The 69705-nt window shown below is 44.1% G+C and overlaps 3 protein-coding genes and 1 pseudogene across 3 annotated transcripts in view; 1 reads left to right on the top strand and 3 right to left on the bottom strand.

Annotated features, from left to right (window-relative positions):
- Positions 1-1073, bottom strand: part of LOC139579724 (uncharacterized protein DDB_G0283357-like) — a 15898-nt gene extending 14825 nt beyond the window's left edge. The window contains exons 1-4 of the mRNA XM_071408554.1: positions 979-1073; positions 595-893; positions 200-281; positions 1-41 (exon numbers count right to left, since the gene is read on the bottom strand). The exon at positions 1-41 is cut by the window's left edge and continues 380 nt beyond it. Of these exons, the coding sequence (XP_071264655.1) occupies positions 1-41; positions 200-281; positions 595-893; positions 979-1073 (517 nt within the window). The remainder of the gene's footprint in view (positions 42-199; positions 282-594; positions 894-978) is intronic.
- A 2720-nt stretch (positions 1074-3793) lies between these two features.
- LOC139579723 (probable serine/threonine-protein kinase clkA) lies at positions 3794-5325 on the bottom strand. Its single transcript, XM_071408553.1, has 3 exons — positions 5225-5325; positions 4219-4958; positions 3794-4035 (listed from the first exon to the last, which is right to left on the bottom strand). Exons 1-3 carry the CDS (start codon positions 5323-5325, stop codon positions 3794-3796), a joined length of 1083 nt encoding a protein of 360 aa, XP_071264654.1.
- A 5314-nt stretch (positions 5326-10639) lies between these two features.
- LOC139579722 (uncharacterized protein DDB_G0283357-like) lies at positions 10640-22654 on the bottom strand. Its single transcript, XM_071408552.1, has 11 exons — positions 22647-22654; positions 21038-21448; positions 19646-20914; positions 18374-19078; positions 17162-17746; positions 15890-16594; positions 14420-15157; positions 13712-14002; positions 11716-12137; positions 11333-11402; positions 10640-11096 (listed from the first exon to the last, which is right to left on the bottom strand). The coding sequence occupies exons 1-11, from the start codon at positions 22652-22654 to the stop codon at positions 10640-10642; spliced, it is 5661 nt and encodes a 1886-aa protein (XP_071264653.1).
- Positions 22655-25373: 2719 nt separating this feature from the next.
- On the top strand, positions 25374-40940 carry LOC139577916 (piggyBac transposable element-derived protein 4-like; annotated as a pseudogene).
- The last annotated feature ends 28765 nt before the right edge of the window (positions 40941-69705 follow it).

The raw sequence follows: 69705 nt of genomic DNA, 5'->3' as shown, positions 1-69705 counted from the left end.
AGCTGGGGTTGTTGTTGGTGCTTCTGTTGTTGTTGGAGCTGCTGTTGTTGTTGAAGCCATTGTTGTTGTAACAGAAACAGTTGTTGACGTTGGTGCAGCTGTGATTGTTGTGGGAGAAGCTGTTGCTGTAGGTGCAGCTCTGGCTGTTGTTGGAGAAGCTGTTGTTGATCTAGGTGCAGCTGTGGCTGTCGAAGGTGACGCTGAGGTCGATGTGGAAGCATCTGTGGTCGCTGTAGGTGCAGCTGTGGTTGTTGTGGGAGAAGCTGTTGCTGTAGGTGCAGCTGTGGTTGTTGAAGGTGACGCTGAGGTCAATGTCGAAGCATCTGTGGCCGCTGTAGGTGGAGCTGTGGTTATTGTTGGTGCAACTGTGGTTGTTGTAGGAGCAGCTGGGGTTGTTGTTGGTGCTTCTGTCTTTGTTGGAGCTGCTGTTGTTGTTGAAGCCATTGTTGTTGTAACAGAAACAGTTGTTGACGTTGGTGCAGCTGTTGTTGTTGTGGGAGAAGCTGTTGCTGTAGGTGCAGCTGTGGCTGTTGTTGGAGAAGCTGTTGTTGCTGTAGGTGCAGCTGTGGCTGTTGTTGGAGAAGCTGTTGTTGCTGTAGGTGCAGCTGTGGCTGTTGTTGGAGAAGCTGTTGTTGCTGTAGGTGCAGCTGTGGCTGTCGAAGGTGACGCTGAGGTCGATGTGGAAGCATCTGTGGTCGCTGTAGGTGCAGCTGTGGTTGTTGTGGGAGAAGCTGTTGCTGTAGGTGCAGCTGTGGTTGTTGAAGGTGACGCTGAGGTCAATGTCGAAGCATCTGTGGCCGCTGTAGTTGGAGCTGTGGTTATTGTTGGTGCAACTGTGGTTGTTGTAGGAGCAGCTGGGGTTGTTGTTGGTGCTTCTGTTGTTGTTGGAGCTGCTGTTGTTGTTGAAGCCATTGTTGTTGTAACAGAAACAGTTGTTGACGTTGGTGCAGCTGTGGTTGTTGTGGGAGAAGCTGTTGCTGTAGGTGCAGCTGTGGCTGTTGTTGGAGAAGCTGTTGTTGATGTAGGTGCAGCTGTGGCTGTCGAAGGTGACGCTGAGGTCGATGTGGAAGCATCTGTGGTCGCTGTAGGTGCAGCTGTGGTTGTTGTGGGAGAAGCTGTTGCTGTAGGTGCAGCTGTGGTTGTTGAAGGTGACGCTGAGGTCAATGTCGAAGCATCTGTGGCCGCTGTAGGTGGAGCTGTGGTTATTGTTGGTGCAACTGTGGTTGTTGTAGGAGCAGCTGGGGTTGTTGTTGGTGCTTCTGTTGTTGTTGGAGCTGCTGTTGTTGTTGAAGCCATTGTTGTTGTAACAGAAACAGTTGTTGACGTTGGTGCAGCTGTGGTTGTTGTGGGAGAAGCTGTTGCTGTAGGTGCAGCTCTGGCTGTTGTTGGAGAAGCTGTTGTTGATCTAGGTGCAGCTGTGGCTGTCGAAGGTGACGCTGAGGTCGATGTGGAAGCATCTGTGGTCGCTGTAGGTGCAGCTGTGGTTGTTGTGGGAGAAGCTGTTGCTGTAGGTGCAGCTGTGGTTGTTGAAGGTGACGCTGAGGTCAATGTCGAAGCATCTTTGGCCGCTGTAGGTGGAGCTGTGGTTATTGTTGGTGCAACTGTGGTTGTTGTAGGAGCAGCTGGGGTTGTTGTTGGTGCTTCTGTCTTTGTTGGAGCTGCTGTTGTTGTTGAAGCCATTGTTGTTGTAACAGAAACAGTTGTTGACGTTGGTGCAGCTGTTGTTGTTGTGGGAGAAGCTGTTGCTGTAGGTGCAGCTGTGGCTGTTGTTGGAGAAGCTGTTGTTGCTGTAGGTGCAGCTGTGGCTGTTGTTGGAGAAGCTGTTGTTGCTGTAGGTGCAGCTGTGGCTATTGTTGGAGAAGCTGTTGTTGCTGTAGGTGCAGCTGTGGCTGTCGAAGGTGACGCTGAGGTCGATGTGGAAGCATCTGTGGTCGCTGTAGGTGCAGCTGTGGTTGTTGTGGGAGAAGCTGTTGCTGTAGGTGCAGCTGTGGTTGTTGAAGGTGACGCTGAGGTCAATGTCGAAGCATCTGTGGCCGCTGTAGGTGGAGCTTTGGTTATTGTTGGTGCAACTGTGGTTGTTGTAGGAGCAGCTGGGGTTGTTGTTGGTGCTTCTGTTGTTGTTGGAGCTGCTGTTGTTGTTGAAGCCATTGTTGTTGTAACAGAAACAGTTGTTGACGTTGGTGCAGCTCTGATTGTTGTGGGAGAAGCTGTTGCTGTAGGTGCAGCTGTGGCTGTTGTTGGAGAAGCTGTTGTTGATGTAGGTGCAGCTGTGGCTGTCGAAGGTGACGCTGAGGTCGATGTGGAAGCATCTGTGGTCGCTGTAGGTGCAGCTGTGGTTGTTGTGGGAGAAGCTGTTGCTGTAGGTGCAGCTGTGGTTGTTGAAGGTGACGCTGAGGTCAATGTCGAAGCATCTGTGGCCGCTGTAGGTGGAGCTGTGGTTATTGTTGGTGCAACTGTGGTTGTTGTAGGAGCAGCTGGGGTTGTTGTTGGTGCTTCTGTTGTTGTTGGAGCTGCTGTTGTTGTTGAAGCCATTGTTGTTGTAACAGAAACAGTTGTTGACGTTGGTGCAGCTCTGATTGTTGTGGGAGAAGCTGTTGCTGTAGGTGCAGCTGTGGCTGTTGTTGGAGAAGCTGTTGTTGATGTAGGTGCAGCTGTGGCTGTCGAAGGTGACGCTGAGGTCGATGTGGAAGCATCTGTGGTCGCTGTAGGTGCAGCTGTGGTTGTTGTGGGAGAAGCTGTTGCTGTAGGTGCAGCTGTGGTTGTTGAAGGTGACGCTGAGGTCAATGTCGAAGCATCTGTGGCCGCTGTAGGTGGAGCTGTGGTTATTGTTGGTGCAACTGTGGTTGTTGTAGGAGCAGCTGGGGTTGTTGTTGGTGCTTCTGTTGTTGTTGGAGCTGCTGTTGTTGTTGAAGCCATTGTTGTTGTAACAGAAACAGTTGTTGACGTTGGTGCAGCTGTGGTTGTTGTGGGAGAAGCTGTTGCTGTAGGTGCAGCTGTGGCTGTTTTTGGAGAAGCTGTTGTTGATGTAGGTGCAGCTGTGGCTGTCGAAGGTGACGCTGAGGTCGATGTGGAAGCATCTGTGGTCGCTGTAGGTGCAGCTGTGGTTGTTGTGGGAGAAGCTGTTGCTGTAGGTGCAGCTGTGGTTGTTGAAGGTGACGCTGAGGTCAATGTCGAAGCATCTGTGGCCGCTGTAGGTGGAGCTGTGGTTATTGTTGGTGCAACTGTGGTTGTTGTAGGAGCAGCTGGGGTTGTTGTTGGTGCTTCTGTTGTTGTTGGAGCTGCTGTTGTTGTTGAAGCCATTGTTGTTGTAACAGAAACAGTTGTTGACGTTGGTGCAGCTGTGGTTGTTGTGGGAGAAGCTGTTGCTGTAGGTGCAGCTCTGGCTGTTGTTGGAGAAGCTGTTGTTGATCTAGGTGCAGCTGTGGCTGTCGAAGGTGACGCTGAGGTCGATGTGGAAGCATCTGTGGTCGCTGTAGGTGCAGCTGTGGTTGTTGTGGGAGAAGCTGTTGCTGTAGGTGCAGCTGTGGTTGTTGAAGGTGACGCTGAGGTCAATGTCGAAGCATCTGTGGCCGCTGTAGGTGGAGCTGTGGTTATTGTTGGTGCAACTGTGGTTGTTGTAGGAGCAGCTGGGGTTGTTGTTGGTGCTTCTGTTGTTGTTGGAGCTGCTGTTGTTGTTGAAGCCATTGTTGTTGTAACAGAAACAGTTGTTGACGTTGGTGCAGCTGTGGTTGTTGTGGGAGAAGCTGTTGCTGTAGGTGCAGCTCTGGCTGTTGTTGGAGAAGCTGTTGTTGATCTAGGTGCAGCTGTGGCTGTCGAAGGTGACGCTGAGGTCGATGTGGAAGCATCTGTGGTCGCTGTAGGTGCAGCTGTGGTTGTTGTGGGAGAAGCTGTTGCTGTAGGTGCAGCTGTGGTTGTTGAAGGTGACGCTGAGGTCAATGTCGAAGCATCTGTGGCCGCTGTAGGTGGAGCTGTGGTTATTGTTGGTGCAACTGTGGTTGTTGTAGGAGCAGCTGGGGTTGTTGTTGGTGCTTCTGTCTTTGTTGGAGCTGCTGTTGTTGTTGAAGCCATTGTTGTTGTAACAGAAACAGTTGTTGACGTTGGTGCAGCTGTTGTTGTTGTGGGAGAAGCTGTTGCTGTAGGTGCAGCTGTGGCTGTTGTTGGAGAAGCTGTTGTTGCTGTAGGTGCAGCTGTGGCTGTTGTTGGAGAAGCTGTTGTTGCTGTAGGTGCAGCTGTGGCTGTTGTTGGAGAAGCTGTTGTTGCTGTAGGTGCAGCTGTGGCTGTCGAAGGTGACGCTGAGGTCGATGTGGAAGCATCTGTGGTCGCTGTAGGTGCAGCTGTGGTTGTTGTGGGAGAAGCTGTTGCTGTAGGTGCAGCTGTGGTTGTTGAAGGTGACGCTGAGGTCAATGTCGAAGCATCTGTGGCCGCTGTAGGTGGAGCTTTGGTTATTGTTGGTGCAACTGTGGTTGTTGTAGGAGCAGCTGGGGTTGTTGTTGGTGCTTCTGTTGTTGTTGGAGCTGCTGTTGTTGTTGAAGCCATTGTTGTTGTAACAGAAACAGTTGTTGACGTTGGTGCAGCTCTGATTGTTGTGGGAGAAGCTGTTGCTGTAGGTGCAGCTGTGGCTGTTGTTGGAGAAGCTGTTGTTGATGTAGGTGCAGCTGTGGCTGTCGAAGGTGACGCTGAGGTCGATGTGGAAGCATCTGTGGTCGCTGTAGGTGCAGCTGTGGTTGTTGTGGGAGAAGCTGTTGCTGTAGGTGCAGCTGTGGTTGTTGAAGGTGACGCTGAGGTCAATGTCGAAGCATCTGTGGCCGCTGTAGGTGGAGCTGTGGTTATTGTTGGTGCAACTGTGGTTGTTGTAGGAGCAGCTGGGGTTGTTGTTGGTGCTTCTGTCTTTGTTGGAGCTGCTGTTGTTGTTGAAGCCATTGTTGTTGTAACAGAAACAGTTGTTGACGTTGGTGCAGCTGTTGTTGTTGTGGGAGAAGCTGTTGCTGTAGGTGCAGCTGTGGCTGTTGTTGGAGAAGCTGTTGTTGCTGTAGGTGCAGCTGTGGCTGTTGTTGGAGAAGCTGTTGTTGCTGTAGGTGCAGCTGTGGCTGTTGTTGGAGAAGCTGTTGTTGATGTAGGTGCAGCTGTGGCTGTTGTTGGAGAAGCTGTGGTCGCTGTAGGTGCAGCTGTGGTTGTTGTGGGAGAAGCTGTTGCTGTAGGTGCAGCTGTGGTTGTTGAAGGTGACGCTGAGGTCAATGTCGAAGCATCTGTGGCCGCTGTAGGTGGAGCTGTGGTTATTGTTGGTGCAACTGTGGTTGTTGGAGCTGCTGTTGTTGTTGAAGCCATTGTTGTTGTAACAGAAACAGTTGTTGACGTTGGTGCAACTGTGGTTGTTGTGGGAGAAGCTGTTGCTGTAGGTGCAGCTCTGGCTGTTGTTGGAGAAGCTGTTGTTGATCTAGGTGCAGCTGTGGCTGTCGAAGGTGACGCTGAGGTCGATGTGGAAGCATCTGTGGTCGCTGTAGGTGCAGCTGTGGTTGTTGTGGGAGAAGCGGTTGCTGTAGGTGCAGCTGTGGTTGTTGAAGGTGACGCTGAGGTCAATGTCGAAGCATCTGTGGCCGCTGTAGGTGGAGCTGTGGTTATTGTTGGTGCAACTGTGGTTGTTGTAGGAGCAGCTGGGGTTGTTGTTGGTGCTTCTGTCTTTGTTGGAGCTGCTGTTGTTGTTGAAGCCATTGTTGTTGTAACAGAAACAGTTGTTGACGTTGGTGCAGCTGTTGTTGTTGTGGGAGAAGCTGTTGCTGTAGGTGCAGCTGTGGCTGTTGTTGGAGAAGCTGTTGTTGCTGTAGGTGCAGCTGTGGCTGTTGTTGGAGAAGCTGTTGTTGATGTAGGTGCAGCTGTGGCTGTTGTTGGAGAAGCTGTGCTGAGGTCGATGTGGAAGCATCTGTGGTCGCTGTAGGTGCAGCTGTGGTTGTTGTGGGAGAAGCTGTTTGCTGTAGGTGCAGCTGTGGTTGTTGAAGGTGACGCTGAGGTCAATGTCGAAGCATCTGTGGCCGCTGTAGGTGGAGCTTTGGTTATTGTTGGTGCTAACTGTGGTTGTTGTAGGAGCAGCTGGGGTTGTTGTTGGTGCTTCTGTTGTTGTTGGAGCTGCTGTTGTTGTTGAAGCCATTGTTGTTGTAACAGAAACAGTTGTTGACGTTGGTGCAGCTCTGATTGTTGTGGGAGAAGCTGTTGCTGTAGGTGCAGCTGTGGCTGTTGTTGGAGAAGCTGTTGTTGATGTAGGTGCAGCTGTGGCTGTCGAAGGTGACGCTGAGGTCGATGTGGAAGCATCTGTGGTCGCTGTAGGTGCAGCTGTGGTTGTTGTGGGAGAAGCTGTGGTTGCTGTAGGTGCAGCTGTGGTTGTTGAAGGTGACGCTGAGGTCAATGTCGAAGCATCTGTGGCCGCTGTCAGGTGGAGCTGTGGTTATTGTTGGTGCAACTGTGGCTTGTTGTAGGAGCAGCTGGGGTTGTTGTTGGTGCTTCTGTTGTTGTTGGAGCTGCTGTTGTTGTTGAAGCCATTGTTGTTGTAACAGAAACAGTTGTTGACGTTGGTGCAGCTCTGATTGTTGTGGGAGAAGCTGTGGTTGCTGTAGGTGCAGCTGTGGCTGTTGTTGGAGAAGCTGTTGTTGATGTAGGTGCAGCTGTGGCTGTCGAAGGTGACGCTGAGGTCGATGTGGAAGCATCTGTGGTCGCTGTAGGTGCAGCTGTGGTTGTTGTGGGAGAAGCTGTTGCTGTTGAGGTGCAGCCTGTGGTTGTTGAAGGTGACAGCTGAGGTCAATGTCGAAGCATCTGTGGCCGCTGTAGGTGGAGCTGTGGTTATTGTTGGTGCAACTGTGGTTGTTGTAGGAGCAGCTGGGGTTGTTGTGTGGTGCTGTCTGTTGTTGTTGGGAAGCTGCTGTTGTTGTTGAAGCCATTGTTGTTGTAACAGAAACAGTTGTTGATCGTTGGTGCAGCTGTGGTTGTTGTGGGAGAAGCTTGGTTGCTGTAGGTGCAGCTGTGGCTGTTTTTGGAGAAGCTGTTGTTGATGTAGGTGCAGCTGTGGCTGTCGAAGGTGACGCTGAGGTCGATGTGGAAGCATCTGTGGTCGCTGTAGGTGCAGCTGTGGTTGTTGTGGGAGAAGCTGTGTTGCTGTAGGTGCAGCTGTGGTTGTTGAAGGTGACGCTGAGGTCAATGTCGAAGCATCTGTGGCCGCTGTAGGTGGAGCTGTGGTTATTGTTGGTGCAACTGCTGGTTGTTGTAGGAGCAGCTGGGGTTGTTGTTGGTGCTTCTGTTGTTGTTGGAGCTGCATGTTGTTGTTGAAGCCATTGTTGTTGTAACAGAAACAGTTGTTGACGTTGGTGCAGCTGTGGTTGTTGTGGGAGAAGCTGTGGTTGCTGTAGGTGCAGCTCTGGCTGTTGTTGGAGAAGCTGTTGTTGATCTAGGTGCAGCTGTGGCTGTCGAAGGTGACGCTGAGGTCGATGTGGAAGCATCTGTGGTCGCTGTAGGTGCAGCTGTGGTTGTTGTGGGAGAAGCTGGGTTGCTGTAGGTGCAGCTGTGGTTGTTGAAGGTGACGCTGAGGTCAATGTCGAAGCATCTGTGGCCGCTGTAGGTGGAGCTGTGGTTATTGTTGGTGCAACTGTGGTTGTTGTAGGAGCAGCTGGGGTTGTTGTTGGTGCTTCTGTTGTTGTTGGATGCTGCTGTTGTTGTTGAAGCCATTGTTGTTGTAACAGAAACAGTTGTTGACGTTGGTGCAGCTGTGGTTGTTGTGGGAGAAGCTTGGTTGCTGTAGGTGCAGCTCTGGCTGTTGTTGGAGAAGCTGTTGTTGATCTAGGTGCAGCTGTGGCTGTCGAAGGTGACGCTGAGGTCGATGTGGAAGCATCTGTGGTCGCTGTAGGTGCAGCTGTGGTTGTTGTGGGAGAAGCTGTTGCTGTAGGTGCAGCTGTGGTTGTTGAAGGTGCACGCTGAGGTCAATGTCGAAGCATCTGTGGCCGCTGTAGGTGGAGCTGTGGTTATTGTTGGTGCAACTGTGGTTGTTGTAGGAGCAGCTGGGGTTGTTGTTGGTGCTTCTGTCTTTGTTGGAGCTGCTGTTGTTGTTGAAGCCATTGTTGTTGTAACAGAAACAGTTGTTGACGTTGGTGCAGCTGTTGTTGTTGTGGGAGAAGCTGTTGCTGTAGGTGCAGCTGTGGCTGTTGTTGGAGAAGCTGTTGTTGCTGTAGGTGCAGCTGTGGCTGTTGTTGGAGAAGCTGTTGTTGCTGTAGGTGCAGCTGTGGCTGTTGTTGGAGAAGCTGTTGTTGCTGTAGGTGCAGCTGTGGCTGTCGAAGGTGACGCTGAGGTCGATGTGGAAGCATCTGTGGTCGCTGTAGGTGCAGCTGTGGTTGTTGTGGGAGAAGCTGTTGCTGTAGGTGCAGCTGTGGTTGTTGAAGGTGCACGCTGATGTGTCAATGTCGAAGCATCTGTGGCCGCTGTAGGTGGAGCTTTGGTTATTGTTGGTGCAACTGTGGTTGTTGTAGGAGCAGCTGGGGTTGTTGTTGGTGCTTCTGTTGTTGTTGGAGCTGCTGTTGTTGTTGAAGCCATTGTTGTTGTAAGCAGAAACAGTTGTTGACGTTGGTGCAGCTCTGATTGTTGTGGGAGAAGCTGTGTGCTGTAGGTGTAGCTGTGGCTGTTGTTGGAGAAGCTGTTGTTGATGTAGGTGCAGCTGTGGCTGTCGAAGGTGACGCTGAGGTCGATGTGGAAGCATCTGTGGTCGCTGTAGGTGCAGCTGTGGTTGTTGTGGGAGAAGCTGTTGCTGTAGGTGCAGCTGTGGTTGTTGAAGGTGACGCTGAGGTCAATGTCGAAGCATCTGTGGCCGCTGTAGGTGGAGCTGTGGTTATTGTTGGTGCAACTGTGGTTGTTGTAGGAGCAGCTGGGGTTGTTGTTGGTGCTTCTGTCTTTGTTGGAGCTGCTGTTGTTGTTGAAGCCATTGTTGTTGTAACAGAAACAGTTGTTGACGTTGGTGCAGCTGTTGTTGTTGTGGGAGAAGCTGTTGCTGTAGGTGCAGCTGTGGCTGTTGTTGGAGAAGCTGTTGTTGCTGTAGGTGCAGCTGTGGCTGTTGTTGGAGAAGCTGTTGTTGCTGTAGGTGCAGCTGTGGCTGTTGTTGGAGAAGCTGTTGTTGCTGTAGGTGCAGCTGTGGCTGTCGAAGGTGACGCTGAGGTCGATGTGGAAGCATCTGTGGTCGCTGTAGGTGCAGCTGTGGTTGTTGTGGGAGAAGCTGTTGCTGTAGGTGCAGCTGTGGTTGTTGAAGGTGACGCTGAGGTCAATGTCGAAGCATCTGTGGCCGCTGTAGGTGGAGCTTTGGTTATTGTTGGTGCAACTGTGGTTGTTGTAGGAGCAGCTGGGGTTGTTGTTGGTGCTTCTGTTGATGTTGGAGCTGCTGTTGTTGTTGAAGCCATTGTTGTTGTAACAGAAACAGTTGTTGACGTTGGTGCAGCTCTGATTGTTGTGGGAGAAGCTGTTGCTGTAGGTGCAGCTGTGGCTGTTGTTGGAGAAGCTGTTGTTGTATGTAGGTGCAGCTGTGGCTGTCGAAGGTGACGCTGAGGTCGATGTGGAAGCATCTGTGGTCGCTGTAGGTGCAGCTGTGGTTGTTGTGGGAGAAGCTGTTGCTGTAGGTGCAGCTGTGGTTGTTGAAGGTGACGCTGAGGTCAATGTCGAAGCATCTGTGGCCGCTGTAGGTGGAGCTGTGGTTATTGTTGGTGCAACTGTGGTTGTTGTAGGAGCAGCTGGGGTTGTTGTTGGTGCTTCTGTTGTTGTTGGAGCTGCTGTTGTTGTTGAAGCCATTGTTGTTGTAACAGAAACAGTTGTTGACGTTGGTGCAGCTGTGGTTGTTGTGGGAGAAGCTGTTGCTGTAGGTGCAGCTGTGGCTGTTGTTGGAGAAGCTGTTGTTGATGTAGGTGCAGCTGTGGCTGTCGAAGGTGACGCTGAGGTCGATGTGGAAGCATCTGTGGTCGCTGTAGGTGCAGCTGTGGTTGTTGTGGGAGAAGCTGTTGCTGTAGGTGCAGCTGTGGTTGTTGAAGGTGACGCTGAGGTCAATGTCGAAGCATCTGTGGCCGCTGTAGGTGGAGCTGTGGTTATTGTTGGTGCAACTGTGGTTGTTGTAGGAGCAGCTGGGGTTGTTGTTGGTGCTTCTGTTGTTGTTGGAGCTGCTGTTGTTGTTGAAGCCATTGTTGTTGTAACAGAAACAGTTGTTGACGTTGGTGCAGCTGTGGTTGTTGTGGGAGAAGCTGTTGCTGTAGGTGCAGCTCTGGCTGTTGTTGGAGAAGCTGTTGTTGATCTAGGTGCAGCTGTGGCTGTCGAAGGTGACGCTGAGGTCGATGTGGAAGCATCTGTGGTCGCTGTAGGTGCAGCTGTGGTTGTTGTGGGAGAAGCTGTTGCTGTAGGTGCAGCTGTGGTTGTTGAAGGTGACGCTGAGGTCAATGTCGAAGCATCTGTGGCCGCTGTAGGTGGAGCTGTGGTTATTGTTGGTGCAACTGTGGTTGTTGGAGCTGCTGTTGTTGTTGAAGCCATTGTTGTTGTAACAGAAACAGTTGTTGACGTTGGTGCAACTGTGGTTGTTGTGGGAGAAGCTGTTGCTGTAGGTGCAGCTCTGGCTGTTGTTGGAGAAGCTGTTGTTGATCTAGGTGCAGCTGTGGCTGTCGAAGGTGACGCTGAGGTCGATGTGGAAGCATCTGTGGTCGCTGTAGGTGCAGCTGTGGTTGTTGTGGGAGAAGCAGTTGCTGTAGGTGCAGCTGTGGTTGTTGAAGGTGACGCTGAGGTCAATGTCGAAGCATCTGTGGCCGCTGTAGGTGGAGCTGTGGTTATTGTTGGTGCAACTGTGGTTGTTGTAGGAGCAGCTGGGGTTGTTGTTGGTGCTTCTGTCTTTGTTGGAGCTGCTGTTGTTGTTGAAGCCATTGTTGTTGTAACAGAAACAGTTGTTGACGTTGGTGCAGCTGTTTTTGTTGTGGGAGAAGCTGTTGCTGTAGGTGCAGCTGTGGCTGTTGTTGGAGAAGCTGTTGTTGCTGTAGGTGCAGCTATGGTTGTCGAAGGTGACGCTGAGGTCGATGTGGAAGCATCTGTGGTCGCTGCAGGTGCAGCTGTGGTTGTTGTGGGAGAAGCGTTTGCTGTAGGTTCAGCTGTGGTTGTTGAAGGTGACGCTGAGGTCAATGTGGAAGCATCTGTGGTCGCTGTAGGTGGAGCTGTGGTTATTGTTGGTCTAACTGTGGTTGTTGTAGGAGCAGCTGGGGTTGTTGTTGAAGCTGCTGTTGTTGTAGGAGCTACTGTAGTTGTAACATGAGCTGTAGTTGCCGTTGGTGCAGCTGTGTTTGTCGACGGTGAAGCTGAGATTGTTGTGGAAGCAGCTGTGGTCGCTGTACGTGGAGCTGTGGTTGTCGTTGGTGCAGCTGTGGTTGTTGTGGAAGCAGCTGGGGTTATTGTTGGAGATTCTGTTGCTGTAAGAGCCATTGTAGTTGTATCAGAAACTTTAGTTGTCGTTTGTGCAGCTGTGGCTTTTGTTGTTGAGGCCTGCGTATTGGTTGTTGTTGCTGCAGCTTTTGTTGTTGTAGCTGCAACTGTGGTTGTTGGAGGAGCAGCTGTGGTTGTTGTGTGAGCAGTTGTGGTTGTTGTGGGAGAAGCTGTGGTTGTTGTGGGAGAAGCTGTGGTTATTGTTGGAGAAGCTGTTGTTGTAGTTTGAGCAGCTGTGGTTGTTGTTGGAACAGTTGTGGTTGTTGTGGGTGAATCTGCGATTGCTGTTGGAGCAGGTGTGGTTGTTGTTGGAGCAGCTGTGGTTGTTGAGGCCAGTCCTTTGGTTGTTGTTGCTGCAGCTTTTGTTGTTGTAGCTGCAACTGTGGTTGTTGGAGGAGCAGCTGTGGTTGTTGTGTGAGCAGTTGTGGTTGTTGTGGGAGAAGCTGTGGTTGTTGTGGGAGAAGCTGTGGTTATTGTTGGAGAAGCTGTTGTTGTAGTTTGAGCAACTGTGGTTGTTGTTGGAGCTGCTGTGGTGGTCGATGGTGAAGCTGAGGTCGTTGTTGAAGCAGCTTTGGTTGCTGTAGGTTGAGCTGTAGTTGTCGTTTGTGCAGCTGTGGTTGTTGTGGGTGCAGCTGTGGTTGTTGTGGGAGAAGCTGTGGTTGTTGTGGGAGAAGCTGTAGTTGTTGTGGGAGAAGCTGTGGTTGTTGTGGGAGAAGCTGTGGTTGTTGTGGGAGAAGCTGTGGTTGTTGTGGGAGAAGCTGTGGTTGTTGTGGGAGAAGCTGTAGTTGTTGTGGGAGAAGCTGTGGTTGTTGTGGGAGCAGCTGTTGTTGTAGGAGCAGCTGTGGTTGTTGTTGGAGCAGCTTTTGTTGTTGTAGCTGCAACTGTGGTTGTTGGAGGAGCAGCTGTGGTTGTTGTGTGAGCAGTTGTGGTTGTTGTGGGAGAAGCTGTGGTTGTTGTGGGAGAAGCTGTGGTTATTGTGGGTGAATCTGCGATTGCTGTTGGAGCAGCTGTGGTTGTTGTGGGTGAAGCTCTGGTTGTTGTGGTAGAAGCTGTGGTTATTGTTGGAGAAGCTGTTGTTGTAGTTTGTGCAGCTGTGGTTGTTGTTGGAGCAGCTGTGGTTGTTGAGGCCAGCGCTTTGGTTGTTGTTGTTGTTGCTGCAGCTTTTGTTGTTGTAGCTGCAAATGTGGTTGTTGGAGGAGCAGCTGTGGTTGTTGTGTGAGCAGTTATGGTTGTTGTGGGCGAAGCTCTGGTTGTTGTGGTAGAAGCTGTGGTTATTGTTGGAGAAGCTGTTGTTGTAGTTTGAGCAGCTGTGGTTGTTGTTGGAGCAGTTGTGGTTGTTGTGGGAGAAGCTGTTGTTGTAGTTTGTGCAGCTGTGGTTGTTGTTGGAGCAGCTGTGGTTGTTGAGGCCAGCGCTTTGGTTGTTGTTGCTGCAGCTTTTGTTGTTGTAGCTGCAAATGTGGTTGTTGGAGGAGCAGCTGTGGTTGTTGTGTGAGCAGTTGTGGTTGTTGTGGGAGAAGCTGTGGTTGTTGTGGGAGAAGCTGTGTTTGTTGTTGGTAGAAGCTGTTGTTGTAGTTTGAGCAGCTGTGGTTGTTGTTGGAGATGCTGTGGTGGTTGATGTGTGAAGCTGAGGTTGTTGGTTTTAGTAAGCTTTGGAAGCTGTTGGTTGGAGCTGCTAGTAGTCGTGGGAACATATTGTGGTTATTGTGGGTGCATCTGTGGTTGTTGTGGGAGCAGCTGTGGTTACTGTAGCGCACAGCTGCGCTTGTCAAAGCTACAGCTGTAGATGTCAATAGGTGTTGCTGTGGTTGTTGTGAGGAGCTATAGCTGTGGTTGTACTGTGCCGGAGCTACAGCTGGATATGTCATTTGAGTTTCTGTGGTTGTTTTGGGAGGAGCTGTTGTTATTGAGATGGCTGTAGTTGTTGTGGGTGAATCTGTGATTGCTGTTGGAGCAGCTGTGGTTGTTGATGCCAGCGCTTCGGTTGTTGTTGCTTCAGCTTTTGTTGTCGAAGCTGCAACTGTGGTTGTTGTGTAAGCTGTTGTGGTTGTTGTGGGAGAAGCTGTGGTTGTTGTGGGAGAAGCTGTGGTTATTGTTGGAGAAGCTGTTGTTGTAGTTTGAGCAGCTGTGGTTGTTGTTGGAGCAGTTGTGGTTGTTGTGGGAGAAGCTGTTGTTGTAGTTTGTGCAGCTGTCGATGTTTTTGGAGCAGCTGTTGTTGTTGAGGCCAGCGATTCGGTTGTTTTTGCTGCACCTTTTGTAGTTGTAGCTGCAGCTGTGGTTGCTGTGTGAGCAGGTGTGGTTGTTGTGGGAGAAGCTGTGGTAGTTGTGGGAGAAGCTGTGGTTGTTGTGGGAGAAGCTGTGGTTGTTGTGGGAGAAGCTGTGGTTGTTGTGGGAGAAGCTGTGGTTGTTGTGGGAGAAGCTGTGATTGCTGTTGGAGCAGGTGTGGTTGTTGAGTCCAACGCTTCGGTTGTTGTTGCTGCAGCTTTTGTTGTGTGAGCATTTGTGTCTGTTGTCGGAGAAGCTGTGTTTGTTGTGGGAGAAGCTGTGGTTGTTGTGTGAGACGCTGTTGATCTAGTTTGAGCAGCTGTGGTTGTTGTTGGAGCAGCTGTGGTTGTTGAGGCCAGCGCTTCGGTTGTTATTTCTGCAGCGTTTGTTGTTTTAGCTGCAACTGTGGTTGTTGTGTGAGCAGCTGTGGTTGTTGTGTGAGGAGCTGTGGTTGTTGTGGGAGAAGCTGTGGTTGTTGTGGGAGAAGCTGTGTTTGTTGTGGTAGAAGCTGTTGTTGTAGTTTGAGCAGCTGTGGTTGTTGTTGGAGATACTGTTGTTGATGTGGAAGCAGTTGTGGTTTTAGTAAGGGAAGCTGTTGTTGGAACTGCTGTAGTCGTGGGAACATATTTGGTTATTGTGGGTGCATCTGTGGTTGTTGTGGGAGCAGCTGTGGTTACTGTAGCCACAGCTGCACTTGTCAAAGCTACAGCTGTAGATGTCAAAGGTGTTGCTGTGGTTGTTGTGGGAGAAGCTGTGGTTGTTGTGGGAGAAGCTATAGTTGTTGTGGGAGAAGCTGTGGTTGTTGTGGGCGAAGCTGTGGTTGTTGTTGGAGCAGCTGTGGTTGTTGATGCCAGCGCTTCGGTTGTTGTAGCTGCAACTGTGGTTGTTGGAGGAGCAGCTGTGGTTGTTGCGTGAGCAGTTGTGGTTGTTGTGGGAGAAGCTGTGGTTGTTGTGGGAGAAGCTGTGGTTATTGTTGGAGAAGCTGTTGTTGTAAGGGCAATTGTAGTTGTAGCAGGAATTGTAGTTGCCGTTGGTGCAGCTGTGGTTGTTGTGGGAGAAGCTGTTGTTGCTGTAGGTGCAGCTGTGGTTGTCGATGGTGAAGCTGAAGTTCGTTGTGGAAGCAGCTGTGGTTGCTGTAGGTTGAGCTGTAGATGTCGTTGGTGCAGCTGTGGTTGTTGTGGGTGAAGCTGTGGTTTTTGTAGCACAGCTGTACTCGCAAAGCCGCAGCTGTATTGTCATTGGTGTTTCTGTGGTTGTTTTGTGAGCTGCTGTTTTTGTTGAGAAGCTGTGGTTGTTGTGGGTGAAGCTGTGATTGCTGTTGGAGCAGCTGTGGTTGTTGAGGCCAGCGCTTCGGTTGTTGTCGCTGCAGATTTTGTTGTTGTAGCGGCAACTGTGGTTGTTGTAGGTGCAGCTGTGGTTGTTGTGGGAGAACCTGTGGTTATTGTTGGAGAAGCTGTTGTTTTAGTTTGAGCAGCTGTGGTTGTTGTAGGAGCAGCTATGATTGTTGTGGGAGAAGCTCTGGTTGTTGTGGGAGAAGCTGTGGTTATTGTTGGAGAAGCTGTTGGTTTAGTTTGAGCAGCTGTGGTTGTTGTTGGAGCAGTTGTGGTTGTTGTGGGTGAATCTGTGATTGCTGTTGGAGCAGGTGTGGTTGTTGAGTCCAACGCTTCGGTTGTTGTTGCTGCAGCTTTTGTTGTTGTGCTAGCAATTGTGTCTGTTGTCGAAGAAGCTGTGTTTGTTGTGGGAGAAGCTGTGGTTGTTGTGTGAGACGCTGTTGATGTAGTTTGAGCAGCTGTGGTTGTTGTTGGAGCAGCTGTGGTTGTTGAGGCCAGCGCTTCGGTTGTTATTTCTGCAGCGTTTGTTGTTTTAGCTGCAACTGTGGTTGTTGGAGGAGCAGCTGTAGTTGTTGTGTGAGCAGTTGTGGTTGTTGTGGGAGAAGCTGTGGTTGTTGTGGGAGGAGCTGTGTTTGTTGTGGTAGAAGCTGTTGTTGTAGTTTGAGCAGCTGTGGTTGTTGTTGGAGAAGCTGTTGTTGATGTGGAAGCAGTTTTGGTTTTAGTAAGGGAAGGTGTTGTTGGAGCTGCTGTAGTCGTGGGAACATATTTGGTTATTGTGGGTGCATCTGTGGTTGTTGTGGGAGCAGCTGTGGTTACTGTAGCCACAGCTGCACTTGTCAAAGCTACAGCTGTAGATGTCAATGGTGTTGCTGTGGTTGTTGTGGGAGAAGCTGTGGTTGTTGTGGGAGAAGCTGTTGTTGTAGTTTGTGCAGCTGTCGTTGTTTTTGGAGCAGCTGTTGTTGTTGAGGCCAGCGATTCGGTTGTTTTTGCTGCAGCTTTTGTAGTTGTAGCTGCAGCTGTGGTTGTTGTGTGAGCAGGTGTGGTTGTTGTGGGAGAAGCTGTGGTTGTTGTGGGAGAAGCTGTGGTTGTTGTGGGAGAAGCTGTGGTTGTTGTGGGAGAAGCTGTTGTTGTAGTTTGTGCCGCTGTGGTTGTTGATGGAGCAGCTGTGGTTGTTGAGGCCAGCGCTTTGGTTGTTGTTGCTGCAGCTTTTGTTGTTGTAGCGGCAACTGTGGTTGTTGTAGGAGCAGCTGTGGTTGTTGTGGGAGAAGCTCTGGTTGTTGTGGGAGAAGCTGTGGTTATTGTTGGAGAAGCTGTTGTTGTAATTTGAGCAGCTGTGGTTGTTGGAGCAGTTGTGGTTGTTGTGGGTGAATCTGTGATTGCTGTTGGAGCAGCTGTGATTGTTGAGTCCATCGCTTCGGTTGTTGTTGCTGCAGCTTTTGTTGTTGTGACTCCAACTCTGGTTGTTGTTGCAGCAGCTGTGGTTGTTGTGTGAGCAATTGTGGCTGTTGTCGGAGAAGCTGTGTTTGTTGTTGGAGCAGCTGTGGTTGTTGAGGCCAGCACTTCGGTTGTTATTTCTGCAGCGTTTGTTGTTTTAGCTGCAACTGTGGTTGTTGTGTGAGCAGCTGTGGTTGTTGTGTGAGGAGCTGTGGTTGTTGTGTGAGCATTTGTGGTTATTGTGGGAGAAGCTGTGGTTTTTGTGGGAGAAGCTGTGGTTGTTGTGGGGGAAGCTGTTGTTTTAGTTTGAGCAGCTGTGGTTGTTGTTGGAGAAGCTGTTGTTGATGTGGAAGCAGTTGTGGTTTTAGTAAGGGAAGCTGTTGTTGGAGCTGCTGTAGTCGTGGGAACATATTTGGTTATTGTGGGTGCATCTGTGGTTGTTGTGGGAGCAGCTGTGGTTACTGTAGCCACAGCTGCACTTGTCAAAACTACAGCTGTAGATGTCAATGGTGTTGCTGTGGTTGTTTTGGGAGCAGCTGTTGTTGAGATGGCTGTAGTTGTTGTGGGTGAATCTGTGATTGCTGTTGGAGCAGCTGTGGTTGTTGATGCCAGAGCTTCGGTTGTTGGTGCCTCAGCTTTTGTTATTGTAGCTGCAACTGTGGTTGTTGTACGAGCAGCTGTGGTTGTTGTGTGAGCAGTTGTGGTTGTTGTGGGAGAAGCTGTTGTTGTTGTGGGAGAAGCTGTTGTTGTTGTGGGAGCTGCTGTTGTTGTAAGGGCAATTGTAGTTGTAGCAGGAATTGTAGTTGCCGTTGGTGCAGCTGTGGTTGTTGTGGGAGAAGCTGTTGTTGCTGTAGGTGCAGCTGTGGTTGTCGATGGTGAAGCTGAAGTCATTGTGGAAGCATCTGTGGTTGCTGTAGGTTGAGCTGTAGTTGTCGTTGGTGCAGCTGTGGTTGTTGTGGGTGTAGCTGTGCTTTTTGTAGACACAGCTGTACTCGTCAAAGCCGCAGCTGTATATGTCATTGGTGTTTCTGTGGTTGTTTTGTGAGCTGCTGTTTTTGTTGAGACGGCTGTAGTTGTTGTGGGTGAATCTGTGATTGCTGTTGGAGTAGCTGTTGTTGTTGAGGCCAGAGCTCCGGTTGGTGTTTCTGCAGCTTTTGTTGTTGTAGCTGCATCTGTGGTTGTTGTGTGAGCAGTTGTGGTTGTTGTGGGAGATGCTGTGGTTGTTGTGGGGGAAGCTCTGGTTGTTGTGGGAGAAGCTGTGGTTATTGTTGGAGAAGCTGTTGGTTTAGTTTGAGCAGCTGTGGTTGTTGTTGGAGCAGTTGTGGTTGTTGTGGGTGAATCTGTGATTGCTGTTGGAGCAGGTGTGGTTGTTGAGTCCAACGCTTCGGTTGTTGTTGCTGCAGCTTTTGTTGTTGTGCTAGCAATTGTGTCTGTTGTCGGAGAAGCTGTGTTTGTTGTGGGAGAAGCTGTGGTTGTTGTGTGAGACGCTGTTGATGTAGTTTGAGCAGCTGTGGTTGTTGTTGGAGCAGCTGTGGTTGTTGAGGCCAGCGCTTCGGTTGTTATTTCTGCAGCGTTTGTTGTTTTAGCTGCAACTGTGGTTGTTGGAGGAGCAGCTGTAGTTGTTGTGTGAGCAGTTGTGGTTGTTGTGGGAGAAGCTGTGGTTGTTGTGGGAGGAGCTGTGTTTGTTGTGGTAGAAGCTGTTGTTGTAGTTTGAGCAGCTGTGGTTGTTGTTGGAGAAGCTGTTGTTGATGTGGAAGCAGTTTTGGTTTTAGTAAGGGAAGGTGTTGTTGGAGCTGCTGTAGTCGTGGGAACATATTTGGTTATTGTGGGTGCATCTGTGGTTGTTGTGGGAGCAGCTGTGGTTACTGTAGCCACAGCTGCACTTGTCAAAGCTACAGCTGTAGATGTCAATGGTGTTGCTGTGGTTGTTGTGGGAGAAGCTGTGGTTGTTGTGGGAGAAGCTGTTGTTGTAGTTTGTGCAGCTGTCGTTGTTTTTGGAGCAGCTGTTGTTGTTGAGGCCAGCGATTCGGTTGTTTTTGCTGCAGCTTTTGTAGTTGTAGCTGCAGCTGTGGTTGTTGTGTGAGCAGGTGTGGTTGTTGTGGGAGAAGCTGTGGTTGTTGTGGGAGAAGCTGTGGTTGTTGTGGGAGAAGCTGTGGTTGTTGTGGGAGAAGCTGTTGTTGTAGTTTGTGCCGCTGTGGTTGTTGATGGAGCAGCTGTGGTTGTTGAGGCCAGCGCTTTGGTTGTTGTTGCTGCAGCTTTTGTTGTTGTAGCGGCAACTGTGGTTGTTGTAGGAGCAGCTGTGGTTGTTGTGGGAGAAGCTCTGGTTGTTGTGGGAGAAGCTGTGGTTATTGTTGGAGAAGCTGTTGTTGTAATTTGAGCAGCTGTGGTTGTTGGAGCAGTTGTGGTTGTTGTGGGTGAATCTGTGATTGCTGTTGGAGCAGCTGTGATTGTTGAGTCCATCGCTTCGGTTGTTGTTGCTGCAGCTTTTGTTGTTGTGACTCCAACTCTGGTTGTTGTTGCAGCAGCTGTGGTTGTTGTGTGAGCAATTGTGGCTGTTGTCGGAGAAGCTGTGTTTGTTGTTGGAGCAGCTGTGGTTGTTGAGGCCAGCACTTCGGTTGTTATTTCTGCAGCGTTTGTTGTTTTAGCTGCAACTGTGGTTGTTGTGTGAGCAGCTGTGGTTGTTGTGTGAGGAGCTGTGGTTGTTGTGTGAGCATTTGTGGTTATTGTGGGAGAAGCTGTGGTTTTTGTGGGAGAAGCTGTGGTTGTTGTGGGGGAAGCTGTTGTTTTAGTTTGAGCAGCTGTGGTTGTTGTTGGAGAAGCTGTTGTTGATGTGGAAGCAGTTGTGGTTTTAGTAAGGGAAGCTGTTGTTGGAGCTGCTGTAGTCGTGGGAACATATTTGGTTATTGTGGGTGCATCTGTGGTTGTTGTGGGAGCAGCTGTGGTTACTGTAGCCACAGCTGCACTTGTCAAAACTACAGCTGTAGATGTCAATGGTGTTGCTGTGGTTGTTTTGGGAGCAGCTGTTGTTGAGATGGCTGTAGTTGTTGTGGGTGAATCTGTGATTGCTGTTGGAGCAGCTGTGGTTGTTGATGCCAGAGCTTCGGTTGTTGGTGCCTCAGCTTTTGTTATTGTAGCTGCAACTGTGGTTGTTGTACGAGCAGCTGTGGTTGTTGTGTGAGCAGTTGTGGTTGTTGTGGGAGAAGCTGTTGTTGTTGTGGGAGAAGCTGTTGTTGTTGTGGGAGCTGCTGTTGTTGTAAGGGCAATTGTAGTTGTAGCAGGAATTGTAGTTGCCGTTGGTGCAGCTGTGGTTGTTGTGGGAGAAGCTGTTGTTGATGTAGGTGCAGCTGTGGTTGTCGATGGTGAAGCTGAAGTCATTGTGGAAGCATCTGTGGTTGCTGTAGGTTGAGCTGTAGTTGTCGTTGGTGCAGCTGTGGTTGTTGTGGGTGTAGCTGTGCTTTTTGTAGACACAGCTGTACTCGTCAAAGCCGCAGCTGTATATGTCATTGGTGTTTCTGTGGTTGTTTTGTGAGCTGCTGTTTTTGTTGAGACGGCTGTAGTTGTTGTGGGTGAATCTGTGATTGCTGTTGGAGTAGCTGTTGTTGTTGAGGCCAGAGCTCCGGTTGGTGTTTCTGCAGCTTTTGTTGTTGTAGCTGCATCTGTGGTTGTTGTGTGAGCAGTTGTGGTTGTTGTGGGAGATGCTGTGGTTGTTGTGGGAGAAGCTGTAGTTGTTGTGGGAGGAGCTGTAGTTGTTGTTGGAGAAGCTGTGGTTGTTGTGGGAGAAGCTGTTGTTGGAGTTTGTGCATCTGTGGTTGTTGTTGGAGCAGCTGTGGTTGTTGAGGCCAGCGCTCCGGTTGTTGTTGTTGCAGCTTTTGTTGTTGTAGCTGCAACTGTGGTTGTTGGAGGAGCAGCTATGGTTGTTGTTTGAGCAGTTGTGGTTGTTGTGGGAGAAGCTGTTGTTGTTGTGGGAGAAGCTGTGGTTGTTGTGGGAGCTGCTGTTGTTGTAAGTGCCATTGTAGTTGTAACAGCAACTGCAGTTGCCGTTGGTGCAGCTGTGGTTGTCGATTGTGAAGCTGAGTTCATTGTGGAAGCATCTCTGGTCACTGTAGGTTGAGCTGTGGTTGTCGTTGGTGCAGCTGTGGTTGTTGTGTGAGCAGCTGTTTTTGTTGAGATGGCTGTAGTTGTTGTGGGTGAATCTGTGATTGCTGTTGGAGCAGCTGTGGTTGTTGAGGCCAGAGCTGCGGTTGTTGTTGCTGCAGCTTTTATTGTTGTAGCTGCAACTGTGGTTGTTGTTGGAGCAGCTGTTATTGTAGTTTGAGCAGTTATGGTTGTTGTTGGAGCAGTTGTGGTTGTTGTGGGAGACGCTGTTGTGGTTTTGGGAGAAGCTGTGGTTGTTTTGGGAGAAGCTGTTGTTGATGTGGAAGCACCTGTGGTTTTAGTAAGGGAAGCTGTTGTTGGAGCTGCTGTAGTTGTGGGAACATATTTGGTTATTGTGAGTGCATCTGTGGTTGTTGGGGGAGCAGTTGTGGTTGTTGTAGCCACAGCTGTACTTGTCAAAGCTGAAGCTGTATATGTCATTGGTGTTGCTGTGGTTGTTTTGGGAGCAGCTGTTGTTGTTGAGATGGCTGTAGTTGTGTGTGAATCTGTGATTGTTGTTGGAGCTGTTGTGGTTGTTGTGGCCAGGGCTTCGGTTGTTGTTGCCGCATCTTTTTTTGTTGTTGCAGCAACTGTGGTTGTTGTAGGAATAGCTGTGGTTGTTGTGGGAGAAGCTGTGGTTGTTGTGGCCACATCTGTGCTTGTTGAAGCCGTAGGTGTAGATGTCATTGGTGTTGTTGTGGTTGTTGTGGGATAAGCTGTGGTTGTTGTAACTGTGGCTGTGGGTGTTGTCGGTGCATATTTGGTAGCATCTGTGGGAGCAGCTGTGGTTGTTCTCTGAATAGCTGGCATTGTTGTAGGGGAAGCTGTTTTGGTGGTGTGAGCTTTTTCAGTTGTTGTCTGAGAAAGTGTGGTGGTTTTGGGTACATCTTTGGTTGTTAGAGTAGATGTGGTTGCTGTGGGGATGATGTTGGTTGTTGTAGATGCAGCTGTGGTTGTTGTGGGAGCATCTGTGGTTGTTGTGCGAACAGATGTGGTTGTTGCAGTGGAAGCTGTTGTGGTTTTGGGATTTGCTGTGGTTGTTGTGGGAGAAAATGTTGTTGTTTTGTGTGCATCTGTGATTGTTGTGGAAGCAGATGTGGTTGTTGTGGAGACGACTCTGGTTGTTGTAGGGGAAGCTGCTGTGGTTGTGGGAGCTGCTGTAGCTGTCGTGAAAGAAAAAGTGGTTGTTTTGGGTGTATCTGTGGTTGTTGTGGGGATGAATTTGGTTGTTGTAGCTGCAGCTGTGGTTGTTGTACGAGAATATGTGGTTGTTGTGGGAACATATGTGGTTGTTGCAGGGGAAGCTGTTGTTGGAGCTGCTGCAGTTGTTGGGGGAGACACTGTGGTTGTTGTGGGTGCATATATGGGTTTTTTGGGAACAGGTTTAGTTGTTGTTCGGACGGCTGTGGTTGTTTGTTGTTGGCAGGGTTCTGGGTGTTGTTGCCCGTGATGATGTTGTTCTTGCAGCTGATGATTTTTTGGGGGCGGCTGTGTTTTTTTTTGCGACTTCGCTTCTCGTCGTATCCGCAGCTGTGGTTGTTGTGGGTGCAGCTTTGTTTTTGTTTGCCACAGCTCTTCTTTTCGTACCCACAGTGTGGTTGTTGTGGGAGCAGCTTTAGTCGTCAATGTTGCGGCCGTGGTTGTTGTGGGAGCAGCTGTTGTTGTTGTGGGCTCAGCTGCGGTTGATTGAGCTGACACAGTTGTCAAGATTGTTGTTGCCGTAAGTACTGTTGATGGAATCGACATTATCATTATTATTATCATAGTTGTTTCATCATGCCCAGCACATTTAAGGGGGCATTTGAAGTGTCTGTCCTATATTTGAGAGAAATCCGAAAGATCAGGAAAAAATTACTTAAATAAAAAACATATTTAACCTCTTTTTTTGACACTAAACTACTTCCATACATACATCCATAATTTGTTTTAACTGCTACCGGGCTGCCTTCAGTTGAGTCTTGTGAGGATTGGTGACGTCCTAGAGCAAAACAGTCGACATGTACGTGTTCATGAGAGACTCACCTTTTCATAGTGGGTTCAATAGTTTGTAAACCATTCGGACGCTACAGAGTTTACTTTTTAGAAGATTTTTGGGATGTTTTATGGTCTGTAGCTCTGCCACCTTTCACCGCAGATGCGAAAGGCCGATATCAGCGGACGCGGTCGATTGAGACGCAGCCCATCCAAAAATACATCTCTTGCTTAAACAGACTGATTTGTACAGGGATTTATTTTATTATTTGAGTTACATATCTGGAAATTGACCAAAGAGGATTTTAATGTGTATCTGAGCTATTGCCAATCAAGTAGGCAGAGATACAGCCTGTATGACAAGTTTTTTTATAATTTCTACCTGCTGTATTTCTTACATTTGGCATTACATAAAAATGAGTTGTGCGGTTATTGGTAATGTGTTATATGGTAACGATTGGTCAAAATAGCAAGCCCTCGCATCTCAGTCACAAATGACAGCACCAATAAGCCCCCCATGAAGGAGTTCAAGGGGAGGATCAATAACCTTTGTGGGCAGAGCCAAAGTTATTGCCAGGGACACAAGACCCGAAGGCGTCTGAACGTTTAAACTTGGGAGAATCTCAATTGCAGAAGAGGTCCCTCCCCTGGGACCTTCTCATCCAATGGGTTTTGAAAAGGAGGTGAGGACTGAGGATGCAAGGAATCAAGGAAATGCAATTGAGATTTTTGAGTCTTTGGTACTGCAATAATTTGATGTGTGCTCCCAGTGGCACATGCCACTGATTGTCAGATAATCATTGTTGTGACTAGGGTTGGAGAACTATGGTAACTGCCCCAAAATGTGCATGTTTTCCAGAAATCCTGGTCGGATGTTTCAACATTTCCTGCTTATTCCCTCCTAATTCCTGGAATCTTCCAACCGGGATTTCTGTAAAACTTTAGAAAATTACGTAAATTACCTGGAGTGGACACATTTTGCTCTTGCATTTTGAAATTGAAGTGATTTTAATTTTTTTCACTCTGTGCTGAAGCCGCAGAAACCAGGTCTTGGACTCATCAACCCACTCTCAACCCATCCATTGTCAACTAACTCCTATGCCCATTTTTTAAAGGTTCAATGCAGCCATTTTTATCTCACTACCAAATCATGTCTGGGAAACAATTATGTATCTAACTGTGTTTGCTTTAAATTAGCAAAGAGCAATTTCTCAAGCAAGAACTTGGTCTGAGTGCGGTGGGAAAACAGAAAATGTCCTTTTATTGGAGAGGTTTGTGTATCTCTTTCTTATTGATCTATTATCTAATTTAATGTATGGTGCCGTCACCATGGAAGCCCACAGCTACATCACACCAGAACAGGCTCAAATTTAAAGTGGCCTTTTCAAGCAGCTCTTACACAACAAATTTCAGTTTCACAGTATTGTTCCAACCTCATAGTGTGGAAATATACTGTATATAAAACACAGGAGAATCACATTTTTGACTGCACTGGATTTTTAACGATTTGATCATTTACACTACATCTTTTTTTCTACAAATTTTTTTTACACTGTGAACATCTGTGAACATACACTGCTCTCATTTCTTACCTGTTAGGCAGAGCAGTGTAGCTCTGGATCTCATCTTGATTTTAGCCATATCTCCACCACCTAAGAGAGAAAGATGATATCAAGTTTTCTACACATAAATGTTGGAACTATAATTTGATATTCTGCCTCGTACAATATATGTACATTTTGGCATGTGGATATGTTTACACACTCACCCCAATGGTTGTCGATACCCTGAGATATCAAATCTTTCGTACCATAATTCACATACATAACGGAAATTATTTGCACCATTGATAAAGATGAGCCGAAAAGACTGTATGAAATAAATAACACAAATACTATTGTATAGTATTTTTTTGAAGATTATATAATAACACTACTAATACAATTGCTCAGAGAAAAATATTTTGTTTAAGAAGTAATCCTTTTTTCTCAAAAAGTTTCAATACACTAGCACCCTCCCCTTCCGTGAATAACTGCACTGAGCCTTTTTCTAAAATGATTTATGAGATTGGAGAACACATTGGGAGGAATCTTAGACCATTCCTCCATGCATAATATTTCCAGATCCTAGATTTGCTTTGTCAGAGTTTATGGATTGCCCTTTTCAATTGAAACCCCAGGTTTTCATTCGGGTTCAAGTCCTGAGACTCAGATGGCAATTGCAAAATGTTAACCCTTACAGAAAAACCATATCATTTCACATTCATTTAATCACGTTTTCATGTATACCCACTGGGCACAGACGTCGGTTCAATGTCTAGTTTTGATTTACATTTGGTTGAGTTGTCAACTAACGTGAATTCAACATAAAATCAACAAAACATTTCACCATATCATTGGATTTAGGTTAAAAGTAGGATGAAAAATAATAAAATTCCCTTATAGCTTTTTGCAAATCCAATCAGTTTTGCGTGTTGATTCAACGTCATTACATAGATATTTTGGGTTGAAATGATGTGGAAACAACGTTGATTCCCCCCAAAAAAATCCCCAGTGGGTAGTTTCAAGATATCACGTTGCTTTACATGTTGTCACATTAACTTCACATAAGATCACGTGATCACATGAAAATGTGTTTTTGGAACAGTGGTGGGTTTGGCCTCAAAAGGAGGATGCAAAGCATCCCATACCTACTGTACAATATGTTGGTGAATCTTTGATGTTCTGGGGCTATTTTGCTTCCGCTGGTCCTGGGGTCCTTGTTAAGTTCAATGGCAACATGAACTTTATCCAGTACCAGGACATTTTAGCCAAAAACCTGGTTTCCTCTGCCAAGAAGCTGAAACTTGGCTGCAAGTGGATCTTCAAGCAAGACAATTACCCAAAGCAAACATCAAAATCCCCAAATAAATGGTTAATTGACCAAAAAATCTACCATTTTGCAATGGCCATCTCAGTCTCCAGATTTGAAACCTATTGAAAAACTGTGGTTTGAAACGAAGAGGGTAGTCCATAAGCGCAGGCGAAGGCTATCAAGGATCTGGAAAGATTCTGCATGGGGGAATAGTCTAACATCCCTCCCAATGTGTTTTCCAATCTCATAAAATATTTTAATACTTGTTGCAAATACAGGTAAACCCTTATCATAATTTCAGAATTACGCACAATCCTTGATTATTGGTTATCTGTTAATAAAATAAAAAATGTATAGTGTGCAAGGTGCAGAAATACAGTAAACCTTATTATTATCCCGCTGTGTGATTTCATTTGAAACTTTTCTTCAACATTGTGCAGTATATAAGATGTAAAAAAATTCCTTTGAGAATGGGAATGAGTGTGTGAAGTTGTGTGCTCCTCTTTGAAGAGGCTTGGCGACCGAAGGTAACCACCTTGTCCCTCCCCCGTGGAATGCTATTCCTTAGAGCTAAAGAAGTGAATCACCTTCTTTGACTGTGTTACTTTACACAATCTAATTAGGGCCTACGTCTCTGACCCATGTTTCCGAAGAGTTTAAATATAATCCCTGGGGCGATGTGTGTGATGTGTTCGATACCATTCCATTGATTCCGTTCCAGCCATTACTATGAGCCCATATAAAGGAACCGACTGCCGCTTCTGCCAAATTTCATTGGGGAAAAAAACAACCTGCGGTTTATTTTGCTTCTCATGCAAGTACAGCACGATTTGATAGTCACATATTTGAGTTTCCAAATCTCAGTTAGTTAGGAGATATTCTATCTATGTTAGCAAAAACCTTCTGAGAGCCTTTTTAGCATGTCTTGGTGTTAAAGTTAGGAGAACATTCCCTTAAAATGCCTAGCAGAACGTATCTAGAATGTGGTTAAAAATGTTCTCTGAATATAATATATTAAAGTTCTAGACACGTTTCATGGGACGTTGCAAGAACATTCATGTCCAGTTTTCTGAGGTTTGGGAGAATATTCCACCAACGTCCCACCAAACATACACAGAACAGGGTTGCCATGTTCTCAGAATATACAATTTTAACGTTCTAGACAAGTTTGATGAGAACGTTGCAAGAACATTCTTGTGTTCAGTTGTCTGAGGGTTAGGAGAATATTCCATCAACGCCACATCAAACATACACAGAACATGGTTGCCATGCTCACAGAAGATAATAACGTTTTAGACACGTTTAATAGGACGCTGCAAGAGTGGTGGCGGCTTCATGTCATATGTCATATGCTTGTCATTGGCTAGGACTAGAGAGTTTGTAGGATAAAAATAAATGGAATACAGCTAACTACATGCAAAATCCTAGAGAAAAACCTTGTTCAGTCAGCTTTCCAACAGACACAGGGAGGAAAATTCACCTTTCAGCAAGACAATTACCTAAAACACAAGGCGAAATATACACTGCCGTTTCTTACTAAGACGAAATGTAATGTTCCTGTGCAGCCTAGATACAGTTTTGACTTAAATGTTCTTGAAAATCTAAGGCAAGACATACATAAATATTGTACATTCCCAATATTGTACATTCCAGGTGTACAGACTTACCCAGAAAGACTGATTCTAAGATGTATTGACTCAGGGTTGTGAATACTTATGTCAATGAGATATTTTTGTATTTCCTTTTCAGTAAATTAGCAAACATTTCTTAAAAACAGAGTTTTCATTTTGTCATTACAGGGTATTGTGTGTAGATAGGTGTAACACAACAAAATGTGGAATAACTACTTTCTAAATGCACTGTATAATGAAATCCTATTGCGTCTGATGTACTTTCTTGAACTGACTTGGTAACCTTCTTGATTGATTTGGCAGATATAAATGAATGATGTTAGGGGCTACAGGTCTACTTGGTGGAAAGATAATTGAATGTGATATTATTGGATTGGTGAAATAACACTCACTGATTTTGAGAGGAATTTCAATGTTTGAGTCTTCATTACTGTTTTGTATTTTCAAATTACATTCTGTCAAATACCTATTTTGATGACAACATCATGAACTATCTTGATATTAAGAATGTTTGTTATTTCTCACTCAACTGCTATTTTTGTTCAGATAAATGTGTGTATAAAGTTTGCAGATAAAAAAAACTATTGAATTTATGACGACGGAATGCACAAGTACTATCATGAAAATGAAATGAGAAATTAGTTGGATAATTATAAATAACTTTATAAAGCAATGCTAGCGTTCTTACACTAAATTCAGTATCTTGCATGCCCATTTCCACTCACCTGAAATTCTTGACATAAATAAATGAAGTCCACTTGAAATTCTACTCTTAAAAGGTTCACAAGGTGATCGTCAACCAGGTAAATAGGTCCGAAAGTACAGTAGAAGGTACAGTTTCTTCTCTCTCTATCACCTCACGATTGGTAATGCCAGTAAGACAGGAGAAGGCAGGTATACTCAATATGAATCTCAGACTGTATTAGCAGCCTTAATATTGGAATTGCTTTTCAACTGGTTGGGTGGCTTCAATGTGTTTGGTTAGGCCCTTTTTATAGATGAGAACATTCCTAAACATTCCTCCACCCCGGAAAATCCATCTACCCTAACCCACTGTGTAAAGACATCATCAGTGCCATCCTCCTATCTTTTGTTTTTGTTAATTGTCAAATCACATAAGAGGTATTGAAATTATTTGCCCTACCGGTTTTACCTCAAGTCACAGATAATTGCACATGACTTGAAATACAGATATGCATCTGTTGGTCACAGATACCTTTGAAAAAAAGTTAAGGGAGTGTATCAAAAAAACGGCGTCTGGTTTTACCACGATGTGCCTCATGCAGCGCGACACATCTCATTCGCATAGAGTTGATCAGGCTGTTGATTGTGGCAGGTTGAATTTTATCCAACTCCATATTACATGTTTTATTTGATGACTTTATGATTTCATTCATCTCATCTCTATAGAGCTGCTGCCTATGCTGTATGACAAAATCACTATTTTACTAGTTCTTCAAAGTAAATAAGGCATACTTTTATAACTGCTGAATACCAACTATCAATCACTTAGGTTAGATCATGTATTTTCAGTTGGAGATACCTCACGAAGCAACTGCTGCTCTTCCCTTTTGATGTGCTTTCTTCTGTCTCTCTCTCTCCCTCTCCATGTCTGCCCCACACCAGAGAGGAAGAGGCGAAGCAAGAGTCTTGAGCATCTCTTCATTATACCCATCGACTGTACAAGTAGGCAATTAATGGATTATGGTCATTGTAGTTATTTACTACATTTTCTGTGCTAAACTATATTGAATATTGGCCTGTTGGAAACTACAACTCCCTACAACATTGCACAGTTCGGGCTTGATCTGATTTCGCTCTAGAGAAACTGCACATTGAGCTCACAGAAGAAAAAACATCTACTAAGCGGAATTAAAATAATTCAACCGACGTCGGTGATTTGATTGTTTAAAAACCCGATAAATAACCAACATTTCAATGAATCGCTCTGAACTAAGGTGAACAAAATATTGAAAATACATGGGCCCTTAAGGTATGTGTCCTCAAATGTTATTTAATATAAAAATCTCACATCAGCTGGTAGAACTGACTAAATTAAATGAATCCTATAACTTATTCCATTCCACAGTTATTTGTGGGGCTCATGTCTTTTAATATTCATATAGACTAGGGGCTATGTAGCTTCTTATCTGTCATGTTGTGCGGACACTTGCATTTCTTTACAGCTGACTTGCCCTGGTCGTGTCAGTACAGTCATTTTTTAACGAATAACATGATGCAACTTTACCTTGCTACATTGCAGATGATCCAAGGAGGAGAACAAAGAGAACAGCAGGCCAGTGGAGCCCTTAGAACAGCAGCAGCCAGGGGCAACTGGTAGGGAAGTGGATGATTTAGGTGACCCCGACACAGGCTCAGAACAAGTTAAGCTAAGTATCCAAGTATCCCCTTGACCATTTTGGATTGCAAAACTAAAGAGACACACCAGAAAAGACCCAGAAACAGCAACTGAAGAGTAGATGATTGAGAGAGACACCAGACAAAACACAGATTCAGCAACTGAAAAGTAGGATATGATGGAGAGAGACACACCAAATCTCGGCTCCCGAGTGGCGCAGCGTTCTAAGGCACTGCATTTCAGTGCAAGAGAGGTCACTACAGTACCTGGATTGAATCCAGGCTGAATCACATCCAGCCTTGATTGGGAGTACCATAGGGTGGTGCACAAATGGCTCAGTGTGGTCTGCGTTTGGCCGGGGTAGGCCGACATTCTAAATAAGAATTTGTTCTGAACTGACTCCAAGTTAAATGAAGGTTAAATAATATATAATAACTAAATAAAAACACAGCAATAGGATACCAGAAGAACAGGCCACAAGAATAGACAAAGGAGACAGTAACAAACAAGTACCTGAGACAGCAACAGACAAGACACAGAGAAAGTCACAGAAGAAGGCAGATGGAGAGAAAACAGAGGTAGGTTGAGCACAGAGTGGACTGTATCATTTTACACTGCTCTATAGATTCTATTTAGTTTTATTTGCACAAATTATAACAAATGAAATATAAACAGTGACAAAGTAAAACATGCTTTACAAAGAATGTGCAGGTGAGGTGAAAATATATATATTGTGAATTACTTTTAAAACAACTGTTTACTTTTACACTTTTTACAACCAGGACAAGACGAGAGAGAAGGGTAGACAAAAGAGACAGCAACATAGAAGACTTAGAGACTGACACAGAGAAAGCAATGGAGGGAGGCAGAGGAGCGTTGGACTGTAACAAGTGGACTGTAATACTTAAAGCTGCTCTATGGATTCTAATTACAGCGTGTGTGTGTGTGTGTGTGTGTGTGTGTGTGTGTGTGTGTGTGTGTGTGTGTGTGTGTGTGTGTGTGTGTGTGTGTGTGTGTGTGTGTGTGTGTGTGTGTGTGTGTGTGTGTGTGTGTGTGTGTGTGTGTGTGTGTGTGTGTGTGTGTGAGAGACAGCAAGGGTGTTTGGGTGCTGTGGGATTCTAGTTTGGCTCATTGGGCAGGTCAGAGCTTGAAGTTGTTGAGTGGTAAGGAGGTTTTTGGTAATACACTGTAGATGTATATGTTCCAGAGTAGAGAGACCCACAGTCGCTACTGTAATTGAGTACAGTCAGTGTTGGCTGTGGCAGGTGGGAAGGTGCAAGTTATCATGAAAAAAATGTAATCTCTCAATGTTCTAATCTCTTAATGTTCATCTCAAAGTGCACCGAATTCATGCATTTAGCTTTGGAAATTCTTATTTTAAAAACATGTGCGGGGGGGGGTTGCCCCGGATAACGCTACTGGCTTTGGGCTAAGAACCCAATGTCTTTAAATCCTAGAAACGCCTATGAGTCATGACTTTTCCAGAATACTATAATAGACACAGATACCAGACACACAACGCATCTGGCATTAGCTGTTATCCTTACACAACTTGAGTTGTTTCGTTCCGCTACAGCCAAAATGATCTAAAATCAATTAACTGATCATTTAAATTAATATTTTTTTTACATTTAAATAAATGTTTTATACCTATTATTGATTCTTGAAGAATACTTAGAACCTAGTGACTGGGCTGCTGTTTTGTTGTTTTTCAAGGCACTAGGCCTTTAAACATGGATTGATGGATAATTATTTTGATAATTTGATAGATATTGACAGGATTTTAGGATGGATATCTGTGTATAGATGTATAAGATGCTGAAAATTCATTTTGAGGGGATTGAGTTGGTGAAATTGAGATTTTTTTCATAAATGGAAAATAACTTTTGTAACCTCCTTGGTGGATATATTTATGGGCAGACTGACATGCTGATTGATGCATTGGTAGATACCTGTGGTTATATGGAGAGATAGATACCTGTGGTTACACAGATGAATAGATTGGGTGCAGTCAAAGATCTAAGGGTTTTTGAGTCATTAAATGCTTCTCTAGAATGTGTCACCTTATCTACTCTCTCACCTGATTCATCAAGTGCGGTTATTTACAATTGGTCTGAGGACTGGGCACTGGCACCTGTAGTTGTAGATTTTGGATGGGGTGTTACAAAGTCAGGTACACTGTAATTACAGTGTAGGTAAACATTGTTGTTAGTTTACAACTGTGAAATATACAGAGTGTGCAAAAATGACATCAAGGCAAAGGGTGGCTACTTTGAAGAACCTCTCTTGCACTGAAGAACTTAAAATATATTTAGATTTGTTTAACACTTTTTTTGGTTAGTAGATGATTCCATAGGTGTTATTTCAAAGTTTGGATGTCTACACTATTATTCTACAATGTAGAATATAGTAAAAATAAAGAATAAACCTGGAATGAGCATGTGTGTCCAAACGTTTGACTGGTACTGTATGTGTAATTACATATAACACAAATTGGGTAATTAAAAATCATAAAACCACACACATGCATTTATTATATAGGAAACAATATCACCTAACATGTTATATAAACTGTGGTAAACAATTAGCTATTACATGGTGTTCTTTGATATTCTGGTCATAATTTCAACCTCCTATGAATGTTCCAATCATCTTGGTAACTTTTACACATTTTATCACTAAGCTTCACCCCAAAGACCCTTATGATACCACGTCATAGCAGCCTCTTCAAAAACATTCGCTCACATAACCTATTATGGGGTTAATCTAGCCCACTTTCTAGATGGCGAAACAGCTGCCAAAATAAAGGAAACTTTAATGAATTAGGGATAATAAGTATTTCAATTGTGTTGAGATCTGGTGACTGAGACAGCGATGGCATATGGTTTACATCGCTTTAATTTTCATAAAACCATACAGTGACCACTTTGCCCTGATGATGGGTGCATTTCCATCCTGGAAGAGACCCTTCCCACCAGGATAGAAATTCTTCCGCATTCATTTCACCTTTATTTAATCAGGTAAGCTAGTTGAGAACAAGTTCTCATTTGCAACTGCGACCTGGCCAAGATAAAGCAAAGCAGTGTGACACAGACAACAACACAGAGTTACACATGGAGTAAACAATAAACAAGCCAATAACACAATAAACAAGTCAATGACTCAGTAGAAAAAATAAAGTCTATATACAGTGTGTGCAAAAGGCATGAGGACGTAGGCAATAAATAGGCCATAGGAGTGAATAATTACAATTTAGCAGATTAACACTGGAGTGATAAATGAGCAGATGATGATGTGCAAGTAGAAATACTGGTGTGCAAAAGAGCAGAACAGTAAATAAAATAGAAACAGTATGGGGATGAGGTAGGTAGATTGGGTGGGCTATTTACAGATGGACTATGTACAGCTGCAGCGATCGGTTAGCTGCTCAGATAGTTGATGTTTAAAGTTGGTGAGGGAAATAAAAGTCTCCAACTTCAGCGATTTTTGCAATTCGTTCCAGTCACTGGCAGCAGAGAATTGGAAGGAAAGGCGGCCAAATGGGGTGTTGGCTTTGGGGATGATCAGTGAGATATACCTGCTGGAACGTGTGCTACAGGTGGGTGTTGTTATCGTGACCAGTGAACTGAGATAAGGCGGAGCTTTACCTAGCATAGACTTATAGATGACCTGGAGCCAGTGGGTCTGGCAACCAATATGTAGCGAGGGCCAGCCGACGAGAGCATACAGGTTTGCAGTGGTGGGTGGTATAAGGTGATTTGGTAACAAAACGGATGGCACTGTGATAGACTGCATCCAGTTTGCTGAGTAGCGTGTTGGAAGCTATTTTGTAGATGACATCGCCGAAGTCGAGGATCGGTAGGATAGTCAGTTTTACTAGGGTAAGTTTGACGGCGTGAGTGAAGGAGGATTTGATGCGAAATAGAAAGCCGATTCTAGTTTTTGATTTTGGATTGGAGATGTTTAACTTCTCTAGGGTAGGTGAGACGCTAACGTCCCACCAGGCCAACATCCAGTGAAACTGTAGAGAGCAAACATTTTAAATACACCATTCGTTGTATTAAACATTCTTGTAAATACATGTATCTTACATCATTTAAAAGATGAACGTCTTATTAATCCAGCCGCTGTGTCAGATTTCAAAAAGGTTTACTGCAAAAGCAACGTTGCGATTTTCTGAGGACGGCGCCCCACACACACAAGTATTACTAGCATTTTCCAACCAAGCATTAGCGTCACGAAAGTCAGAAATAACAATAAAATAAATCGCTTACCATTGAAGATCTTCCTCTGGTGGCAATGCCAAGTGTCCTAACTACACAGTGAATGTTCATTTTGTTTGATAAAATCCATTTTTATAGCCTAACACGAAACATTTGTAAACCGGTTGCATCGTGATTTCCATCTCATTCAACTTTGGACGAAGCGTTCGTGGTAATTACACACACTAAACAAACGTTTATCCAGTCATGGTTGGTTTCATTGCAATCCTCTGGTTGATACTAACACAACCATACATGATGGCTCTTTTCCCGGGACGTATTGGCCGAAACAAACCGATTTGAAGACAGCAATCAATGACCTCATTGCGCACCAATGGTAGGACCGGTCTATCGTTGCTTGACTGTATTTTGGCCCAATGACCACTGATCATCTTGAAATCTAGCTTGGAAGATAGCCAATGAGCTGAGGTAAACGGCAATGTGTAATGGTTATACGTTTGAAGACCAGCCTTTGTCGTAAACTCTGGCGTAAAAGAGGTTCATTCGCCATTTCAAATCCTACTTGACGGAGCCACAAGTGTTACGCATAGCAGTACATATTCAATAGCATTTTCAACAAGTTTATATTTTTTAATTATGGCGAATAAATCAGGAAAAGCTAAAACAAAGTCTAGGTATACAGATTTAACCCAAATTATAGAGGAAATTGATAGAGACAGCCCCCCATCTCACAGCTAGCCTTCAGGGAGCTGCTCATCCAGGAGCTTGCTAGCTACAACAAGTTCACTGCAGCACCTTCTGCTCCAACCAGTGGTGTTCACCTGCCCAGATTCATCTCTGCAGGCATGAATGTGCCTCAGGGCAAAAAGGGCACAGTAGGGAGACGTCGTTGTGCCCTTTGTCACAGCAAATGCCCCATCACCTGCACCACCTGTTCAGTAAGCCTCTGCTTTACAGCAGAAAGAGACTGCTATTGGCCATGGCACCAGCAGCACAATATTGTGTAGAGGACTGAGGGTCTTCACATTATTGTAAATAGAAAATGTGTAAATAGTTACCCTTGTTATTTGTTTGTTTATTATTATTATTTTTTTTATATATTTTTTTCATATATATATATTTAAAAAAAATTGGGGTGTGTTAGAATAGCATTTATGTATTTTGTATATAGTTCTTTCCTTCAAAATGTATCACTGTAACAATTCGGCCACTTGGGTACATTTGGGTACATTTGTGTGGGACACCTGGGTGACTTCATGCTCAATGTCATGTAGCTCGCTCATTTTTGAAGTTATCTGTCTAAAACCTTGCTCAGCTATTGTTGCCATATTATGTTCTTCATTCAAATCGTCCACAGCATCCTATCTGTATGTTTGGCTATTCTTGGTCATTTGAAAGATGATACAGCATCAATAAAAAACAGAAAACGTATGTTTATTTCCTTGTATTTTCTTCTACCAGATCTATTGTGTTATATTCTCCTACATTCAATTCACATTTCCACAAAATTCAGTGTGTTTCCTTTCAAAGGATACCAAGAATATGCATGTCCTTGCTTCTTGGCCTGAGCTACAGGCAGTTAGATTAGGGTATGTCTTTAGGCGGAAATTGAGAAGAAGGTGGGGTACCCCAAAGAAGTTAATATGAGTCTGGAAGGAGAGTTTACAGTCTAGCCAGACACCTAGGTATTTATAGTTGTCCACATATTCTAGGTCGGAACCGTCCAGGATGGGCGGGTGCGGGCAGCGAACGGTTGAAAAGCATGCATTTGGTTTTACTAGCCTTTAAGAGCAGTTGGAGGCCACTGAAGGAGTGTTGTATGGCATTGAAGCTCGTTTGGAGGTTAGTTAGCACAGTGTCCAAGGAAGGGCCAGAAGTATACAGAATGGTGTTGTCTGCGTAGAGGTGGATCAGGGAATCGCCCGCAGCAAGAGCGACATCATTGAAAAGAGTCGGCCCGAGAATTGAACCCTGTAGTACCCCCATAGAGACTGCCAGAGGTCCGGACCAAATGCCCTCCGATTTGACACAATGAATTCTGGCCCTGTAAGGGGTTGAGTGGACCTAAACTATGCAGAGAAATGCACCACACACCCATAACAGAGATACCTGAACCCTTCCCCTGCTTTCAATATACTTTGTATCCCTCATTTATTCAAGTGTTTCCTTTATTTAGTCATTTGGCTTATTCTGGACGTCTCACTTTCCACCACGTCTTTCGGACAATCAGCTTTCAGGGCTCAAACCACCCAGATTGGAAATAAATATGATGAGCACCTGATGATCAATCAATCACATTTATTTATAAAGCCCTTTTTACATAAACTGATGTCACAAAGTGCTGTACAGAAACCCAGCATAAAACCCCAAACAGCAATCAATGCAGGTGTAGAAGCACGGTGGCTAGGAAAAACTCCCTAGAAAGGCCAGGACCTAGGAAGAAACACAGAGAGGAACCAGGCTACGAGGGGTGGCCAGTCCTCTTCTGGCTGTGCCGGGTGGAGATTATAACAGAAAATGGCCAAGATGTTCAAATGTTCATAGATGACCAGCGGGGTCAAATAATAATAATCACAATGGTTGTCGAGGGTGTAACAGGTCAGGACCTCAGGAGTAAATGTCAGTTGGCTTTTCATAGCCGATCATTCAGACTATCTCTACCGCTCCTACTGTCTCTAGATATTTGAAAACAGCAGGTCTGGGACAGGTAGCACGTCCGGTGAACAGGTCAGGGTTCCATAGCCGCAGGCAGAACAGTTGAAACTGGAGCAGCAGCACGACCAGGTACACTGGGGACAGCAAGGAGTCATCAGGCCAGGTAGACCTTAGGCGTGGTCCTAGGGCTCAGGTCCTCCGAGGGAAAGAAAGAAGGAAAGAAAGAAAGAAAAAGGGAAAAAAAGAAGGTTGAAAATGATAATTCAGGACAGAAGGCTGGGCTGGTGTCACCGAACCAGATTAACCCTGCTCATGGACAATAATTGACTTTCAAATATTTGTGAGCTACTGTGTGGTTAACTGCATCTGCATTTAAAAAGGTACAATATCTGATATTATATCATTTATTTAGTTAGTTATTTATACTGAACAAAAAGATGAACGCAACATGCAACAATTTCAAAGATTTTACTGAGTTACAGTTTATATAAGGAAATCAGTTAATTGAAATAAATTCATTAGGCCCTAATCTATGGATTTCACATGACTGGGAATACAGATATGCATCTGTTGATCACAGATACATTAAAAAAGGTAAGGGCATGGATCAGCGCATCCCAAACAAGCTCAATGGGTGACATGTCCAGTGAGTATGCAGGCCATGGAAGAACTGGAACATTTTCAGCTTCCAGGAATTGTGTACAAATCCTTGCAAAATGGAGCTGTGCATTATCATGCTGAAACATGAGGTAATGGTGCCAGATGAATGGCATGACAATTGGTCTCACGATCTCATGACGTTATCTCTGTGCATTCAAATTGCCATTGATAAAATGCAGTCGTGTTCATTGTCCGTAGTTTATGCCTGCCCATACAATAACCCCACTGCCACGATGGGGCACTCTGTTCACAACGTTGATATTAGCAAACCGCTCACCCACACAAAGACCATTCACGTGGTCTGTGGTTGTGAAGTCGGTTGGATGTACTGACAAATTCTCTAAAAAGATGTTGGAGGTGGTTTATGGTAGAAAAATGTACATTCCATTTTTCTCAACAGCTCTGGTGGTCATTCCTGTAGTCAGCATGCCAATTGCATGCTACCTCAAAACTTGAGACATTGTGTTGTGACAATTCTTTTTTTTTTAAGTGGCCTTTTATTGTCCGTGGCACAAGGTCCACCTGTGCAATAATCATGCTGTTTAATCAGCTTATTGATATGTCAGACCTGTCAGGTGAGTAGATTTTTTTGCGGATATGGAACATTTTTGGATCTATAATTTCAGCTCATGAAACATGGAACCAACACTTGGTATTGGTCCCTCTAGACATTACATTGATATTTTTGATCAGTGTAGTTATTTATTGAGATTCAATCTGTGAAACTGTTGATTTTATCCTAATGTGAGGGTCTGTTATAGGACCTATACATCTCATAATGCTTACATCACAATACTCTTTGAATCCAACCTACCCTATAGACTTGTATTGTGATGGTCCTTACTCTGGTTGCCTGGTGAGTACGTCTATAAGTAACTCAAGGGAGTGATTAGGAATGCATGCAATGTTTTCCGGCACACCTCTTATACTAAATAATCCAGATTGGGTCTCTTCCTTCTTCACATAAATAGAAACTGGAATAGCCCGTTTTTTGCCATGCCTCAGAAAGTGATCTCAGTGAAATCTTTTCAAATCTCAGTATCAAATCTCACGCGACAATGATTCTTTGGAAACACTTTGTAATTTTCACGATAAGCCATTATGCTTATACATGTTTGCCAGTACTATAAATACTTATAAATATTTTATATATTATTGTATATGTAATAAGTGCTTATGATCAGAGTGACGCAGGCCCTGTGTTTCAAGGGCTCCCGCTCTGTGCTCGTGGGTCAGAGCGACCCAGGCCCTGTGTTTCCAGGGCTCCCCGCTCTGTGCTCTGTGCTCGTGGGAAAGAGCGACCCAGGCCCTGTGTTTCCAGGGTTCCCGCTCTGTGCTCTGTGCTCGTGGGTCAGAGCGACCCAGCCAGCCACTACACAGGTCCAGACATGCTCCGCTGTGTGCTAGAGAGCAGCCAAGTGTTATTGTTGTGCTCTGTGCTCTGTGCTCGTGGGTCAGAGCGACCCAGCCAGCCACTGGCGAGGCATATGCCGTTGAGTGTAGAGAGTCTGTGAGTGTGGCGAGGTTACGCGTGACTCCCCGCTCTGTGCTCTGTGGGTCAGAGCGACCCAGCCAGCCACTACACAGGTCCAGACATGCTCCGCTGTGTGCTAGAGAGCAGCCAAGTGTTATTGTGGCTCGGCTGGGGTGGGTCAACTGCACACGGCTACACACACGCGCGCAAGCGAGCCTCGTGCATTTTCAGGTTTTGGTCTCCCGCGTAAGCTGGCCGGCCGGCCGTAGAGATGTTACTAATATTGTCAGCGGCACACACACACACACAGACACACACACACACACACACACACACACACACACACACACACACACACACACACACACACACACACACACACACACACACACACACACACACACACACACACACACACACACACACACAAAGTAACCGGCGCCCCACCCGTGCCATGTGCGCTCTTCCCCGCCGCTCAGTGGACCCAATCAGAGGAGCCGAGCGGCCATGGCCGTGCGTTTCACGGCTGAGCAAGTTCTAGAACAGATCTTATCCAGCCTGGACCAAGAAGACAACGGAGATTCCGGGAAGGAGAAGGAAGACGGGGAGGAATACAACCCCGAGCGCCGCGAGGTCAACGAGGCTTCTTCTCCCTCTTCTGAGGAAGAGCCCGAAGAAGACCCCAAGGATGAGCACGAGGACCAACACGAGGAAGAGATCTCCTCGGCTCCGGACCAAAGCGAGACGCCGTTGCTGTCGAAAAACGGCAAAATCGAATGGTCCCCCGTGGCTTACGGCCGCCGCCGCCGCAGGGCCCGCGCGATCTGCCATGCCGGGCAGGACGAGACTCCGGGCCCCACGGCCCCGCCTATGCCGTGACCCAGGCGTGCGACATCGCGTCCGCCTTCCACCTGTTTGTCACAACGGCGATAGAAAGGATAATTGTGGAAATGACGAACCTGCACGGGACCAGAAAATATGGCGACGGCTGGCGACCCATGGACGCCACGGACCTGCGCGCCTACGTAGGGCTGCTGATCCTAGCGGGTGTCTACAGGTCCCGAGGCGAGGCCGCGGCCAGCCTGTGGGACGCCGAGAGTGGCAGGACCATGTTCCGAGCCACCATGCCGCTCAAGGTCTTTCACAGGTACTCGAGGCTGCTGCAATTCGACGACCGCCAGTCGAGACCCGCCAGACTCGCCAGGGACAAACTCGCAGCCATAAGAGAGGTCTGGGACCTGTGGGAGGTACGGCAGCCGGCCCTCTACAACCCGGGGCCTGACGTGACGGTGGACGAGCAACTGGTCCCGTTCAGAGGTACTGTGCGTGCGTGCGTGCGTGCGTGCGTGTGTGTGTGTGTCTATAGATAGGTAGTAGCTGTAGCGGCTGTAGCAGCGGCTGTGGCAGCACTAGCAGCAGTAGCAGCGTGTTTAACACAAAAGGCCGTTGGCCCCAATGAGACAGTAACGAGGCTAAACTCTTCTCCCCTTTCCAAAAGGCCGCTGTCCTTTCCGTCAGTACATACCCAGCAAGCCGGCGAAATACGGCATCAAGTCGTGGGTGGCCAAGCTACGCTTGGAAGATGCAAGTGTACACCGGCAAGGCGGCCAGCGGAGGGCCCGAGAAGAACCAGGAGATGCTCGTCGTCCTCGATCTGACAACGGGACTGAGCGGTCGCAATGTCACCTGTGACAACTTCTTCACCTCCTACGAACTGGGGCAGCGGCTCCTCGAGAGGACCTCACCATGGTGGTTACGGTGAGGAAGAACAAGGCCGAACTCCCGCCCGCGCTGCTCAAGTCCAAGGGCAGACAGGTCCTGTCCTCCAGGTTTGCCTTCACGCCCACCGCCACTCTAGTGTCCTACCTGGCAAAGAAAAACAAGAACGTGCTACTTTTGAACACGCTGCACACAGAGGGAGACATTAGCGATCACCGTGACAGGAAGCCGGCCGTCAACCTAGACTACAATTGCAACAAGGGCGGCGTGGACAACCTAGACAAGGTGGTCGGCACCTACAGCTGCAGACGGATGACTGCACGCTGGCCCCTGGTCCTCTTCCACAACATCCTCGACGTGTCCTCCCACAACGCCTTTGTCATATGGCGAGAGATCAATGCCCCGCAAGCGGAACAAGCGCAGGGTGTTCCTCGAGCAGCTGGGAAAGGCACTTGTGAAGCCGCTGATCCAAAGAAGGCAGCTCTCCCCCGCACCGAAGCGGCGTCAGCACTTGTCAAAGTCCTACAGAGTGCCACGGCGGCTCGTGATCAACAGCTCGAGGAGCCCGCCGCTGGCACGGCCGCTGCCCCGCTCGCTGCCCCGGCCACCGGGGCAAGTAAGAGGAAGAGGTGTCAGCTCTGCCCACCCAAGAAGGACTCCAAGACACACACGGTGTGCTGCAGGTGTAAGAAATACATCTGCAAAGGCTGTTCACACGCATACTGTTACACTTGCACACATTGGGCCTTTAGCCAGGACGGGACAGGGTGACCCGCAGGACGCGGGGACTAGACACAATACGAGGACAAACGAAACCTTCCATAAGTTTGCTCATGGTAGAAGTGGTCACATAGTGACTGTTTCAAAGTTCACCCATTTTACACACCTCACCCGGCCATGAGACATATATGTCTTCATTACTGAAAAGATTGAGTTTGGTTGAGTTTAATGTCATTTGAAAGCTTACAAACAAAGTCAAACTATTTTATAATTTCTTAAATTGTTGCAGCTAATTTTATCTCAACATTGAATCATATCTGTGTAACATTTAATTAAGTACCAATTTAAGTAAATATATATATTTTTTTATCTAATATAGGATGTAGGCTACAACGTTCTCTGTCGTTCTCAGTATTAGCACAAGCAGTTCGCAGTCTACACAATAGGAAGCGGCTGGGAGGAGGCTGGCTCATAATAATGTCTGGAATGGAAGCCACATGGAAGCCATGTGTTTGATGTCTTCAACACCATTAAATTGATTCCGTTCCAGCCATTACAGAGATGCATACAAAGCTCTCCCTCGCCTTCCATTTGGCAAATCTGACCATAATTATATCCTACTGATTCCTGCTTACAAGCATAAACTAAAGCAGGAAGAACCAGTGACTTGCACAATATGGAAGTGGTCAGATGACACGGATGCTACGCTATAGGACTGTTTTGCTAGCACAGACTGGAATTTGTTCCGGGATTCATCCAATGTTATTGAGTAGTATACCACATCAGTCATCGGCATCATCAATAAGTGCATCGACGATGTCATCCCCACAGTGACCACACGTAAATATCCCAACCAGAAGCCATGGATTACAGACAACATCCACACCGAGATAAAGACTAGAGCTGCCAGTTTCAAGGAGTGGGACACTAATCCAGAAGCTTATAAGAAATCCCGCAACGCCCTCAGACGAACCATCAAACAGGCAAAGCGTCAATACAGGATTTAGATTGAATCCTACTCCCCCGGCTTTGATGCTCGTCCGATGTGGCAGGGCTTGAAAACTATTACTGATTACAAAGGGAAACCCAGATGCGAGCTGCCCAGTGACACGAGCCTACCAGACGAGGCAAAAAACACTGAAGCATGCATGAGAGCACCAGCTGTTATTGATGACTGTGTGATAACGCTCTCGGTAGCCGATGTGTACAAAACCTTTAAACAGGTCAACATTCACAAAGCCGCGGGGCCAGACGGATTACCAGGACGTGTAATCAAAACATGCGCTGACCAACTGGCAACTGGCTTTACTGACATTTTCAACCTCTCCCTGATCGAGTCTGTAATACTTACATGTTTCAAGCAGACCACACTGCGCCCAAGAACGCCAAGGTAACCTGTCTAAAATACTATCGCCCCTTAGTACTCACATCTGTAGCCATGAAATGCTTTGACAGGCTGGTTATGGCTCACATCAACATCATCCCAAACACCCTGGACCCACACCAATTTGCATACCACCTCAACAGATCCATAGTTGACACAATCTCTATTGCACTCCACACTACCCTCTCTCACCCGCATAAGAGGAACACCTAAATTGGCACCATACTGGATTGTTGCCGTTTTGCCTGCTCCGACCCAACTTTGCTATTTTGTGAATCTTTTCGCATTTATCTTTACTTTAATTTGCCAAAATATATCCCCTATAATTTCTTATAACCAACAAGATCTTTTGAACATCAGCTGGGCAGTTACATACACCATTTCCTGCTACAACTTCGACTTTGTCTCACCTGCCCTGGGCTCTTTCAGTAATTTCAACCTACTTTTCTGGTTATGCAAGAGGAAACATTGGCGTTATAGAGGCAGGAGAGGGAAGTCCTGATGGATGACCTCTGACCGTAGATTTGCTATCAACAGGTTACTCATAACTGCAATATTCTCTGCTTTTCTGAAACCTGGCTTTTGGACAAGATATTGACCATGGCTATCCAACTCGATGGATTCTCCATTTATTGAGCAGATAGGACACTAGAGTCAGGTAAATTGAGAGAGGGAGGGGTTTTGCCTCTTCATCAACAACAAATAATGTGCAGTGGTAGTCTCAATCCATTGTTCACCAGTCTTGGAATACCTGATGGTCAAATGACGACCATTATACCTCCCAAGGGAGTTGTCAACTGTTATTGTGACTGTTGTATACATTCCACGTCAGGTCAAGAAATACAACAAATATAACATAACGAACCATAAGAAGCTATAAACAAGGAAAAAGGAAAAATGACATCCAGAGGCTGCCTTTCTTGTTGCCGGCAATTTTAATTATGTGTCATTAAGACACATGATGCCCAAATTCCATCAACACGTCCCCTACATCACTAGGGACGATAAAGTCCTAGACTACTGTTACTCTACCCACAAGCAAACATACAAAGCCCTTCCTCGTCCGCCATTCGGAAAATCAGATCATGACTCCGTACTCATGCTTCCTTTTTCCAAGCAGAATCTCAAACAGGAAGTGACTTGCGCCGTTGAGAAATGGTCATCAGAATCAGAGATTATGCTTCAGGACTGCTATGATGGCGCTTTTTGGAATATGTTCAGAGGCTTTGGCGATTAGGTCGACGAGCTAACCACCTCCATCACCGGTATCACAACAAAATGCATCGGCGACGTTGTACCCACAGCGAAGGTCTACGTCTTCCCCAATCAAAAGCCTTGGATTAACACAGAGGTTAGTGCAAAGCTAAAGGACAGGGCTACCACAAACAGGGCTATTGCAGAAAACCCTGAGGCCATAGCTGAGGACAGGAACAAGTACAAGAAGTCTCGCTACAACCTCCGCATAAGCATAACAACAATATAGGAATAAGGTGGAATCATACTACACAGACTCCAACGTCCGCCACATCTGGCTTAGGCTACAATCTTTTACGGATTACAAAGGAAGACCCTGCCATGATCTGCCCAGCAATGCCACTCTTCAAGACAAACTCAATGCATTTTATACACGCTTCAAAAATAACACTGTGCCATGCATGAGGGCCCATACCAACCCAGAGGATTGGGTGATCTCACTCTCCGAGGCCGACGTGAGTAAGGTTTTTAATATTCCAGGGCACTGTTCTCAGAGCATGTGCAGACTCCAGTGAGTACGTTATTTTAGGGCACTGTTCTCAGAGCATGCGCAGATCAGCTGGCAGGCATATTTACATTAACTTCTCTAGGGTAGGGGGCAGCATTTTCACGTTTGGATGAAAAGCGTACCCAAATTCAACTGCCAGTTACTCATCCCCAGGAGATAAGATATGCATATCATTAGTAGATTTGGATAGAAAACACTCTGAAGTTTCGAAAACTGTTTGAATCATGTCTGTGAGTATAACAGAACTTATTTAGCTTATAAACCCCGAGGACAAACCATTCAGATTTTTTTTTGACTGTCTTTTCAATGAATTTCATTTGGAAACCAGATTTCTAAGCGAATTGCTTGCAGTTCCTACGGCTTCCACTGGATGTCAACAGTCGTGGGAAATAGGTTGAGGTTATTCCTTTGTGTAATGAAGAAATACGGCCATCTTGAAGTCGAGGCACTCCAGGTGTCCTGGACATGCGCTTCAATCAAACAGAAGGCATGCTACATGTTGTTTTAATCCTGTATTGAACACATATCATCCCGTCTTCAATTTTAACGATTATTAAATAACTACCTACATATACATATTTTCTCAACTAACCGGTGCCCCTGGTCATTGACTCTGTACCAGTACCATGTGTATAGCCTCGCTGTTGTTATTTGACTGCTTATCTTGAATTACTTGTTACTTTTATTTCTTATTCTTAATCGCATTTTATTTAAACTGCATTTTTGATTAGGGGCTCATAAGTAAACATTTCACTGTAAGGTCTACACCTGTTGTTTTCGGTGCATGTAATGCAGTTTGATTTGAAATGTTTGAAATGTTTTGGCAAAGTTTAGAGGTAATTTTTGAGATATTTTGTAGTGACGTTGCGCAAATTGGAAGCAGTTTTTTTCTGGATCAAACGCGCCAAATAAATGGACAATTTGGATATACATGGACGGAATTAATCGAACAAAAGGAGCATTTGTGATGTTTATGGGAAATATTGGAGTGCCAACAAAAGAATCTCGTCAAAGGTAAGGCATGATTTATATTTTATTTCTGCGTTTTGTGTTGCGCCTGCAGGATTGAAATATGCTACACTCTCTTTGTTTACTGTTGTGCTATCATCAGATAATAGCATCTTATGCTTTCGCCGAAAAGCCTTTTTGAAATCTGACATGTTGGCCTGATTCACAACGAGTGTAGCTTTAATTTGATATCTTACATGTGTGATTTAATGAAAGTTTGATTTTATATCATTTTTTTGAATTTGGCGCTCTACATTTTCCCTGGCTATTGGCCAAGTGGGACGCAAGCATCCAGCCTATTCCAGAGAGGTTAACTTCTTAGCGCTAGGGGTCAAAATTGATTTTTTTCTTCAAATAACGTACCCAACGTAAACGGAAATTTTCTCTGGCCCAGATCGTAGAATATGCATATAATTTACAGATTAGGATAGAAAACACTCCAAAGTTTCCAAAACTGTCAAAATATTGTCTGTGAGAAAAACAATACTTATTCTGCAAGCGAAATCCTGAGAAAAAGTAACCCAGAAGTGATATAAAAAAAAAAAATGTTGTTTCCTGGCCTGTCTAACCTCCATTTAAAGGGGTATCAACCAGATTATTTTTCCAATGGCTTCCTCAGGCTGTGACCAGGCTTTAGACATAGTTTCAGGCTTTTATTTTGAAAAATGAGCAAGATGTTTCAAAAGAGGTCAGCTGTCCTCTGAATATTTCCTGCGCATGCGGGAGGAGCTCACCATTTTCATTTTCTCTCTTAATGAATAGGTTATGCTTCGGTTGAAATATTATCAATTATGTTTGTTAAAGACAACCTGAGGTTTGATTATAAAAAGCATTTTAAATGTTTCTACGACCATTTCGGATACTTTTTGGGATTTGTCGAACGGAACACGGCTTTTGTTTTTTTCATCATAACGCGCAACCCAAATGGCGTTTTTTTGTGATAAAAGTAATATTTATCGAACAAAAATAAGATTTGTTGTGTAACTGGGAGTCTCGTGAGTGGGAACACCCGAAGATTATCAAAGGTAAGCGATTAATTTGATTGCTTTTCTTACTTTCGTGACCAAGCTAGCCAACTTAATATAAGGCTAAGCTGTTATAGCATTGAAAGCTACACTCACAAAAGCTTGGATTTCTTTCGCTGTAAAATATATTTTCAAAATCTGACACGATAGGTGGATTAACTTCTTGCAACTATAGGGGGTGCTGTTCCGCATTAGCATTTTTTGGTCTCCAAATTAAACTGCCTCGTGCTCAATTCTTGATCGTACAATATGCATATTATTGTTATTATTGGATAGAAAACACTTTCTAGTTTCTATAGCCGTTGGAATTTTGTCTCTGAGTGGTACAGAACTACTTCTACAGCACTTTTCCTGACAGGGAGTCAGATTTCAGAAATGTTGACCCCTGATCTGGGGTCGGTTTTAAGGTGCCTGTAAATGCTATGGAGAAACCGACACTGCCTACGTCTTCCTCTGGGTGTCAGTACGTCATCACGCTTTGAATGGAGTCGATTGCACAATCAGAGCCACTATAAAACAACAAAACGTGGAAGTACCGTCCTTTCCCTTCGCGCGTCTTACGCAAGATGGACATCGGACTTGCCTCCTTCCAAATGGTTGTTTAGCCAGTAAAATTTCTCCGGTCATGTTTTTACTCGTTATAGTTGTTAAAAACATCATAATGTAGTTAATTTGAACCGTTTTATAGCAATTTATATCCGTTTAGTGCGATTTTGAGGAATTTCTTTGTCGTGCACTTTGAAGCTTTGGGCACGTTTCGGGGTCTCGGTCGATGTTAGTGGACATTTCGAAGGACAGAGGACATCTATCGACCAAAAGAAGATTAGACCCAAGAAAGGATACATTGCCCAACAATCTGATGGAAAATCACCTCATAGTAAGAAATATTTAATATGATAAATCGTTGTTCTGTCGAAATATTTTAAACGCATAATCCGCCATTTTGTTTGTTATCGCTTCACTTGGCGAACCCTGTATTGCACAGTAAGGATAATTTTAGAAATGTAAATCAGCGGTTGCATTAAGAACTAATTTGTCTTTCGATTCCTGTCAACCCTGTATTTTTTAGTCAAGTATATGATTAGCTTTCGATTAAACTAGATCACTCTGAAAGATGACGTCCGACATTTTGAGGCTTGATTTGCTAGTATTTTCATTGTATAACCACGGTTTTGTATGGCTAAATATGCACATTTTCGAACAAACTCTATATGTATGTTGTAAAATGATGTTACAGGAGTGTCATCGGAAGAATTCTGAGAAGGTTAGTGAAAAAATTTATATATTTTGGCGATGATTACGTTATAGCTCTCTTTGGCTTGAATCGATGCTCTGGTAACGTTTGCACATGTGGTATGCTAACTTATCGATTTATTGTGTTTTCGCTGTAAAACGCTTAGAAAATCTGAAATATTGTCTGAAATCACAAGATCTGGGTCTTTCCATTGCTATGCTTTGTCTATTCTTATGAAATGTTTTATGATGAGTAAATTGGTCATACACGTTGCTCTCTTTAGTAATTCTAGTCGAGTTGTGATGGTCGGTGCAAATGTAAACTGTGATTTCTACCTGAAATATGCACTTTTTTCTAACAAAACCTATCCTATACCATAAATATGTTATCAGACTGTCATCTGATGAGGTTTTTTATTGGTTAGTGGCTATTTATATCTTTATTTGGCCGAATTTGTGATAGCTACTGATGGAGTAAAAAACTGGTGGAGTAAAAAAAGTGGTGTCTTTTGCTAACGTGGTTAGCTAATAGATTTACATATTGTGTCTTCCCTGTAAAACATTTTAAAAAACAGAAATGATGGGTTTATTCACAAGATCTGTATCTTTCATCTGGTGTCTTGGACTTGTGATTTAATGATATTTAGATGCTACTATCTACTTGTGAAGCTATGCTAGCTATGCTAATCAGTGTGTGGGGGGGGGTGGGGGGTGATCCCGGACCCGGGGTAGAGGCTCGTGAAAGGTTAACAACAAGCTAAACTGTGTTTTGGTATATTTCACCTGTGACTGCATGATTCTAAATATTTGTAGTAATATTTTTTAATCTGATACTTTTGGAAATTTTCATCTCCCTTTCAGGACCGGAAAGAGGCTGTAGTTTTTCTCATCATAACGCGCAACCCAAATGGCGTTTTTATCGAACAAAAGATGATTTGTTGTGTAACTGGGAGTCTCGTGAGTGGAATCGTCCGAAGATTATCTAAGGTAAGCGATTCATTTTATTGCTTTTCACACTTTCGTGACCATGCTAATTTGGGGCTAGCTGATGTAGCATTGAAAGCTACACTCACAAAAGCTTGGATTTCTTTCGCTGTAAAATATATTTTCAAAATCTGACACCATAGGTGGATTAGCAAAAAGCTAAGCTGTGTTTTGGTATATTTCACTTGTGATTGCATGATTATAAATATTTTTTGTAATATTTTTGAATTTGGCGCCCTGCAATTCAGCAGTTTTGGAAACTTTGGAGTGTTTTCTATCCTAATCTGTAAATTATATGCATATTCTACGATCTGGGCCTGAAAAAATGTCCGTTTACCTTGGGAACATTATTTTAAGAAAAATAAAAATCTGACCCCAGGCGCTAAGAAGTTAAAGGGAAAAAAGGATTCTGCCAGTCCGTAGTGAGTAATCGCAGTTCTGATGCCCAGAAGTTAATATCAGTCATTCGAGACGGTAGCAGCAACATTATACACAAAATAAGTTACAAAATAAGTTACAAACAACTCAAAGAAATTAACAAAAAAACACAATTGGTTAGGAATATGTAAAACTTCAGCGTTGTTCTCCGGCGCTGGAGAACTAGGCCTTATATTTTGATTAAATGGAGATAAACACGGATTACACCAAACAATTGTTGCAAAAATCCATCTTTAACCTTTCTCCTCCCCTTCATCTACTCTGGTTGAAAGTGACATTAATTAGGGATCATAGCTTTCATCTGGATTCACCTGGTCAGTGAAAGTGGAAAGAGCATGTGTTCTTAATGTTTTGTATACTCATTGTAGATCGGCCATTTAGAAATATTTTCTGGTTTTATAATACACAATTATTGTGCAGTTGTAATGTTGTTTTTGCAATAATGTTATTTTTGGGAGTAGGTTAATTTAATGGAATCTGGCCCGTCAAGTTCAGTCACAAGTACAAAGGTGCTGCTGTCAAGAATCTTCTTTAATTAAAGGGTGAGTCAGTGTCATTCATGTTCAGAACATTATAAGCTCCTGAGTCATCCATTCATTTGTAACATAGTCTACCTATAGTAACATAGCCAACATCTTATATACACTATGGGAGTGTCCTATTTGTCGCAAGATAGTTACTTCAAAGAACGACAAAGTAATTTTATAAATATGGGCCTTAAAATGTAATACCAAAATTCTCTTTCTGAAGCAGTTAATTTAAGTCTAAGACATTTAATTAATTTGGCTCCACACTGGACACACGCTGGTTGAATCAACATTGTTTCTATGTCATTTCAAAGAAATCACGTGGAACCAACGTGGAATAGATGTTGAATTGATGTCTGTACACAGTGGGCTGATAATTTAGTGCAACAATAATAGTTTTATATTAATCTATTTGTAACTCATTATAAAACGTGTGAGACAAAGGAAGCTTGAATGCTTCCATTCAGTATTTATTCTTGCAATGGCTCCACCACCACCGGTAAATGTACAGTACAGTACATGACCAAAAGTATTTGGACATTTCAAATTAGTGTATTTGGCTATTTGACAGGTGTATAAAATCGAGCACACAGCCATGCAATGGCATAGACAAACAATGGCATTAGATTGGCCCGTACTCAAAAGCTCTGTGACTTTCAGTGTGGCACCGTCATAGGTTTCCACCTTTCCTGCAAGTCAGTTCTTCAAATTTCTGCCCTGCTAGAGCTTTCCTGGTCAACTGTAAGTGCTGTTTTTGTGAGGAGGAAACGTTTATGAGCAACAACGGCTCAGCCACGAAGTGGTAACCCACACAAGCTCACAGAATGGGACCACCGAGTGCTAAATTGTACCATGTAAACATCGTCTGTCATCGGTTGCAACACTCACTACTGTGTTCCAAACTGCCTCTGGAAGCAACGTCAGCACAATAACCATTGGTAGGGAGCTTCATGAAATGGGTGTACAACGCACAATGCCATGCGTCGGTCGGCTGGAGTGGTGTAAAGCTCGCCGCCATTGGACTCTGGAGCAGTGGAAACGCATTCTTCGGAGTGATGAATCCCGCTTCACAATCTGGCAGTCCGACAGATGAATCTGGGTTTGGTGGATGCTTGGAAACAGCTACCTGTCCCAATGTATTGTGTGTCCACATACTTTTGGTCATATAGCACTACATCGGTAGGCCTTTTAATCCCTTAAATAGGCCTACTCCAATTTCAAATATGTATTTCCGAATATTATTATTGATATTAATAATGTTATCAATAGGATTAATCGAATATAGATTATCTTGCTTTAAGAATAGGATCCTGAAGTAAAACATTAATAGATTGTTCATCTGAATATTTTTAGGTGACGTGATACGGTAGAAATGAAACCACTGAAACCCCTGAGGTTTCACAGCTTGCGTAATGGTTTTGTATAGGCATGTCTGCACTAACACAGGGAAACAGAAAACTATATAGAACAGACAACAGTTAGTCCTAAAGTACCATTTAAGTGGTCCCAGGACTGTACCTATGCTTTTGAGTCCGCTAAAGCGCTACTTTGTATTGCACCAGTGCTTTCCGCCCCCAACTTTGACAAACTTTTTAAGTTGGAGGTAGACGCTAGTATAGTGGGGGTGGGTGCGGTTCTCTTGCAGGAAGATGAAGAGGGAGTGGATCGGCCCGTCAGTTTCTTCTCCTGTTAGTTCAACTCGTGTCAGTCAAGGTACTCCACCATTGAACAAGAGACGCTGGCTTTATTGCTAGCCTTACAGTTCTTTGAAGTATATATGGGCCCCAGTGCCTTGCCTATACTGGTCTTCACGGACCATAATCCTTTGGTGTTTTTGAAGAAAATGTACAATCAGAACCGCCGCCTTATGCGATGGGCTCTGATTGTACAAGGATACAATGTACAGATAAAATATGTGAAGGGCTCGGCAAATGTGGTTGCCGACGCGCTATCACAGGTTTGGTAACTGGGGATGCTTTAGGTTTTGTTATTACAAACTGTAAATTTGCATGTTTTGTGGTGGGCGTGTTACGTTCCCCAGTTTCTGTGTTGTGGTTTTGTTTGTATGTGTGTGTTTCAGGAAATGGCTTCCTGAAATTCCCCCCAAGCAGCTGATTGGTATGTCCTATGTTGGTTGTTGCTGAGCGAGAGAGAGAGAGAGAGAGAGAGATGATTGTTATGTTCTGTGTTAGTTTGTTGCTCAGACAGAGATATGGTTATATCCTGTGTTGGTTGTTTCTCAGAGAGAGATGATTTGTATGTCCTGTGTTGGTTTTTGCTGAGAGACAGGTTTTTGTTAAGTACTTTGTAGCCGCTGCTTCTAAGGTATGTGTGTCCCCATAGGAGGCAGTGTTTTTGATTTTTGAAATTGTTAACCTACGTTTGTATTCTGTTTCATTTCTTCACAGGGGGGTAGGGGAAGGCACCTCTTGCTTAGGCAAGAGGCCTGCGGGCATACATAACCCGTCGTATTTACTGTCTATACACACTAGGTAAGACCTGGGCAGACCACCCCCTGTATTTTGGTTAGCGCACCAGGTGGTGCTAAGTTAGGCAAGTAGTGGGTATGCAGGTAAGGTAGGAGAGGGGGCTTTGACATTTACTTTCTTTGCTTTGGTTCCGCCCAGCCCCTTTTCCCCAAATTTACCGTGTGAAGGAATAAATAAATTCCCAGTTAACGGTAAATTCTCTGCCTTTGTCATCCTTACTCGCACCTACAATCCCATACCTCTTTCACTCCACGGGGAGTTGAGTTGTAGCAGGGTGTTGCGTTCCCTCTTCCTAGAGGTGTGAGTAACACCAGAGATAAATAACGAAGTTCGCGCCCTCACCGGAACGCACAACAAACAGTACAGCCAAAATGGGAGCCACTTGGAAAAACTACAAATTCTACCTCATTTTTGCAAAAAACAAGCCTGAAACTCTTTCTATAGACTGTTGACATCTAGTGGAAGCCCTAGAAACTGGAATATGGTAGGTTTTCCTTTTATATTCCCATTCCCAGCCTTTGTAATCAGTGGTGAGCTGAAAGAAAAGTTCTGGATGGATTGTCCTTGGGTTTTTGCCTTCCATATCAGTACTGTTTTACTCACAGACAGTATCTTAACAGTTTTGGAAACTGTAGAGTGTTTTCTATCCAATACTACCAATTATATGCATATCCTAGCTTCTGGGCCTGAGTAACAGGCAGTTTACTTTGGGCACCTCATTCATCCAAACTTCCAAATACTGCCCCCTAGCACGAAGAAGTTAAGTAACAATAAGATAGAATATAATAACTAAGGAAGAATAAGCAATAAAATTAGTAGGACACCATTAGAAATCCTAGGGGCTAGGCACCCCCTATGCAAAGAAGAAATAATAAAAATATCTGTGAAATGGGAGAAACGCACAGTGATATTTGAGGCGCTATACTGGAATAAGACATTAACTTCATCGGAACAGGGGGCAGCGTTTCCACTTTGAACAAATTGCGTGCCCAAACGGAATTTCCTCCTACTCTGCCCCAGAAGGTAATACATGCATATTATTATTAGTATTGTATAGGAAACACTCTGAAGTTTCTAAAACTGTTTGAATTATGTCTGTAAGTATAACATAACTCATTTGGCAGACAAAACCCTGAGAAGAAGTCCAAACAGAAAGTGAGAACTTGATTTTCAAAACAGTGCCAAATGATACCCCTTATAGTTATGGATGAGCAAACACTTCCTAGGGCTTCCACTAGATGTCACCGTCTTTAGATTTTGGTTATATGATTCTACTATAAAGGAGGGGCTCATAGGAGCTATTTTTGTGAGTGGTCTTCAGAAACTCTCAGTCTCTTTTGGCGCGCTCACGAGAGAGAGTGCTCTCGTTCCAATGCTCTTTCTTCAGACAATGAAATTCTCCGGTTGGATCCTTATTGATGATTAATGTAAAACACATACTAAATATGGATTGCATATATCATTTGACTTGTTTCTACGACCTGTAACGGAATTTTTTGAGTTTTTGTCTGGAGGGATTGCTCGTGCGTCATGAAAATGGATTCCTGGGCTGAACATGCTAACAACAAGTGGCTAAATGATGGGCTTTATGGAACTTTTCAGTCATTTATTGTCGATCTGGGAATCCTGGGAGTGCCTTCTGATGAAGTTATTCGAAGGTAAGTGCATATTTATAATGTTTTTGTAGCTTTTGTTGACGCCAAAATGGCGACTATTTCTTTGGCTGGATTGTGCTCTGAGTGCCATTCTCAGATTATTCTTTTTCCGTTTATTTTGTTTATTTTGAAATCTGACACAGCGGTTGCATAGAGGATAAGTTTATCTTTAATTATGTGAATAACACTTGCATCTTTTATCAATGTTTATTATGAGTATTTCTGCAAAATCACCGGATGTTTTGGAATCAAAACATTACTGCACGTAACGCGCCAATGTAAACTGAGATTTTTTATATATATGTATATGCACATATCGAACAAAACATAAATGTATTGTGTAACATGATGTTATATGACTCATCTGATGAAGATGTTCAAAGGTTAGTGATTCATTTTATCTCTATTTGTGGGTTTTGTGAAAGCTATGTTGGTCGTGAAAAATGTCTGTGCTTTTTTGGATTTGGTGGTGAGCTAACATAAATATATGTTGTGTTTTCGCTGTAAAACATAAAAAAAATCGGACATGATGTGATAAGGTGCGTCTTGGTGAGAGGTGTAGGAGTCAGGCGCAGGAGAGCAGGGATTTCTGAGAAGCGTGTTTAATATATAATTATATATACATAGTCCACCAATACAAAATTGGCACAGACGAAAATCCAAAACTACGCTCTCGAAGGAACAGAAACTCGTGCCAACACACAGAGGAACAACCACAGTTCCGACACTACATACAAGTGTCTAAATAGTGAAAACAATACAGAAACTCGTGACAAACGCACGGAGGAACAAACTCAGTTCCGAAACGTAACTACACGTACATAATAACGAAAACAAGAAACATCAAAGATAATTGAGTGCAAATACACACAAGCTTAATCCCGCACGAAATAAGGCAGGTAACAGGTGCCCTATATACACACAGAAATAAACGCAATTGAAACCAGGTGTGAAAAGGAACACAGACAAACAACCAGAAAAGGAAAAAGGGATCGGTGGTGGCTAGTAAACCGGCGACGCCGAGCGCCGAGCACCGGCCGAACAGGGAGAGGAGTTACCTTCGGTAGAAGTCGTGACACATGTTGGCTGGATTCACAAGATGTTTATTTTTCATTTGCTGTATTGGACTTGTTAATGTGTGAAAGTTAAATATTTCAAAAAAATATTTTTGAATTTCCCGCGCTGCCTTTTCAGTGGAGTCCTAGACAGGTTTTAACCTCTTGACGCTAGGGGTCAGATTTGTATTTTATTTTTTAATAACGTTCCCAAGGTAAACGGACTATTTCTCAGGTCCAGATCGTAGAATATGCATATAATTTACAGATTAGGATAGAAAACACTCCAACGTTTCCAAAACTGTCAAAATATTGTCTGTGAGTATAACAAAACTGATTCTGCAGGCGAAAACCTGAGGAAATCTAACCCGGAAGTGATATATATTTTTTTCAATCTGTGTTTCCTTGCCCGTCTTTCTTCCATTTAAAGGGGTATCGACCATATTCCTTTTCCAATGGCTTCCTCAGGCTGTGACCAGGCTTTAGACATAGTTTCAGGCTTTTATTTTGAAAAATTTGTGAGATTTTTAAAAACTAGTCAGGTGTCCTTTGATTAGTTCCTGCATGCGAGAGGGGTAGCTCTCCATTTTCTTTCTCTCTTTTTTTTTTATTAAAAAAATAAAATAAAAAAAAATCACCTTTATTTAACCAGGTAGGCTCGTTGAGAACAAGTTCTCATTTGCAACTGCGACCTGGCCAAGATAAAGCATAGCAGTGTGAACAGACAACAACACAGAGTTACACATGGAGTAAACAATAAACAAGTCAATAAGATAGTAGGAGAAAAAAAGAGAATCTATATACAATGTGTGCAAAAGGCATGAGGAGGTAGGCAATAAATTGAATAATTACAATTTAGCAGATTAACACTGGAGTGATAAATCATCAGATGATCATGTGCAAGTAGAGATACTGGTGTGCAAAAGAGCAGAAAAGTAAATAAATAAAAGCAGTATGGGGGTGAGGTAGGTCAATTTGGTGGGCTATATACCGATGGACTATGTACAGCTGCAGCGATCGTTTAGCTGCTCAGAGAGCAGATGTTTAAAGTTGTTGAGGGAGATAAAAGTCTCCAACTTCAGAGATTTTTGCAATTCGTTCCAGTCGCAGGCAGCAGAGAACTGGAAGGACAGGCGGCCAAATGAGGTTTTGGCTTTAGGGATGATCAGTGAGATACACCTGCTGGAGCGCGTGCTACGGGTGGGTGTAGCCATCGTGACCAGTGAACTGAGATAAGGCGGCACTTTACCTAGCATAGCCTTGTAGATGACCTGGAGCCAGTGGGTCTGACGACGAACATGTAGCGAGGGCCAGCTGACTAGGGCATACAGGTCGCAGTGGTGGGTCGTATAAGGTGCTTTAGTAACAAAACGGATGGCACTGTGATAAACTGCATCCAGTTTGCTGAGTAGAGTATTGGAAGCTATTTTGTAGATGACATCGCCGAAGTCGAGGATCGGTAGGATAGTTAGTTTTACTAGGGTAAGTTTGGCGGCGTGAGTGAAGGAGGCTTTGTTGCGAAATAGAAAGCCGACTCTAGATTTGATTTTGGATTGGAGATGTTTGATATGAGTCTGGAAGGAGAGTTTGCAGTCTAGCCAGACACCTAGGTACTTATAGATGTCCACATATTCTAGGTCGGAACCGTCCAGGGTGGTGATGCTAGTCGGGCGTGCGGGTGCAGGCAGCGAACGGTTGAAAAGCATGCATTTGGTTTTACTAGCGTTTAAGAGCAGTTGGAGGCCACGGAAGGAGTGTTGTATGGCATTGAAGCTTGTTTGGAGGTTAGATAGCACAGTGTCCAAGGAAGGGCCAGAAGTATACAGAATGGTGTCGTCTGCGTAGAGGTGGATCAGGGAATCGCCTGCAGCAAGAGCAACATCATTGATATATACAGAGAAAAGAGTCGGCCCGAGAATTGAACCCTGTGGTACCCCCATAGAGACTGCCAGAGGACCGGACAACATGCCCTCCGATTTGACACACTGAACTCTGTCTGCAAAGTAGTTGGTGAACCAGGCAAGGCAGTCATTAGAAAAACCGAGGCTACTGAGTCTGCCGATAAGAATATGGTGATTGACAGAGTCGAAAGCGTTGGCCAGGTCGATGAAGACGGCTGCACAGTACTGTCTTTTATCGATGGCGGTTATGATATCGTTTAGTACTTTGAGCGTGGCTGAGGTGCACCCGTGACCGGCTCGGAAACCGGATTGCACAGCGGAGAAGGTACGGTGGGATTCAAGATGGTCAGTGATCTGTTTGTTGACTTGGCTTTCGAAGACCTTAGATAGGCAGGGCAGGATGGATATAGGTCTGTAACAGTTTGGGTCCAGGGTGTCTCCCCCTTTGAAGAGGGGGATGACCGCGGCAGCTTTCCAATCCTTGTGGATCTCAGATGATACGAAGGAGAGGTTGAACAGGCTGATAATAGGGGGTGCGACAATGGCGGCGGACAGTTTCAGAAATAGGGGTCCAGATTGTCAAGCCCAGCTGATTTGTATGGGTCCAGGTTTTGCAGCTCTTTCAGAACATCTGCTATCTGGATTTGGGTAAAGGAGAAGCTGGGGAGGCTTGGGCGAGTAGCAGCGGGGGGGGGCGGGGCTGTTGGCCAAGGTTGGAGTCGCCAGGAGGAAGGCTTGGCCAGCCGTTGAGAAATGCTTGTTGAAGATTTCGATTATCACAGATTTATCGGTAGTGACCGTGTTACCTAGCCTCAGTGCAGTGGGCAGCTGGGAGGAGGTGCTCTTGTTCTCCATGGACTTTACAGTATCCCAGAACTTTTTGGAGTTAGAGCTACAAGATGCAAATTTCTGCTTGAAAAAGCTGGCCTTTGCTTTCCTGACTGACTGCGTGTATTGGTTCCTGACTTCCCTGAACAGTTGCATATCGCGGGGACTCTTCGATGCTATTGCAGTTCGCCACAGGATGTTTTTGTGCTGGTCGAGGGCAGTCAGGTCTGGAGTGAACCAAGGGCTATATCTGTTCTTAGTTCTGCATTTTTTGAACGGAGCATGCTTGTCTAATATGGTGAGGAAGTAACTTTTAAAGAATGACCAGGCATCCTCAACTGACGGGATGAGGTCAATATCCTTCCAGGGTACCCGGGCCTGGTCGATTAGAAAGGCCTGCTCGCAGAAGTGTTTTAGGGAGCGTTTGACAGTGATGAGGGGTGGTCGTTTGACTGCGGACCCGTAGCGGATACAGGCAATGAGGCAGTGATCGCTGAGATCTTGATTGAAGACAGCAGAGGTGTATTTGGAGGGCAAGTTGGTCAGGATATTGTCTATTAGGGTGCCCATGTTTACGGATTTAGGGTTGTACCTGGTGGGTTCCTTGATGATTTGTGTGAGATTGAGGGCATCTAGCTTAGATTGTAGGACTGCCGGGGTGTTAAGCATATCCCAGTTTAGGTCACCTACCAGAACAAACTCTGAAGCTAGATGGGGACGATCAATTCACAGATGGTGTCCAGGGCACAGCTGGGAGCTGAGGGGGGTCGGTAGCAGGCGGCAACAGTGAGAGACTTATTTCTGGAGAGATTAATTTTTTTAATTAGAAGTTCCAACTGTTTGGGCATAGACCTGGAAAGTATGACAGAACTTTGCAGGCTATCTCTGCAGTAGATTGCAACTCCTCCCCCTTTGGCAGTTCTATCTTGACGGAAAGTGTTATAGCTGGGTATGGAAATCTCAGAATTTTTGGTGGCCTTCCTAAGCCAGGATTCAGACGCGGCAAGGACATCAGGGTTGGCAGAGTGTGCTAAAGCGGTGAGTAAGACAAACTTAGGGAGGAGGCTTCTGATGTTGACATGCATGAGACCAAGGCTTTTTCGATCACAGAAGTCAACAAATGAGGGTGCCTGGGGACATGCAGGGCCTGGGTTTACCTCCACATCACCCGAGGAACAGAGGAGTAGTGAGGGTGCGGCTAAAGGCTACCAAAACTGGTCGCCTAGAGCGTTGGGGACAAGGAATAAAAGGAGCAGATTTATGGGCGTGGTAGAATAGATTCTGGGCATAATGTGCAGACAGGGGTATGGTGGGGCACGGGTACAGCGGAGGCAAGCCCAGGCACTGGGTGATGATAAAAGAGGTTGTATCTCTGGACATGCTGGTCACAATGGGTGAGGTCACCGCATGTGTGGGAGGTGGGACAAAGAAGGTATCAGAGGTACGGGGAGTGGAACTACGGGCTCCATTGCAAACCAAAACAATGATAACTAGCCTGAACAACAGTATACAAGGCATATTGATATTTGAGAGAGACATACAGTAAGGCATAAAGTAATTGCAGGTCTTGATTGGGAGAGCTAGCTAAAACAACAGGTGAGATAACAGCAACTAGTCAGCTAACACAGCAACAGCAGGTAAAATGGCGATGACTAGGCAGAGAGGGTCGGATTAATCACACACAGAGCCTGAGTTAAAACACAGAGCCGACAGATAAAACACAAATAAACAGAATGGAGTATCGTGAATTAATGGACAGTCCAGCAGGCATCAGCTATGTAGCCAAGTGATCATAGTGTCCAGGGGGCAGCCGTAGATGGAGCAGGGAAGCCGCCACTACGCTAGCACACGGCGTTTAAAGTTAGTAGCCCGGGGGTGGACTGCTCAGACGGAGGGGGTCTGCTCAGACGGAGGCCGGTTGAGGGCACAGCGGATGGGGTATTTGTCGGCAGACCAGACGTGGTGGTGCGGCGGGGCGCCGTGTCGACAGAGAATCCAAGCCAGATGGCGAAAGAGGTATTGTAGAATTTTGTTTGCTAACTGGTGCTAGCTTCGTGGCAGTGGCGCTAGCTGCAAGCTAGCTGTGAGGATCAGAAGTAGTGGCTCAGGGATTACGGCAGGAATCCGGCGTTGTTGTGGAGAGACAGTCCGATGCTGGTAAATTGGTGAGTAATATCCAGGCTAATAACAGGGCTGGTGTCTGTGTAGAAGGTAAAAGCTGCTAGCAGTGGCTAAAAATGAGTGGCTAAAAATGACTAAATAGCTTGTAGCTGATTAGCTGGTTAGCTACTGGGGGTTCTTGAATGTGTTCAAAAGTAAAAAAATAATAGCGATTCCGTATCACATTGGGTAAGGTAGGTTACCGGAAGGTATAATCGAATTAAAAATCGAAAAGAGATAGATTTTTTTTTTAAATGTATACAAAAATTACGAAAAATACAAAAGTACACGAGAGGACGAAATGAAACACGCCTACACTGCTACGCCATCTTGGGTTTATGTGAATAGTTTGAATAGGTTACGGTCCGGTTTAAATATTATAGATTATGTTTGTTAAAAACAACCTGAGGATTGATTATAAAAAACATTTGACATGTTTCTAAGAACATTACGGATACTTTTTGGAATTTTCCTCGAACGGAACGAGGCTTTGGTGTTCTGAACATAACGCGCAACTCAAATGGCTTTTTTTTGTTATAAAAGTAATATTTATCGACCAAAAATAACATTTATTGTGTAACTGGGAGTCTCGTGAGTGCAATCATCCGAAGATTATCAAAGGTAAGCGATCAATTTTATTGCTTTTCTGACTTTCGTGACCAAGCTAATTTAAGGCTAGCTGTTCTTAGTGTTTTGTCTAGTGATTGATAAACTCACAAACACTTGGATTGCTTTCGCTGCAAAGCATATTTTCAAAATCTGACATGATAGGTGGATTAACAACAAGCTAAACTGTGTTTTGGTATATTTCACTTGTGAGTTCATGATTATAAATATTTTTAGTATTCTTTTTTGAATTTGGCGCTCTGTAGTTTAGCGGTTGTTGTCTATAAATGATCCCGGTAACGGGATCCGTACGTCAAGAAGGTTTAATTACAGCAACTGTCTTAAGGATAACTACTGCATGTAGTCTGCAGAATCAGTTTTGTTATACTCACAGACAATATTTTGAAAACTTTAGAGTGTTTTCTATCCTAATCTGTCAATTATATGCATATTCTAGCATCTGCACCTGAGAAATAGTCAGTTTACCTTGGTAACGTTATTTTTCCAAACATAAAAATTCTGCCCCCTAGCTGAAAGAGGTTAAAGAAGGCTATTGTTATGTGTAAATGTATCTGTAGCCGGAGGTGAGGTGTTTAAGACAGAATGTTTACATAGTGCTGTTATTTAAATATGACGAATTAGTGATCTTGACATAAGAAGAGTCTGTTGTGTTGCAGTGTGTATGTCCTCAGGTGAAAGCAGCACATAAGGAGCAAGAGATAACCAAGGGGCATGGGCTGAATTCTGTAGATTGAGTTTACATCAAGATACCCCAGGAGGGGGTGTTGGGACAGCGTTGGTCTGGTCCACACATGGTACTCTTTACAGCACCTGCGGTAAAGATCGTCAGGTCTCTCTTCTGTGGGTGCATAGTTCTCACGTGAAGTAAGGTCCAGATGCATAATGGGTGAGCTTGAAGACACCATGACAGTGGAAGCAGAACCAAAGAGCGAGAGAGGGACTTGATTCCACTGTAGACATGCAGATGGGTTGGGTCTGGGAGCTACTTTAGCATCATAGTTGGGTTAGCTGATTTGTTGGTTAATGCATCATATGAATGACAATGTAATGTTAACTTTTTAGGGATAGGGGGCAGCATTTTCACTTTGGATGAATAGCGTACCTATAGTGAACTGCCTCCTACTCTGTCCCAGATGCTAATATATGCATACTATTATTACTATCGGATAGAAAACACTCTGAAGTTTCGAAAACTGTTTGAATTATGTTTGTGAGTATAACAGAACTCATATGGAAGGCAAACTTCCAAACAGGAAGTGGAAATTCTGAGGCTGGTTGTTTTTCAACTCATCGCCTATTCAAATCCCAGGAAGATATGGATTTGTTTGCACTTCCTACGCCTTCCACTAGATGTCAACAGTCGGTAGAACGTTGAATGAAGTTTATACTGTGTTGTGGGGCCGGATGAGAGGGGAATGAGTCAGTGGTCTGGCAGATTGCCAGTTCCTGGTCATGCGCATTCCACATGATATCGCAATGCGTTCCATAACTTATACAGACACGAAGGAATGCTCCGGTTGGAACGTTATTGGATATATATGCTAACAACATCCTAAAGATTGATTCTCTACTTAGTTTGACAAGTTTATTCGACCTGTGATATAACGTTTTGAAGTTTTCGTCCGACGTTATGCGTGACTTGCACGAGCGTTTGGATATGTGTACTAAACGCGCTAGCAAAAGTAGCTACTTGGACATAAATAATTGACATTATCGAAAAAAACAACAATTTATTGTCGAACTAGGATTCCTGGGAGTGCATTCTGATGAAGATGATCAAAGGTAAGGGAATATTTATGATGTAATTTTGGCGGAGAAATGTTGTTTTTATCTGAGCGCCGTCTCAGATTATTGCATGGTGTGCTTTTTCCGTAAAAAAAAATTGAAATCTGACACAGCGGTTGCCTTAACCTCTCTAGGATGAGAGTGGCGCTAGCGGCACCCCCCCCCCACCCCCACTGAAAAACCAGTGCCGCGAAATTCAAAAACAATATTTTTTTTAAATATTTAACTTTCACACATTAAAGTCCAATACAGCTAATGAAAGACACAGATCTTGTGAATCCAGTCAACATGTCCGATTTTTAAAATGTTTTACAGGGAAGACACAATATGTAAAGATGTACATCTATTACCTAAAAATACATTAGCATAATCCACCATCTTTTATTTGTCCACCAACACCAGTAGCTATCACCAATTCGGCTAAACTAAGATATTTATAGCCCCTAACCAATAAAAAAACTCATCAGATGACAGTCTGATAACATATTTATGGTATGGGATAGGTTTTGTTAGAAAAAAGTGCATATTTCAGGTAGATGGCATAGGTTACAATTGCACCCACCGTCACAAATGGAATAGAAAAACTACTTAGAGCAACGTGTTTACCTACTTACTAATCATCAAACATTTCGTAAAAATACACAGCATACACGAATCGAAAGACACAGATCCTGTGAATACAGACAATATTTCAGATTTTCTAAGTGTCTTACAGCGAAAACACAATAAATCGTTATATTAGCATAGCACATAGCACATAGCAGCCCAGCATTGATTCTAGCCAAAGTGAGCGATAAAAGTAAACATCGCCAAAATATATTAATTTTTTCACTAACCTTCTCAGAATTCTTCAGATGACACTCCTGTAACATCATATTACACAATCCATATAGAGTTTGATCGAAAATGTTTATATTTAGCCACCAAAATCATGGTTAGACAATGTGAAATGTAGCTCAGCTGGTCAGAAAAAGTCTGTGCGCCACTTAGACAGTGATCTACTCTTATACATAAATACTCATAAACGTGACTAAAAAATATAGGGTGGACAGGGATTGATAGACAATTTAATTCTTAATACAATCGCGGAATTACATTTTTTAAATTATCCTTACTTTTCAATACAGCTTGCGCCAAGCGAAGCTACGTCAAAAAACATGGCGTCCGAAGCCAGTAACATTTTTCGACAGAAACACGATTTATCATAATAAAAATGTCCTACTTTGAGCTGTTCTTCCATCGGTATCTTGGGCAAAGGATCCTTTCTTGGGTCCAATCGTCTTTTGGTGGAAAGCTGTCCTCTTGCCATGTGGAAATGCCAACTGCGTTCGGGATGAACTGGAAGCGTGCCCAGCAACTCACAGCGTTTCAGAAATAAATGTCCCAAAATCGCACTAAACGGATATAAATTGCTATAAAACGCTTTAAATTAACTACCTTATGATGTTTTTAACTCCCATAACGAGTAGAAACATGACCAGAGTAATATTACTCCCTCCACTAATGCTTGGAACAGGTGCGGGTCGGTGTCCTCTAGGCGCATGACGCAGCTCCAAAAGAGTGACTAGCCTCAGGGTTTTTTAATTTATAGTGCCTGTGAACGCGCAATCGACCCCATTCAAATCGTCATCACGTAAAGACATCCAGGGGAAGACGTAAGCAGTGTCCGTATAGTCATAGCAATAACAGTGCCCTTTTAACTGACTCCAGAACAGTGGCCAAAATTTCTGAATTCTGACTCCATGTCAGGGAAATTGCTGTAGAATGGGCTCTGTTCCACTTAGAGACAAAATTTCAACTCCTATAGAAACTATAGACTGTTTTCTATCCAATAATAATAATAATATGCATATTGTACGATCAAGAACTTTGTGGGAAGCCGTTTCAAAAAATTACACGATTAGCATAAATAGCCACAACAGCGCCCCCATCCTCAACAGGTTTTAAGAACAAGTGTATCTTTAATTCTATGTAAAACATGTATCTTTCATCAAAGTGTATGATGAGTATTTCTGTTATTAGATGTGGCTCTCTGCAATTTCGCTGGATATTTTGGAGGCATTTCTGAACATGGCGCCAATGTAAACTAAGATTTTTGGATATAAATATGCACATTATCGAGAAAAAAATACATGTATTGTGTAACATGATGTCCCATGAGTGTCATCTGATGAAGATCATCAAAGGTTAGTGATTCATTTTATCTCTATCTCTCTTCTGTTTTTGTGACTCCTATCTTTGGCTGGGAAAATGGCTGTGTGTTTTTTGAACTTGGTGTAAAGCATTTTTTAAATCGGACACGATGGGTAGATTAACAAGATGATTATCTTTCATTTGCTGTATTGGACTTGTTAATGTGTGAAAGCTACATATTTCAAAAAAATATTTTTGAATTTCCCGTGCTGCCTTTTCAGCGGAATGTTGTGGGGGGGTTCCGCTAGCGGAACGTGTGTCCTAGAAAGGTTGATTAGGGATACGCACTTGCATATCAGCTGACGTGCCTATCAGTTGAAATGGAGGAAATGATGAACAAAGTGAAAATGACATGACTTGGGAAGACTGGGCGAAAGCATGAGGAAGCTTCTTTAGGGCTTTTATTTTTGTGGAGTCCAGCAGAAAAGTATCCTGGAGGCAGGTGAAGAGGTGAAGAGAGAGTGGGAATTGTCATGGTCTCAGACTTCGGTTTTCATTAATATACTTATGCATAACGTACCACATTGTTAATACTGTTATGTTTTTTGTTTTTCGTTGCTTTGCAAGTCTTATTCTATCACTCTCTTCGGAATCAGATGGAGAAAGTGGAGAAACTAAAAGCAGCTCAGCTGAAGTGAAGGAAGTCACCAGCTTCAGCTGGAATGTCATTTTGTTGTGAGATGAGAGATGGAAATAAGAGGGTGTATGGTGTAATCATAGAACAGAGGCCATAAGTCTCTGAGTTTGAAAACCTCACGGAAAGAAGGAAAAAACCTGAACCAGGACCAGAGGTTCCACATCCGGTGATCCCAGGGGACCAGGACTACATCCGAGTGTTCCGGAGGAAGTGGAACTAGCCAAGGCGACAGGGTCCCTACGATGTGGTCCTAGCAACACCAACAGTCGTCCAGGTGGAAGGAAGAACTATGTGGTACCATCTAAACCACTGTGTCAGAGTTCCGGAGGGGACCGGTGAGCGACCATAGGGCCATGAGGACGCAGAGGATGCTGATAAACCAGGCGAGTGTCAGGAGGGAACGGGAGCAGAGGAGGTCTACGTGCCAGGCAGGAGCCAGGCAGGAGCCAGGAAGAAGCCGAAGGAGAGGTGGATCAAGGAGCAACTTCCAACAGCCAACAGACACTCTCTCATGAATGTCCAGGGATGGGGAGGAGTGACATGCCTGTTGCTCCTGATGACATACCTACTCTGGCAGATACCCCTGACAGAGGTGCTGTCCAAGGGGACGGAGAAACAATGACAGGAGAATGGGAAGGCGACTTCCTTACCATCGACTTCTCTGCCCTTATATGGTCTTTCTAACAGAACGTGAAACCAGGACAGATGAAGAACGGTAGAATGGCCTTGACAGCAACAGCGACAAACCTAAAAGAAATTGTAAAATCACCTCCCACTAGAGACTAGTACACCAACTAAGGCAATGGCAAAATCACAAGAAAGTGGGTTGACGCAGAAAATCTGGACATCTGTTACCAACTGGGGTAGCCACAATGAAGAAACAACCCCTAGAATCAAATATTGACCAAAAATGTAGAAAAGCAATAACAAATGGCTGGTATACGTAGGCTCAGTATACAGCAACCAAACATGGGATGTACAATTGTATATTGTGTAGCAAATCCCCTTTGGCAGATCTGTTAATTGTACCTGAACCTGCATCATTTGAAGAATGTGTTAAATGGAAAAAAGTTCAATGTACTCAGAGAAAATACTACATTCCTTTCTGTAACGAAGAATGCAGGTTGGCATTAGGTAGCACTAAGGGTAGGAAAATATTAAAACACTATGATGGGAGAACATGAATTTGCAGCATATGAATAAGAACTGAATTAAATGGTCCTCATAATGATAGCTTTACTATTGTAAAAGGAAAATATGAATGTTTCTATAGCTGTCACGTTCTGACCATAGTTCTTGTGTGTTTTGCTTGTTTTAGTGTTGGTCAGGACGTGAGCTGGGTGGGCATTCTATGTTGTGTGTCTAGTTTGTCTCTATGTTTCTATGTTTGGCCTAATATGGTTCTCAATCAGAGGCAGGTGTTTTGTGTTGTCTCTGATTGGGAATCATATATAGGTGGCTTGTTTTGTGTTGGGGTTTGTGGGTGGTTGTTTCCTGTCTTTGTGTTGTCTCTGCACCAGATAGGGCTGTATCGGTTTGCCACATTTTGTTATTTTGTATTTGTAAGTGTTCACTGTTTATCGTTTAATTAAACATGTTGAGCACTGGCTACGCTGCGTGTTGGTCCGATCCCTGCTACACCTCCTCTTCTCGTGAAGAGGAGGAAGGCTGCCGTTACAATAGCTATGGAGATAGTGGGATAGATGTGGGAAACACTGCAGTTAATTGTAAAACAATTTGGGTTTCAGAAACTGCAGGAGTTCGTAAATTTGATGATAAAGGAATGATTGTGAATCGCAAAGGTAAATGTGGTAATATAACTCAAGTAACACCTCTTTAGATGTTAAAGAATCGGGACAGAGGTATTGCTGATAGTTTCTGGATGTGTGGGCAGAACAAACTCTTGAATGTTTTACCAGAAGGCTGGACAGGCCTCTGTGCTTTAGTTAGAGCGATACAACAGGTGTCTATCATTAAACACAGCAGGATGAGAAAGGAGAGCCTATGAATCAGATCCAAAAGTATACCTAGATGCATTTGGACAGCTGAGAGGAGTTCCTGATGAATACAAAGCAAGAGATGATATAAATCAGGGGTTGAATCAATATTTCTTTGGATAACACCTAATAAAACTTAGAATGCATCAATTATATTTACTATAATCAACAGAGATTCATTAACTATACTGACTCTGCATTAACAGCCTTAGGAGAACAGGTACAGGCAACCAGCAAAATTACATGGCAGAATAGACAGGCTTTAAATTGGCTTTTAGCTGAGAAGAGTGGTGTCTGTGTGATGTTTGGAGATGAATGTTGTACTTTTATTCCCAATAACACTGCACCAGATGGATCTTTTTCCTTAGCTATGACCAAACTGAGGGGATTGCGACGAGGTTAAGGACAATGCAGGATTCGAAACCCATGCTTGGGACTGGTTGGACTTAGCTTTAGGTTAACGGGGTGCAATGTTTACTAAAATGGCTATCATGATAGGCCTTGCACTTGTGACAATGGGAATTGTTTTCTGTTGTGTCCTACCTCTGTTGAAAATCTCTGTTGGTCCAAACTACAGTTAACCTGTCTAGGACTGTCGCCAACAGCCAATGAAATTGCAGGGTGCCAAATTCAATCAACAGAAATCTCATAATTCAATTTTCTCAAACATACAAGTATTAGGCACCATTTTAAAGATACAATTCTCGTTAATCCAGTGTCCGATTTCAAAAAAGCTTTTCGGCGAAAACAGAACATATCATTATGTTAGGTCAGCAACTAGTCACAGAAAGCATACAGCGATTTTCCAAGCAAAGAGAGGAGTCACAAAAAGCAGAAATATTGATAAAATGAATCACTAACCTTCGATATTCTTTATCAGATGACACTCCCGGGACAACATGTTACACAATACATGTCTGTTTTGTTCGATCAAGTTCATATTTATATCCAAAAACCCCAGTTTACATTTGGCTTTGCCTCCAAAACATCCCGTGAATTTGCACAGAGCCACATCAAATCTCAGAAATACTAATTATAAACATTAATAAAAGATACAAGTGTTATTCACAGATTTAAAGATATACTTCTCCTTAATGCAACCGCTGTGTCAGATATCAAAAAAACTTTACGGAAAAAGCAAACCATGCAATAATCTGAGTAAGGGAACTCCCCCCTCAATTGTACAAAATAACATGGCAACTTATTGGCAGAGAGCGGACCATACACACGATGGAATTGTGTGGGATTTCACATTGCATCCGGCGGTGTTTCATCCAAAGTTGATGGCAAATGCCATATTGTAAATGAGCTGTGTAACACCCCAAAAATCCTATAGTGGGCGAGTGAGTTCCATCTTAATTTTTCATAGGCTTACTGTAACGCAAGTCAAGACCCAAGAGTCAAATTTTGAAATGTTGAAAGTTTTGGCAAAAACTTATCACCCCCTTAAAAAAGTGCTTTCTGGACCGTTTTTCGAAATTCTTTCGATTTTTATGTCAATTACACATGTGTAAGAACTGTATGAAAATACTTTTGTCAAATTTTATTAACATAATTTTTTTGACATTTTTATTTGGATTTAAGGAATATGTTTTGTGCATTTGGAATGTGATTTCTTAGGAAGACAAAAGTCAAAAGTCAAAAATGTCAAAAATGTGGAAAAAACGTATCACCCCCTTTAAAAAAGTGCTTTCTGGACCGTTTTTCGAAATTCTTTCGATTTTTATGTCAATTACACATGTGTAAGAACTGTATGAAAATACTTTTGTCAAATTTTATTAACATAATTTTTTGGACATTTTTATTTGGACTTAAGGAATATGTTTTGTCCATTTGGAATGTGATTTCAGAGGAAGTCAAAAGTCAAAAATGTCAAAAATTTGGAAAAAACGTATCACCCCCTTTAAAAAGTGCTTTCTGGACCGTTTTTCGAAATTCTTTCGATTTTTATGTCAATTACACATGTATAAGAACTGTATGAAAATACTTTAGTCACATTTTACTATCATAATTTTTTATAAATGTTTACTTGTACTTAAGGAATATGTTTTGTGCATTTGGAATGTGATTTCATAGGAAGTCAAAAGTCAAAAGTTAAAAGTCAAAAATGTAAAAAATGTGGAAAAAACATATATTCCATTTAAAAAAGTGCTTTCTGGACCGTTTTTTGAAATTCTTTCGATTTTTACGTCAATTACACATGTATAAGAACTGTATGAAAATACTTTAGTCACATTTTACTATCATCATTTTTTATAAATGTTTACTTGTACTTATCACCCCCCAAACCTCCATAAATCACTCAGGCCAGCACCCATTGATTTGGGGCCGTAGTATAGTGCTCCCATGGACGTCTGGATGACACCTAAAAGCATTTAAAACCGTTTTGAAAACATGAAAAATATTTATTTTTTTACTTTTTTTGGAAACCTCCTTAAATCACTCAGGCCAGACCCCATTGACTCGAGAAGAAAAAACATAAAATATTTTTCAGAAAAAAAACAGAATATTTTCTGACTTTTTTGGAAAACCTCCATAAATCCCTCAGGCCAACACCCATTGATTTTTGTCCGTAGAATAGTGCTCCCAGAGCGGGTATGGAAGTCTGGATGCCCCCTAAAAGCAATTTCAACCGTCTTGAAACAGGGCACCTGGTAACCTAAAAAAAATACCAGGTGCACGAAAAGTTTGGACTTGTGTGTGTGTGTGAGAGCTTTTCTTTGACATCTGTTTAGAGAAATTACTGATTTACAGTTCATGAAGGTTGCCTAATCACACACTTAAAGTTTTGGAAAGATCTGACTTTTTTAACCCTTCGAAACAGCACCTATGAGCCCATTTTAAGGCACTTCCGGTTGGCACAGGAAGCTATAAGTAAAGACATATCCTGATCGGGGTATGCTTTTACAGAATCCTGAGTTTTAAGTCTATACGTTAAGAACTGACTGATTTACACAGGGTTGAATGCACTATATATCACAAACTGCTGGTTGGGTATGGCAAAACACTTTTAGGGTGATTTTATCACTTCCGGTTGCTCCAGGAAGCTTAGAATCAACACAGGTAGACCTCATAGTGGCTTGATGGATTGTTATCAAAGACAGGTTCATAAGACATTCATAACCCAC

This window comes from Salvelinus alpinus, chromosome 6 (assembly GCF_045679555.1).
Source record: "Salvelinus alpinus chromosome 6, SLU_Salpinus.1, whole genome shotgun sequence".
Lineage (NCBI taxonomy): Eukaryota > Metazoa > Chordata > Actinopteri > Salmoniformes > Salmonidae > Salvelinus > Salvelinus alpinus.
This window is presented reverse-complemented; position numbering and strand designations above follow the sequence as displayed.

Bases quoted from the DNA above. Each gene is read 5' to 3' on its own strand.
- LOC139579723 (XM_071408553.1), bottom strand. From the start codon at position 5,325: ATGGCTTCAACAACAACAGCAGCTCCAACAACCACAGTTGCACCAACA. The intron at 4,959-5,224 runs GTCACCTTCAAC...CAACAACAACAG, and splicing joins GCTTCGACATTGACCTCAGC to CTGCACCAACGTCAACAACT. The intron at 4,036-4,218 runs GCAACAACAGCT...GCTCCAACAAAG, and splicing joins CAGCCACAGCTGCACCTACA to ACAGAAGCACCAACAACAAC.
- LOC139579722 (XM_071408552.1), bottom strand. The intron at 12,138-13,711 runs GTGCAGCAAAAA...CAACAACTACAG, and splicing joins TGCAGCTACAACTACAAAAG to CTTCTCCCACAACAACCACA. The intron at 11,097-11,332 runs GTCGACAAACAC...CAACAACCACAG, and splicing joins ACAACAATCTCAGCTTCACC to CTGCACCTGCAGCGACCACA.